Consider the following 70,421-nt stretch of genomic DNA (forward strand, 5'->3'; position numbering starts at 1 on the left):
CTGTTTATGGTCCAACCACTAAACAGAAACCCCTCTCGTGCCATTGAGAGGGTAGGGCCCTTTGTTCAAGTCTCGGAGACACCATTTAAGGGAACACTTATCTACTTACCTTAAAGGTGGGAAGGAGTGAATTCCATCTTGTGTGATTATGTTCCCAGCTCTCCACTCGGTATTGTCCCCAAAATGATAAGAATATTGAGTCGGCAATCTGGCCACTCTCACTCGTATAAATCAAAGGACAATCCCTCGCAAACAGGAGTTCATAATACACTCAGGATTAAGACTAAGTTACCTAGGTCATCCTAATGAAATAGCAATCCAACTAGTTAACGGAGTTACATCTAGTGATTACTATTTCGTGGTCCAGTCTTATGCAAACTCATTGCATAGGATACCCTCACTCGCATGTCACATACATGAACGCATTTGATCAATGTGTCTGTATCAAATACAAAGTGAGCCGTATCCATAGTGTTAACAGGATAAGGTACCCAACCTTAACCCTATACTATAGACTCTTTAAGCTGATCTTGAACATTAATCCCTGTATGTCTCTACATACTGTTCAAGACTCATCAAACAGCTTAGGATGTTAGTTTATTGGATTTGGGTTATTAAGACAAAACTAATAAAATAATCAATAACACTTATTGAAATTAAATAATAAAATACTTTATTAATGACGGTCAATTGATTATATTTACTATCTATGAGTTTTAGGACATAAAACCCAACAAACTCCCACTTGGACTAAAACTCTAGTCCTTATGGGATGTACATAGTAGAGTAATCCTCAAACATTGGAAATGGTAAAATGTACAAGTATATTACATAAAACGTATATATACAAATACAATAAACTAGGGCATCATCATACCCATTACACATCTCCCACTTGCCCTAGGTTACCTAATGTACATATCTCGTAGACCTAGACTTTCTAGATGACCCTCGAACACTTTAGCCGTGAGAGTCTTCGTAAATGGATCAGCAATGTTGTGCTCCGAAGCGATCTTGGTGACGATCACATCCCCTCGTTGCACAATCTCCCGTATCAGATGATACTTCCTCTCTATGTGTTTCCCTCGTTTATGGCTGCGAGGTTCTTTAGAATTGGCTACTGCCCCACTGTTATCACAATATAGAGTGATGGGCAAGTTCATATTTGGAACAACTTCCAAATCATGTAGGAACTTCCTAAGCCAAACTGCTTCTTTTGCTGCTTCACAAGCAGCGACGTATTCAGCCTCCATTGTAGAGTCTGCAATGCATCCTTGCTTGATGCTACGCCATACTACAGCTCCCCCATTTAGGGTGAACACTGATCCCGATGTGGATTTCCTAGAATCCTTATCGGTTTGGAAATCAGAATCAGTGTATCCTGTAAGGATCAAATCCTTAGCTCCATACACAAGCATGTAGTCTCTCGTTCTCCTAAGATACTTGAGAACAATTTTAACCGCCGTCCAATGGTCTAACCCTGGGTTGGACTGATACCTACTGACTATTCCCACTGCATAACAAATGTCTGGCCTAGTGCAGAGCATAGCATACATTAAGCTGCCCACAGCTGAGGCATAGGGAATACGTCTCATATCCTCAACTTCTTGAGGTGTCTTAGGACTCTGTTCCTTAGACAAGTGAACTCCATGCCTGAAAGGTAATAAACCCTTCTTAGAGTTCTGCATCGAATATCGAACCAACAATTTGTCGATATAGGTTGCTTGAGACAGTGCTAGCGTTTTGTTCTTACGATCCCTTATGATTTGGATCCCAAGAACATATTGTGCCTCTCCTAAATCTTTCATTTGGAATTGGGCTGCTAGCCAAGCTTTAACGTCAGTAAGGTAACCCACATCATTCCCAATGAGGAGGATATCGTCCACATAAAGTACTAAGAAAGCTACTTTTCCTTTGTTGATTTTCTTATATACACAAGGTTCATCAACATTCTGGTCAAAACCATAGGATTTGATTGCAGTATCAAACCTAATGTTCCAAGATCTTGATGCTTGTTTCAACCCATAAATGGATCGATTCAGCTTGCAAACTTTTTGCTCTTGACCTTGGGTTATGAACCCCTCGGGCTGAGACATAAAGATACTCTCTTCAAGATTGCCATTCAGAAAAGCAGTCTTGACATCCATTTGTCATATTTCATAATCATAAAATGTGGCGATGGACAAGAGAATCCTTATAGACTTTAACATAGCAACAGGAGAGAAAGTTTCCTCATAGTCAACCCCTTCCCTTTGGGTATACCCTTTTGCCACAAGTCTAGCTTTAAAGGTCTGTACCTTCCCAGCTGAATCTCTCTTTCTCTTATAGATCCATTTGCACCCTATAGGTTTTACCCCTTCAGGTAGATCTACAAGCTCCCACACTGAATTGAAGTACATAGACTCCATTTCAAGGTCCATGGCTTTGACCCATTGGTCCTTATCTACATCATTCATTGCCTGTTTATAGGACAATGGATCCTCAACACCATCATCTGGTATGACAACTTGAGTTTCAATTAAACCCAAATAGCGGTTAGGTTGTGATACAACCCTCCCACTGCGTCGAGGCATTCTCAACGATTGAGAAGGATGAGATTGACCTGATGTGATGGTTTCATCAACCCTTGATGAGGGACCAACTTCATCAACAACCCTTGTTGATTCATCAGTAGCTTCACTTAATACTAATTTGCTTCGTGGTTTATGATTTCTCATGTGGTCTTCTTCCAAGAAAGTAGCATTTGTCGATACAAACACTCTATTTTCTTGTGGATCAAAGAATAGACCACCTCTCGTCTCTTTAGGGTAACCAACAAATTGGCATAACCTTGAACGAGGTTCCAACTTCTTGGGATTTGTCACTAATACGTGTGCTGGACAACCCCAAATTCTGAAATGACTTAAACTAGGTTTACGTCCTCTCCATAGCTCGAAAGGTGTTTCAGAAACACTCTTCGAGGGAACATTGTTCAAGATATGAACTGCAGTCTCTACTGCATACCCCCAAAACGAGCTAGGCAATTGAGCGTAACTCATCATTGAACGAACCATGTCTAACAAGGTTCTATTTCTCCTCTCTGATACACCATTTTGTTGAGGTGTACCAGGTGCTGAGAGTTGGGATTGGATTCCATGTTCTATCATATAGTCCTGAAATCTCAAATCCATGTACTCTCCACCTCGATCAGATCGAAGTATTTTAATCTTTTTACTTAATAGATTTTCAACTTCAGTCTTATACTCCTTGAACTTTTCAAGAGCTTCAGACTTATGCTCCATTAAGTATAAATAACCATACCTAGAATAATCATCTATAAAAGAGATGAAGTATTCAAAACCCCCTCTAGCTTTTACATTCATCGGACCACAGAGGTCTGAATGTATAAGTTCTAAAGGCTCTTTGGCTCTATAACCTTTTCCAGTAAAAGGTCTCTTTGTCATTTTACCTTCAAGACAAGATTCACATGGAGGTAATGAAACATCTTTTAACTTGTTTAGAAGTCCATTCTTTACCAATCTCCCGATCCGATCGAGATTTATGTGACCTAATCTTAAATGCCAAAGATAGGTATTGTTATTTGGAGAAATTCTTTGCCTTTTATTTTGAGTATTAGCAGTTCTAAACATCTCATGATTTAAAACTGCTTTTGCTTCATTAGGTCTTAATACATACAAGTTGTTTTCAAGCTTAGCTGAACAAATATGTACACCATTCTTATAAATGAACGCTTCATTCATAGAAAAATTAATTGAGTACATATGTTCAATAAGACAAGAAACGGAAACTAAGTTCCTTTTAATTTTAGGAACTATGTACAAGTTTTCCAAAAACATGAATTTATTTCCGAAAAACAACTTAGCATCTCCCACTGCACGAGCTGAAATGACATCTCCCGTTCCAACCTTGAGTGTCATCTCACTGTCCTCAAGCTGCTTGAAGGAACTAGTTTCTTGTAAAGAAGAACAAACATGGTTAGTGGCCCCTGAATCAAGTATCCAGGCATTTTGGTCATTTTCCACTAAACATGTTTCCAAGACAAGTAAATCATATTTACCTTCCTTTTCTTTCTTCTTAACAAGGTACTTAGGGCAATTTGTTTTCCAATGCTCATCAACATTGCAGTGAAAACATTTCCTCTTGATGGCTACCTTAGCCTTCCCTTTGTCCTCAACAGCAATAGTAGGACCTTTCCCTTTCCCTTCTTTCCTCTTTTGAATTTTCTCAGATCCAGAAGGTGAAGGTACAAACCTCCTCTTAGAATGGGCAACATTTGCCTCTTGTTTGATCTGAATGGACGGTTGTCCAAACATCTCTCTAAGAGAGTCCATGATCTGACGTGCAGTGACCATGATCTCATGTTTCTTGCTTAGTATGTCAGACATACTAGCCAAGATGTGGAGGCGAGCCTTGTCATTGGCCTTTGTCCAACGGTCATATGCATCCCTAACACTTTGGGATGCATGTTTAGTGGGGAAAGGAGGACATTCCTCCATTAAGACGAAGCTTAGATCAACGATAACTAAAATCATATTCAGTTTCGATTTCCACGTCGCATAATTTTCACCGGTTAATTGATCTTTTTTAAGCAATGCAATAATTGAGGAAGACATGCTGAAATAGCAAACAATTGACCATATTAGTTATCTTTGTCTTAACCCATTACATAAAACAATCCAATCAATTCAGCAAAAACAAACAATCAAAGAACCCTAATAAAACTAATGATTTAGTTTTTGCAACGATACTTCAGAAGTTTAGAACAAAAATCACCGAAGGGTGATCAATTACTCTTCTTCTGAATTGAGACAATCTCAACTAATTACTAATACCAGAATAACTCTTATTCCTATAGTTCTTAGCTATCGTTGTTCGGTCAAGGATTCATTAACTAACTTAATTCATCCCGTAAGTGTGACCCTACCATTTTCAGATCCCAGAGGTACGCTTCAACAGGCTACCGTTTAGGAAAGACAACTGTTGAAGATTAACCTAAGAAATCCTATCCATTTCTGGAGTTTGCGATGTTCCGACTTATATGATCAAGCCCTCTGAAGGGATGGTCGCTCCAGGACGACACGCAGGCGGATCATAGAAATCTCACTGTGCAACCTAATGGAGGAGACCGTAGGATACATTGACACGCGTCCTTCTCCCACTTACTATGAACATTTCCCCTATTCACCTTGTTATTGACCCATACAAACACTTTCCGAAAGGAGGCCGCGCCCAGGGCGACACGAAGCCGAGTATGGATCTCACGTGTGAACTCTTAGGGACGTGAAAGCAAAAATAAAAATTGATATATCATATATACCATTTTTCTCCCACTAAAATGTTCTATTAATTTAGGTTTAGTTGCACTTAGCTAAATTCCGGCTAAATGAATCTAACTAAGTCTATTCTTATTATAACACTTATAATAAAACTTTACACTAAAGTTTCTAGGTGTATTAAACCATTTAATTTACCTAGTGACATCTTATGCTAATAGGAATAAGGTTAATTCAACGCCGGTTCCGGGTCAGTTCCCAGGTAGGAGGTGTTCCGTAAACCGTCAACTTAAGTACCCCCAGCCTTAGACAGAACTTTACCGGTGGAGTTCCCTTATAACCTTAAATCCTATTTGTCCTATTTAGTTTCATTAAACTAAAAATAGGACTTAATTCTAATCCTATTAGAATTAATGTGATCTTAGGTCTATTTAATTTTAAACAATTTAAAATTAAACCAAATTAATCCTAAGATCCTACGTTTGCATGCAACTCTTTATTATAGGTTGACGGTTTCTAATAATCAAATTTTATAACTATTATAAAATTAGTTAATTAGCCCTATAATCATACATACTATGGTTTAAATAATTAAAATCAAATTATAATTAAATAAAACCATATTACATGCATACATTATATTAATATAACAATTATATTAAACTATGGATGTAATATGCACAATGCAAATTAATTTTCATCTTTTATTAATATAACAATTATATTAAAAAATATGAAAAACAATCAAGCATACACAATACATTAATTTAAATATAACAAATTATATTTAACTAAGTAATGTCATGCATCATGCTTATTCAATTTCATATATTTAAAATATCAACATATTTTAAATTACTCATGAAATTCATAATCATGCATTAAAACCATACATTATAACATTTATAATATATAAAAATGCATGAACATGCTTAACCTAAGGTGGGATTCATCTAAATGACATCCATAAAGCATTAAATAACAATTGAACCTGTAAAATTGGCCTCTAGGATAAAATAAAGCAATAATTACAATAATAAAGCCTTAAAAAATCCTAAAAGTGCTTTCAAAGCTCCAAAACTGGCCTCAAAACCTTCAAAAAACTTCAAACCGGCTAAAAAATGCTTGAACCGGCCTAAAATAGGAAGAACCGGCCCAAAACCCCTTGAACCGGCACCATATGAAAAAATCGGAGTCGAACCGAGCCGACCGCGCCGAGCCGTCCGTACAGCCGAGTGAACCGAGCCGTCCGTACAGCCGAGCCGAGCCGTCCGTACACCCGAGCCGAGCCGTCCGTACACCCGAGCCGTCCGTACAAGTGCCGCCGAGCCGAGCCGCGGGAGCCGTCCGTACATCCAGTGACGTCACGATGACGTCATCCCTTCTTCAACCTCCAGCCACGGATTTTTTTTTTTTTCCTCGGTTTCCGTACAGAATCGAAAAACTCTCGTTGATGGCCTTCCGGGTGTCCGTTTTGGGCAAATTTGGTGTCAAAAAACTCAGAAAAACACCCCGAATCCAAAAATTGGACTCTAAATTACAGATTTACAAATTAAAATGCCCAAAAATGCAGGGGCCTTTACATTTTGATCTGATCAAAACAGTAAATCTATGGCCAAAATTACAGAAACATTCAATTGCAAAAACCACATTCATAATGCAGAGATCCCACCTAACCAATGCAAATTTTTAAAATTCTCAATTAAAACTGAGATGGCTCTGATACCAATTGAAGGGATGAAAACCCTTTACAGCGGAAAATATACAGAAACTCAATTTTAATTAGAACCTTAAAAATACCAATACATTGGCAAAAAATATTGGTTAAACATGCTTTAAAAAATTACAGAGAATAAAACTTACGCTCGTTGACGACTCTGAATCTGCCAATCACCAAATTTTGGGGCACCACCACTTGAAAACCTTCCTATTCTCTGATTGAGATGGTTTGTGGGAACCAAAATTGGAATAAGGGAATGGAGAGATTTTTTTTTAGAGAGAATGGATAGACTTCTTCGCAGAACTCTCTCCCGTTCGAAAAAAAAAAATTTGTTACGCAAAAAATTCCCTCTTCTTCAGTCGGAAGAAGAGGGAAGTTAGAGAGAATAATTGGGAACGTGGGAAAACCACCCACGTTCCTTATTAATTTAATAAATTAATATTAAATAATTAATTAATTATATTAATTATATTAATTAAATAAATAATTAAATAATTAAATCATATTTAATTAATATTTCATTTAAATCATATTTAAATGAATATCTCTCACATAACCTATAGTTTTAATTTAATTAATTTAATTAAATCAAATTTAATTAAATCAAATTAAACAAAACTATTAATTAATTCTCCAATTAATTAATTTCTAAATTAAATATCTTATATTTAATTTAATCCATAATTTGAATCATATTCAAATATAAATTTCTCTCATAACTTATAGTTTTGATATGTATCATATACACATTAAATTTTAACTTATAGTTTTTATATGAATCTAATTCACATTAAACTGATATTTGAACTTATTCAAATATTTTATTCTCTCATAATTTAATTTTGAATCATATCCAAAATTAAATTTATATAATAAAGTCTAATTAAAATATAAACTTTATATTATAATGTATCAATATACATTATATTAATTCCCAAAGTAAATTTGAACATTTCAAATTACAACCAATATAAATAAATCTCATTACTCTTTATGAGCTAGGAAGGGGACCTAATGGACCTACAGATCAGAAGCTACAACGATATGAGATTAATTGGCTAAACTCATTAACCACATTAATCAATATTCGTTAACTGTGTGTACACTCCACTAAAGACTCACAGCTGAACTCTTCTCACTGTAGATATATTTCTGTGTCCACGGATATAGACCAATACCAGTAAGTTAGTCCTTCACAAGTGTTCGTAACTCCAGCTGGGTCAAATTTCCGTTTTACCCCTGGGTTACCTCTAGTCCTTAAATACCAGTGCTCCTCTAATGAACAACCTGTTTATGGTCCAACCACTAAACAGAAACCCCTCTCGTGCCATTGAGAGGGTAGGGCCCTTTGTTCAAGTCTCGGAGACACCATTTAAGGGAACACTTATCTACTTACCCTAAAGGTGGGAAGGAGTGAATTCCATCTTGTGTGATTATGTTCCCAGCTCTCCACTCGGTATTGTCCTCAAAATGATAAGAATATTGAGTCGGCAATCTGGCCACTCTCACTCGTATAAATCAAAGGACAATCCCTCGCAAACAGGAGTTCATAATACACTCAGGATTAAGACTAAGTTACCTAGGTCATCCTAATGAAATAGCAATCCAACTAGTTAACGGAGTTACATCTAGTGATTACTATTTCGTGGTCCAGTCTTATGCAAACTCATTGCATAGGATACCCTCACTCGCATGTCACATACATGAACGCATTTGATCAATGTGTCTGTATCAAATACAAAGTGAGCCGTATCCATAGTGTTAACAGGATAAGGTACCCAACCTTAACCCTATACTATAGACTCTTTAAGCTGATCTTGAACATTAATCCCTGTATGTCTCTACATACTGTTCAAGACTCATCAAACAGCTTAGGATGTTAGTTTATTGGATTTGGGTTATTAAGACAAAACTAATAAAATAATCAATAACACTTATTGAAATTAAATAATAAAATACTTTATTAATGACGGTCAATTGATTATATTTACTATCTACGAGTTTTAGGACATAAAACCCAACAGATACATGGCGGTTTGATCCGATTCCCATGACTTATACAGAGCTTTTACCTCAACTAATTCAAAATCGACAGTTAGCTCCTATTCCAATGATTCCTATACAACCTCCTTACCCAAAATGGTATGATTCAAATGCTCGATTTGATTATCACGCTGGGGGAGTGGGACACTCAACTGAAAATTGTTTGGCTTTGAAAAGAAAGGTGCAATCTCTAATTAATGCTGGATGGTTGAGTTTCAAAAAATCTGGTGAGAAGCCGAATGTCAATGAAAATCCACTGCCTGATCATGAAAATCCAAAAGTTAACGCTGTGGATAGCCTTGTTGAAAAGTGTAAAAATGAAGTCCATGAGATAGTGATGCCTATGGAAGCACTTTTTGAAGGTCTTTTTGAAGCAGGATATGTTAGTCATGAATATCTAGACCCCAACATAAGATATGAAGGGTATGATGAAAGCAGACATTGTATATTCCATCAAGGAGTTGCAGGCCACGTTGTCCAACAATGCCAAAAATTTAGATCCAAAGTACAACAACTTATGGATTCAAAGATACTCACGGTATATAGAGGACAAGAAAAAGACGAGATGAAAGACAGTAAAATGTGTGCTTTAATGGATGAAGTTTCAGAAAAGAAAGATTCCTTTTTACCAAGACCTTTGACAGTTTTTTATCAAGAAAGTCATAATGGGTCAACCAGCTTCTGCAATCCTAAAAAACTCCCGATCCAAGTGCCGAGTCCTTTCAAATTTAAGGATCTAAAAGCAGTGCCATGGCGGTATGATTGTCAGGTCATAACAGGTCCTTCAGTTGATAACATTACAGGAATCAGCGGGATAACCCGAAGTGGAAGATGCTACAAACCAGATAACTTAACAGTCCCTTCAGATGGTCTAATACTGGAGCAAGGTAGGAAAAATGAGAAAAGAAATGTGAAAGAGCATTGCAAAGACCAAGATGTGGAGATGCCTATCATTGCAAAAGATATAGAATACAAAAACCTTGTCACGGATGAGGAAGCAAATGAATTCTTGAAAATAGTAAAACAAAGTGAGTATAAGATCATAGAGCAAATGCATCATACTCCAGCTCGAATTTCTTTATTATCGTTGTTTTTGAATTCAGAGCCTCATCGCAAAGTGTTATTAGATATTTTGAACAAGGCACATGTCGGACATGACATTTCAGTGAAAAAGTTTAGTGGAATTATTGGAAACATTACATCTTCAAATTCCATAGTCTTCACAGATGACAAAATTCCTCCTGAAGGCTTAGGCCATACAAAAGCACTGCATATTCAAGTGAAGTGCAAAGACTACGTCATTGCAAGAGTTTTAGTGGATAACGGATCAGCTCTCAATATAATGCCTAAATCTACACTATTAAAGCTTCCCGTGGATATGTCACACATAAAGTCAAGTACTATGGTTGTGAAAGCTTTCGATGGGTCGCGCAGAGAAGTAATGGATGACATTGAACTACCAGTTAAAATTGGCCCATGTATTTTCAACATAGTCTTTCAAGTCATGGAGATAACACCCACATACAGTTTTTTATTAGGACGTCCTTGGATTCACTCCGCAGGAGTGGTGCCATCCACATTGCATCAAAAATTGAAATTTATTGTTGGGAGTAAGTTGATTTGCGTGATGGGAGAGGAAGATTTCTTAATAACAAAGCCAGTCTCAACCCCATATGTTGAAGCGACGGAAGAAGCATTAGAGTGTTCTTTTCGCTCTTTTGAAATTGCTCATGCAACTATGATGGAAGCAACTGTAGACGAAGTGATAAAGCCACACAAGTCTAAAGTTGAAGTTATGACCACTAGGATAATGGGAGGTAGAGGATAATCTTTGAATAAAAACTTAGAAACACTTCTAAAAACACCGAGCAATGATGGGAGGTTTGGTTTGGGCTATAAGTCATCCATATATGACAAGATTAGGCTTCAGGAGGAAAAGAAGAAAAAGCGTTTGGCAAAGCTGGAGATGAGGGAGTTTGATCCAAGTATAAAACGTATACCAGAATTATATGATATTTTCAAGAGTGCTGGTATAAGTTATTCATCACACAACTCTAATTTGAAGGATGATTTGTTAACGAAGATGGGAAGTTTATCAGTTGCAGCAGTGGCACAAGAAGCATCATTTGAAGGCAATACAGTTTATGCATGTCCGCCTGATTTTGAGCTTAACAATTGGGATAGTGTAGATCTACCTACATTTTCAAGAAATTTTCAAGAGTAATGATTAAGCTTTTATTTGTTTAAATTTTTATTTTTCGAATGGCTTTGTCCAAGGCCATAGTATTTATTTGCTTTACAGCATTAATGTACTGCTTTCTTGTTATTTAATGAAATTTCCACATTTTCATTTCATTCATTCTAATTTTTTTCTTTCTCTCTGCTTTCTTTCCTGCATTTGCAAATTAAACACAAAAGTCTAAACCCTTTCATAGACAATATTCATAAGAATGAAGATGTTAGTAATTCCAGTTCTACCCTTGATGCCTTAATATACACTATGGAATCTGACAAGGAAAGTGACGATGAAAATGATGTGGGAATATCCTCAGAATTGTTAAGAATGGTAGAAGAAGAAGATGAGGTTCTTGGTCCTCACCAAGAACTAGTTGAAGCAATCAATTTGGGTTCTCAAGAGGAGTCAAAAGAGGTAAAAATTGGCACATCATTGACCAGTGAATCACGAAAAAAAACTGATCAATTTGTTACGTGAGTATTCAGATATTTTTGCTTGGAGTTATCAGGATATGCCAGGATTAAGTACGGATATTGTTGTACACCGAGTTCCTTTAAAACCAGAATGCAACCCAGTGAGACAAAAGCTACGTAAAATGAAACCTGATGTACTGATTAAAATAAAGGAGGAAGTACAGAAGCAAATTGAAGCAGGATTCCTCACAGTCTCCAAATATCCTGAATGGGTGGCAAACGTTGTTCCAGTACCAAAAAAAGACGGAAAAGTGAGAACGTGTGTGGACTATAGAGATTTAAATCGAGCCAGTCCAAAAGATAACTTCCTTTTACCTCATATCGACATGTTGGTGGATAATACTGCAGAATACTCAACTTTCTCCTTCATGGATGGTTTTTCCGGATATAATCAGATCAAAATGGCTAAAGAAGATAGAGAAAAAACGACATTCATTACCCTTTGGGGAACATTCTGCTACAAAGTAATGCCTTTTGGTTTGAAAAATGTTGGGGCAACCTATCAACGAGCAATGGTTACACTTTTTCATGATATGATGCATAAAGAAATATAGGTGTATGTTGATGATATGATCGCAAAATCCAAGGTAGATGAAGATCATACAACCACACTCCAAAAATTATTTGATCGGTTGAGAAAATATCAATTGAAATTAAATCCATCCAAATGCACATTTGGGGCAACTTCGAGAAAACTACTGGGATTCATCGTCAGCGAAGAAGGGATCAAAGTGGATCCAGATAAAGTAAGGGTTATCATGGAAATGTTATCCCCTAAAACAGAAAAAGAAATTCGAGGTTTTTTGGGAAGATTGAACTACATATCCAGATTTATCTCACATTTAACACCAACATGCAAACCAATCTTCAAGCTCTTACGTAAAAACAACCCAGGAAAATGGAATGAGGATTGTGAAGAAGCTTTCAACAAAATTAAGCAATATTTGCAGAGCCCACCAGTACTGATACCTCCAGCTCCAGGGCGACCGTTAATCTTGTATTTAACAGTATTAGAAAGTTCCATGGGTGGTGTTCTAGGACAACACGATTTATCAGGGAAGAAGGAGCATGCCATTTATTATTTGAGCAAAAAGTTTACAAATTATGAATCTAGATACTCAATGTTAGAGCGAACTTGTTGTGCTTTGGTATGGACCGCTCATCGTTTGAGGCAATATATGTTATACCACACGACATGTCTTATTTCAAAAATGGATCCAATAAAATACATTTTTGAGAAACCGTCATTATCTGGAAGGATTGCAAAATGGCAAGTTTTGTTGTCAGAGTACGACATTGTTTATGTTACTAAAAAAGCAATAAAGGGAAGCGCAGTTGCTGATCATTTAGCTGCTCAACCAGTAGCAGATTACGAACCTATGAGAATTGATTTCCCGGATGATAACATATTTCTAGTTGAAAAGAATGCTAGAGATCATGAGACATGGACTATGCTTTTCGATGGTGCCTCAAATGAGTTGGGGCATGGGATTGGAGTTGTGCTAATTTCTCCAGAAGGAAAGGTTTTCCCCCTAACGGCCAAGTTATGTTTTGAATGCACTCACAATATCGCTGAATATGAAGCTTGCATTATGGGACTTCGAGTAGCATGTGATATGAGTATTAAAAAGTTGAAAGTTTTGGGTGACTCGATGTTAGTGATACATCAAGTCAAGGAAGAATGGGAAACAAGACATGCTAAATTGGTACCTTACAGCCAATACGTTACAAAATTGTCTCAAAATTTTGAGAAGATTTCATTTGACCATGTTCCTAGGGAAGACAATCGAATGGCGGATGCATTAGCCACTCTGGCAATGATGTTTGATCTTAATCTTGAATTTGAACTTCATCCAATCCAAATTACAAAGCGAGATGTGCCAGCATATTGCATGAATGTTGGAAATGATAACAAGCCATGGTATTTTGACATTAAGCAATACATAAAATGTAGAGAATATCCATATGAAGCTTTAGAAAATGACAAACGCACAATAAGGAAGTTGGCCATGAACTTTTTCTTAAGTGGTGAAGTTTTTTATAAAAGAAACCACGATATGGTGCTCCTTCGGTGTGTTGATGAAGAGGAAGCAAAACAAATTATGACAGACATTCATGAAGGAATATGTGGAACACATGCTAATGGACATATGATGGCTAGACAAATACTTAGATCCGGTTATTATTGGACAACGATGGAATCAGATTGCATAAAATATGCAAGGGAATGTAAAAAGTGTCAAATTTATATGGATAAGATCCATGTAGCAGCATCTCCATTGCATATCTTGTCAGCACCATGGCCATTTTCTTTATGGGGAATGGATGTTATTGGACCCATTGATCCTAAAGCCTCAAATGGCCATCGTTTTATTCTTGTGGCCATTGATTACTTCACTAAATGGATAGAGGCTGCATCTTATTGCAATGTTACAAGGGGAGTAGTGCTCAAGTTTATCAAGAAAGAGCTTATATGTCGTTACGGTCTCCCATAAGGTATTATTACGGATAATGCCAAGAACCTTAATAACAAAATGATGGACGAACTTTGTGAGCAGTTCAAGATCAATCACCGAAATTCAACTCCATATCGCCCAAAGATGAATGGGGCAGTTGAGGCAGCTAACAAAAATATTAAAAGAATCATTGAGAAAATGACAATAACATACAAAGATTGGCATGAAATGCTACTGTTTGCGCTGCATGGATATCGCACATCAGTTCGTACTTCAACTGGGGCAACATCATTTTCTTTAGTTTATGGTATGGAAGCTGTTTTACCTTTAAAAGTTGAGATACCTTCATTGAGAGTTCTCATGGAAGCTAAGTTAGATGAAGCTGAATGGATACGAGGTCGTTATGAGCAGTTGAATTTCGTTGAAGAAAAAAGGTTGGCAGCATTAAATCATGGGCAACTTTACCAAAGAAGACTAATGCGAGCATACAATAAGAAAGTGCATCCTCGAAGCTTTCAAGAGGGAGATTTGGTATTAAAAAGAATACTTCCGTTTCAAAAGGATCATCGAGGAAAATGAACTCCTAAATTATGAAGGTCCATTTGTAGTGAAAAAAGCTTTTTCAGGAGGAGCTCTACTTTTGACTAATATGGATGGTGTTGAGTTAAAAAATCCTGTGAATTCAGATTATGTTCGAAGATATTATGCATGAGACCTTTTCTTAGAGGGATTCGTAATGTTGAAAGAAGTCAGGGGTATTTCTAGGAAACTTACATTTAGTTCTTAGAATGTTATTTCCATATGTGTAAACTTTCTCTCACCCCTCTCTTCGTACTCCTATTCCAAGCATTGTTGTCACATTTTTTTTATTTTTCTTATTATATTTTTTGAACATATGTTTGTTTGCCAATCTTTTCTTTTATCCTTTCTAAAAGATAGTAAACATTCATGATTCATTAGTCCATTATTCTACATTTTTTAATTAGCAAGGATCCAGTACAATTTATTGTATTTGCAAACCAAGTAAAAGCTATGATTTTCTTTTGATAAGATTTAAGGAAATATAGGTGTCTACAAGTCCAGACAAATTTTTCTATGATGGGAGTTATCGTAATTGGAAGTCTACATCTTAAAAGGATTCACGTTTTGTGATGTCCAAGGACTAAACAATATTGGATCTTTACAACATAGTGCAGACATTCGCAGTTTTGATTCAGAGAGTGGAGAATTTGACAACTTAAAAAGCTTTCATGATATATGTGTTTTATTCTATCCGGTGGCCATACTGATCAATTGTTAATAGGATTGATGAATGGAGCAATGAGCTATTTATTTCTTTGAAAATGACAATATTTTATTTTCAAATTAAATCTTTACCAAGTCCAAAGCAGGACGAGTCCATTTTTTATCAAACCTAGTCCTAGAGCTAAGGTTGATGTTCTTTCGAATTTGGTTAAATCGAGCCCAGATCTGAAGCTGAGGCCGAAGCCTGTCTATCAGGTCCTTTATTTATCAAACCTAGTCCTAGAGCTAAGGTTGATGTCTTTTTTAATTTGGTTAAATCGAGCCCAGATCTGAAGCTGAGGCCGAAGCCTGTCTATCAGGTCCTTTATTTATCAAACCTAATCCTAGAGCTAAGGTTGATGTCTTTTCGAATTTGGTTAAATCGAGCCCAGATATGAAGCTGAGGCCGAAGCCTGTCTATCAGGTCCTTTATTTATCAAACCTAGTCCTAGAGCTAAGGTTGATGTCTTTTTGAATTTGGTTAAATCGAGCCCAGACCTGAAGCTAAGGCCGAAGCCTGTCTATCAGGTTCTTTATTTATCAAACCTGGCCCTACAATTAGGGTTGATAACCTTTTTAGTTCCCTCTTTAAAAAATAAATTTTGGCCCAAATACTTTATCTATTTCCTGTCCACCTTTAAATATTTTCAGAATGGACAAAGGGCGGCAAACTGTAGATACCATATTTTGACCATTTATTTTTTACATTTACTTTACTTTATTTTATTACTTTATTTTATTTATTAATTGAATTTAATTTAAAAAAAAAAAGAAAAGAAAATAGTTATTAAAAATTCATATCTTTTCCCTGTTTTATCTCAACCACTTTCAGTCCTACGATTTTCCCCTCTCCACGCTCCCTCTCCACGATTCTTCCTCTCCACGATCCTCCCTCTCCATGTTTCTTCCCATGATTCTTCCTACTTTCTCACTATCACAAACACGATCTTCATGATCTGGCAATCTTAAAAAAAAAAAAGTTACCATCTCAGTGCCCTATAAAAATAGAGAAAAAAGAGAGAAGAGGATGATTTCTTGATTACTGGAAGAAGAGATCAATTAAAAGGGAAAGGCAAAAAAAAAAAAATTTCAGCCAAGGTAAGTTTTTTTTTTTTTTTTTTTGTTCTTCCATTCTTTAAATTTAATTCGTTTTAATTCGTTTTGATTTTATTCAGACTGTGTTTAATTTTTTTAGGGTTAGGTTATTTTAATTTTGTTAGGTTTAGACCAATTAAGTCTATATCGTTGTTTTGTATTCTAATTTTGTTGGGTTAAACTTGCATCAATTTTTGCCTAGGCTGTACTGTGTGGTTTAGGATGTTTTAATTTTGTTAGGTTTAGACCAATTGAGTCTATTTCTCAAGCCTCTTCTATTTCAATTTTGTTGGGTTAAACCAATTGGATTGTATCAAATTTTGGTACTGTGTTCAGTTTTTTTTAAAAAAATTATGGCTCTTTAGTTTAAACCAATTGAATACCAATAGAATAGTGTTACATCAAATTTGCCACTGTGTTTAATTCTGTTAGGAATACTATCACATCAAATCTGCTTGTGTTACATCAAATCCCCATGCTTTAAATTTGATTTAAAGTAAGCAATTTGATTAAAATTTGTTAAATGGAGGGTTTAATTTGGTTGTTTTTACTGTTTGATTGATTAGATTGGTTGAATGGCAGAGTACCACTGTATATTATTTACTTTCCAAATATTATTTCTCAAACGTTATATATTTCTAATATAGTATATTATTTCCAATATTTTATTTTTGAATACGTAGATATTATCTCCAACTTTTATTAGATGACAACATATATTGTTAGTTGTATTATTTGTCATATTTGCCAACTATTTTATATTGTATTATTTATGGGAAAGAGTAATGTTCATTTATGGTTAAAATTCCATAAATACATGAAATTCTCAATTTTTAAAAGTTAATACAATTATTTTTAAACAAAGTATATCTAACAATTTTGTATTTTAGAATGGGACTGAGTAGTGTTTTCTTTATAATTCATTAATTCTTTAGATACATGAAATTTTCCATTAAAGGCCTATGATGGAGATCAAAATATCAAAGTTTGATATTTTAATATTCTTGAGGTAAATAAAAAAAATCTTTTTAAATAAAAATTAAATTCTAATTTTCTAATGGCTCTCATGCCACCCATATAATCATCAATTCATACTTAGTTTTTTTTAGTTATGAATTGATAACCATGGGACATTTAAAAAATATCAAACAAAAACTTTGTTTTGTGAACCTCGTTAATTTAGTTTAAAAGATAAATTTTGGTAATCATTTTTATGGGTGTTGTGGGGTGCTAATACCTTTCCTACACACAACTAACTCCCGAACCTTAAATCTGAATTTACGTAGACCAATTTTTTTTGTGGTGACCAATCACACCTTAATATGATTGGTGGCGACTCCAAATCTTTTAAATATTAAAGATTAAATAAAAGGAGGATGTCGGCCGCTCCGCGTCGCGATCACGTGGCGACACCAAATTTTGAGCCAAATCTAAACGATCGTGTACCGAATATATTTAACATGACTACGTTTTATGTACTGATATGGATTTGTACCTTTTTTGTGTTTGATTTAGAGATATACTAGTGAATTGATATGGACTTGATTCCAGATAATCATTCTGATGATGATTTTTATTCTGACGACGATGACGATGGTATCTTCATCCTTTTTACTTTAGTCTACATGAGCTTGCACAGGATACAATCTTCAAAACAACCATGTAGAACCTCTGCACTGAGAGGACATGATTATGTGATTGAGTTGTTAAATGGAAACGATAGTAGCTGTTTTGATTGTTTTAGGATGAAAAGAATTACATTCATAAGATTTTGTGAAGATTTAAAATCAAAGACGAATCTGAAATCATCTAGATATCTTACCGTTCAAGAAAAAGTTTCTATATTCTTATTAATCATATCACATAATGAAAGCAATCATATAGCAGTAGAAAGATTTCAATATTCGAGTCATACTATTTCTTTAGCTTTTAACCTTGTTTTGAGGAAAGTTTGCAAGCTTGGTAGAGAAATTATTCACCAACCCAATATGGAGACTGTACCAATGGAGATCGTATCAAATTCAAAATATTACCATTTCTTTAAGGTAATGCGTTAATGTTTTGATTTATTTTTAAAAATATAATGTTTTGAAATATATTTGTGTTTTTTTATTATCCTTTAGGATTGTGTTGGTGCTATTGATGGCACTTATGTTGCTGCAAGTATTCCCCAAAATGAATAAATATCGTTTCGTGGAAGAAAAACTAACACGACATGGAATATAATGTGTATTTATTCATTTGATATGTTATTCACGTATGTCATGTCTGGTTGAGAATGATCATCCAATGATTCTTGCATACTTCTAGAATGTATCAAGAATCCTGAGAATAAATTTCCTATGCCTAAGGGAGGTAAATGATTATGTGTTTTTCATAATTTTAATTCCATATTTGACTTTATGATAATTTTTTATTTGTTTTATTATATGCAGATCAATACTATCTTGTCGATTCAGGATATTCAAATATGCCAGGATTTTTAGCACCATTTCGAGGTCAAAGATATCATTTACGAGATTTTAGAGAAAAGAGACATCGCCCTCGAGGTAGAGAAGAAGTGTTTAATTATCAACATTCTTCACTGCAAAATGTCATTGAACGTTGTTTTGGTGTGCTGAAGGCTCGATTTCCTATTCTTAAGCAAATGCCTCCTTACCCAATCAAGACACAAAAATATATACCGATAGCATGTTGCATAGTTCACGATTATTTTAGATTGAATGATCATCAAGATGATCTTTTCAATGACTTTAGCAATGAATTAATGATCGTTGAAGATACACATAATTTGTCGGCCAATTTGCAAAATGATATAATTGAATTAGATGTGAGTCGACAACATCTATGGTAAATGGCCCGAGTGAGAGATGATATTGCGAATCAAATTTGGGCAACATTTGAAAGATAGATACAATTTTATGTTTATGTTATTATTTTTATTTGTGCAGTGGGACTTCTTTGTATTAAATGATATAAAGTACTTTTGATCATTTTCATTTTTATGTTTAATGCATGACATAAATTTTTATTTAATGTTTAATTGAATTACATGTGAATAAAATAAAATTAGTAAAATAAAAATAAATCTTGAAGAGGAGCAATCAAAAAAACTATTAAACAAGAAATAATAAAAACAAGAAACAGAAACAATAAATAATAAAAATTGTTTCTTGTTTCTTGTTGTTTCTTTTTTTTAAAGAAATAAGAAACAAAAACAGTTATCAAACACATTCATGTTTCTTGTTTTCAAAAAAGAGAAAACAAGAAACAAGAAACAGGAAACAAAGAACAGAAATATTACCAAACGGGTCCTAAATGATCCAATTTCAGGAGAAAGTTGCATATCAATTACCACTCACTTGTAACATAGTTGATTAAAAAAAATTGATCACATATTTAGCAAAAATGTGCTTTAATGGGATTTTGTCATTAAGTGTCAATATTTTGATCTTTTATTATTCCTAAAGAAGTCCTTACATTTAAGAGTTAATTAATTCCTTATTAAAATTATTAAATTGTTAATGCAACATGTTAGGTATATAAATTTAAATTAAAACGTTAATTTCAAAGAAAGAAGTATACAATTACTACCTAACTGCTTAGTTGGAACTTAAAGTTAATTTATTAGGTAGAACTATAGTAATTTAAATTATATGTAGAAAAAACCTAAAATTTAAATATTGAAGGAAATTTTAAAAATCAGTAGTTTGTAAACAACTTTATTTAAATAAGCAAATAAAAATGCGTTTCGATTATATATGAAAAAAAATGTTTTCAAAAATACATTTTCTTTTAAATAATTTCTTTAAAATGAGTTTAAAATTTAAACACTTACATGTTTGGTTAGATGTTTTTTTAAGTATTTATATACATAGTTTTGTTTAAAAACATATTTTCTCAAAATAGGGTTTTGAGTGTTTTCTTTAAAATGGATTATTTTTCGATTTCATTTTTGAAAAATGCATTTTGAAAAGTTACCAAACACCTCAAATTTTTTTAATAGATTTTTTTTTTCAAATTTAAACATTTTAAAAGGTAATCCACACACACCCTAAATAACATTTATCTAAGAATTTTTATAAGGTCAGCAAAGTTACTAACAACAATAGTTGCTGAAAAATGATAGTCGCTAGAAGTTGGGTGGCAATAGTCATTGAGCAACTGTTGTCAAAAGTTGGTCGAAAACTAGTTGCTAGAGACGGTGGTCGAAGGTGACCGGCCACGATCATTAAAAAATGATGATCGAAGGTTGGCAAAATTGATTGCAGGTGATCATTAAAAAACAATTGTCAAAAGTTGGCTAACTATGGTTATTGAAAGTTGGTTGACCACAATTATTGGAAAGAGATCATTGGAGGTTGGCCAACAACAATTGCTAAGAAGAGGATCATTTGGAAGTTGGTCATCAATGGTTTCTAGATAACGGTAACTAGAGGTTGGTTGGTGGCGACCGTCGAAAAATATTGGTCAGAGGATTGTCGAAGATGATCGCTTAAATACAGTGACTGAAAATTGGATAAAATTATTAATTAAACTTTCTATGCCTAAGTTGAATCTGTGAATTATTTTGCAACCAAGGGTTAAACTCTAAGCCTAAGGTAAGTGATTTTTCAATTGGATACCCTTGAGTTGGGGACAGTTGAAAGTAGATAATTATCATTTCTAGTTATGGTACCATATATGCATGCTATTGTATAATAGATAAATTTATATGTAAGTTTTATATTCATGGTTACACAATAAAACCATAACATTATACAAAACAAATGTCAAGATCTTTGAACTACATATTTTTCACAAATTAAATTTAGTTAGAAAATCACATATCTTGATTCATGAATAGTCTTCTAAGGGATTGTTTTTCTCTCACCTGACCTCCCTTAACTTAATTAAGTTTCTTGATGGGGAAATTAAAGTGAACTATACTTGAATAAGATAGTGAGAAGACTAATATCTAAAATTCTATTTATAGACACCACCCATCATGGTGTTTAATTAGGTCATTATCTTTTTACCTCATGGGTCTAATAAAATAATAGGCTCAAGAGAGATAAAATAACATATAATGCATATGGGCCACATTAATATTAATATTATATTGGGCTGACAAGAAGAATAGCAAAATTAGAGATTTACTTTGGATAAATGACAATTTTATTTTTAAATTGACAAAATAGCAAAACATAAATTTTTTAAATAATAAATGGTCGAACAATGCCTTAAATGTCCCTACCTAATTGACAAATGTGATTTAAAAATACATTTGTAACAGAATCCACAAATACCCTATAATTAATACAAACTATGCACCCACATCCACAAAATACCCTATAATTAATACAAACTATGCACCCCACACTTGGGACATGACTGCTCGAGGACGGAGGCTTCTTCAACGGCGAGAAGAGCACGCCTTGGTGCGGCAGCGTGCTACGGAGAAGGATGGATGGTGCAACAAGCTCCATGCAAATGGGAGATCGTGACAGGGACAGCTGGGTTCGTGGAGATGCGACAACGACGATCAGAGCTTCGTGGACAAACACCGGTTGGAGCAGATACAATCCACTCGCTTCAGATTCGAACATCGCGACACAGAAGAGATGGCTGACGGAAACGAGAGCGGCTCGGGGTGTGGTGGCTTGGGCTAACGACGAACAGAAGATTGACGAAGAACTAAGGTGACGATGGCGACTTCGATGGACGGAAGGAGATTGTCGCTAGAGATCTCGGTGGAGAGAAGAGAGGTAGGGGCGGCGGCGACCGTGTGATTTTGAAGAAGAAAAAGATGAGAGTGGGGGGAGGACTGCGGTTGAGATGAAGAAGATGATGATGAATTTAGGGTTTAAAAAAATATATAATAATAAATAATAATAATAATATAATTCATATTATATATATTATATTATATTATAATATTATGAAATTTATATCTTTTTTTTCTTTTTTTCTTTTCCTTTACAAACTTAAATAACTTTAACACTCACCAAAATAAATTATCTAAAATTAATAGATCGTACATTATCTTTGGCATAATTTTAGGAATTCAACTTAAGAATCTAAAATTAATACAACGTATTTTGTATCGTAATAATTAGGGGGACGTTAAAACTAATGGCATACCTTTACGGATTTTTTAAACAATATAATTTTTTTTTATTTAGTTAAGAATTATTATTTACAAATACACTGTATTCGTGATATATGATATTTTGTTTGATTTTTTTATCTCAACAAATACACTGGTATGACATAATCTTAGGAATCTAATGTTAGGAATGCAAAATTAATGATTTTTCATAAATAATTTAGAAAATAAAAATGTTAAAATTAAGAGAATGTAAACTTAATTCATTATGTGTGTGTGTGTGTGTTTTTTTTTTTTTTTTTTGGTAAATAATTTAGAAAATAAAAAATGATATTGTTCTTTCCTCAAATCAATATCCTTTCCTTCGTTCTTTTCTCACATCTCGGTTTTTTCCTCCATTCTTTCCTCAATTCAATATGCTTCAAATTTTTGTTCGTGCAGCCATGTCGTTTTTTTCTCCGTTTCGGTTTTGTTAAGATCGCTTTCCACCGTTGCTTCAAATTGAATTTTTTAATTTATTTTTCTTTAATTTTTTAATTTTTATCCTAATAATTAATTATTGCATTGTATATGGCATGATTTTAGGAAGGGGTTGAATTTTGAATTTAAACTTAACTAATTTACCAAAGATAATTATTTGCATTATATTTGCCATGATTTTAGGGAAGGATTGGTATGTGGTGCATAAAAAATTGAATCTTTTAAATTCTTTTTCGTTAATTTCTTAATGTTTATCCTAATAATTAATCATTGCATTATCTCTTACATGATTTTAGGGAGAGATTCAATTTTGAATTTATAATTTGAAAAATAAAAAAATTAAATTTTTGAAGTTATTTTTCGTTAATTTATTGATTTTTATCGTGATAATTAGGGGATGTTGAAACTAATTGAATATGTTTAGGGATTGTTAAAAAAAATATAATAATTTTTTGATTTAGTTAATAATTATCATAAGTAGGTGTGTTTACAAATACATTGTATTCGTGGAGGGATAATTTCGGACCAAAAAAGTTGAAAAATATTTATGGCAGTTAGTTTTTCCATAAATCATAAAAAAAAAAAAAAAAAAAAAGACAACAGTTTGCTATTTTTCTATTTTCTATTCTCATATTTGCTATTTCCAGGGATTCCCCTATTATATTTAAAATAAATTAAACATTATATATGTGTTGTATGACCATTATTTACATTAGAAAACTTTGGACAATGACATTATGCTAAATTCTATTGATTGATGAATCTATATTAAGATTAACGGTGATTGTTAACTCTCTTGACAGACTATGTACATTTTATGTTTTGTGTTCCTTCTGGATTACTACCTACGCCATGAAGTGTGTTCCTTTGGGAGCACTACTTACACAACTTGGCAACATCATCCTTACTTCTCTTAAAAACTTATTAGAGTGAAAGTCATCCCTACAAACCAACACAAGTCCTTTCAGCAAGCTTTGTCCTCACTCACATGCATCATAGTAAAATTTCCAAGAGGTCACCCAACATAGAATTATTTCGAGCTAAGCACATAACTTTGGAGTTCCTATGATCGAGCTACCAAAAAGAAAGGTACACCTTGTTGGTATAGGCAGTAACTTTTAATTCTTTTAAGTCTTTCTTAACCTTACTTTTATGTCCTCAAGGTCCCTCTCATTCAAATGTGATATTGGTTTATTCATGTCCCCCTACTCAATGCGTTACACATTACCTATGTTATGATTTATGATCCTAAAGGGTCATTACCAATCCCATGTTATCATTTATACATTATGCCTATGTTGGAATGAGTTTAACAACTCACCCAAAAGACCTAGGTAGGGGGATTACTTAGTAAGTATTTTCATTCTCACTCTTTTTTATGTTTAATTTTTCAGGCAAATGTAAGGGGAAAGGCAAGTTTGGCGAGCGACAAGGACCCGGTGACCGACCATGTGGGAATTTCTTGGTTTGTGAACCTACTATTGTTTTTAGAAGTTAAGAAAATTAGATTAGTAATGACTTCAGCTTGGTTTTGAAACATTTGGGTCGTTACAATTTGTTTGGACACAATATATGTTGATCGTATGTTGTCGCCAAAGTTGATTGACAACGACCATAAAAATGATTGTAAGAAGTTAGTCGGTAATAGCTTTTGAAAAGCAGCCACATGAGGTTGTTGGCAATGGTCACTAGAAGTTTGTCGACAATGTTCATTGAAAAATGTCGTTGGAAGTTTGTTGGCAATGGCTGTCAAAAAGCGGTAGTCGAAAAACGATGAGTAAAGGTTGTTAGAGGTGATTGATGGAGGTTGGCAGGTGGTGGCCACCCAAAAAGGTCATTGAAAATTTGTTGACAACGGTTGTCAGAAAGCAGTTGTTGGAGGTTAGCCAACAACAGTTACTAGAAAGACCGTAGCTAAAAGTTAGTCACTCGTGAATACCTAGAAAACAATGATTAGAGGTTGGTCGGTGATGATCATCGAAGATAGGGAGACGACTATCGTTTGTGTTGGCCATCGGGATCACCGGAGGTGGTGACTTAAGTTTTTTATATAAAAAGAAGGAGAAATTAACCATTAAATACTTGAAATTCATTTTTCTAAAATTTGGTTTGAAGTGTTTATCCTAAAATCACTTTTTTTGTAAACTTATTTGAAACTTGTTTTGTAAACTCATTCTTCAAAATCCAATATCTTAGAAGATTGTCAAAACACATGAATTTTTTTCAAAAAAAATTAATTTTAATTTTTAATTTAATCGCTTGAAAAGTTGATCTAAATATACCTTACGAATGCAAAAATTCACTTAAAATTTTATTCATTTTAGTCAATTTGGACTCATCTTTCAACATTCCATTTTAACTTGTAATATAGGATGGTTAACACTAGTTCATTACCATATAAATAGGAAATGATTATAGATAGAATTTATGGGAGAGAAGAAAGATTTAACCAAACTCCACAGACATAAATTTCAAGAAACACTCAACTGAATTGAAACTTCTAATATCATAAAAACAAACTAATTTTTTTAAATGTGAAATTTTTAGGATATAAAAAATGTTTGAAACTAGGAATCGTCAAAAATAGCAAATTTGACAAAATATTTACAACATATAACAAAATTTTAGATTTTATCAATAATAAATCAATAAATACTAATATGCTTTTCTTTTCGTGACATTGGTAGATAATGATAAAAGTCTATTCATTTTTATCATAAAATCCAAAATTTTATTATAACTTATAAATATTTTTATTTATTTTACTCTTTTTAAAAATATTCCTAATAAAACTAAGGGAGATTTATTTTTAATAATGTATTTTTAAAAAATATTGTCAAAAATAAGATAGACGGCAAACTATCGTGATTTGGGCAAAATCGTGTATCACGTGGATTCCACGACTTCAATGCGTGGACCCCACTTTTTTTTCCTTTCACATTATTTAATTTATATATATATTAATATTTAATATATCGTTGACCCCACACCCTTTTAAAATATTTAATATATATATTTAACATATAAATATTGTGGACCCCACATTTTATTGTTAAGATAATTAATATATAATAGTTAATAATTAATATATATATATATATATATATATATATATATATATAATTTTCAAATTTCAATTTTAAAAAATATCTTTCTTATTATATTTTTTCAAATTTCAAATTTCAATTTTTAAAAATAAATTTTCTCATTAATTATCTTTCCAAATTTCAAATACCAATCTTCAATTTTTTTAAAAAAAAAGATATATATTAACAAAATATATGTTATTAAATATTTAAATTTTCAAATTATAATTTTTAAAAATATATTTAGAGATCGAAAATATATAAAAATTTATAGAGATTGGAATTTGAAAATTGGAAAGATCATTTTTTAAAATTGAAAATTAGAATTTTAAAATATTTAATAAGGAAATATATTTTTTCAAAATGAAATTTGGAGATTTAAATATTTAATAATATATTTTGTTAATATATATCTTTTTTAAACAATTGAAGATTGGTATTTGAAATTTGAAAAGATAATTAATGAGAAAATTTATTTTTAAAAATTAAAAATTGGAATTTGAAAAAATATTTAATAAGAAAGATATTTTCTAAAATTGAAAATTGAGATTTTGAATATTTAATATATATATATATATATATATTAATTATTATTATTATTATTATTATTATTATATATATAGGTGTAGAGTACACAATTTATTAAATATTAAATTTATATATATTAAATAGGTTAAAAAGGTGTGGGGTCCACACTATATTAAATATTAAATTTATATATATATTAAATAATGCGAGCAAAGTCGGGTACGTGCTACACGATTTTGCCTCCAATCACTCTATTTTTGTTAATAGTTTGCCTTCTACTCTATTTTTTACAATATTTTTTAAAAATACATTATTAAAAATAAATCTCCAATAAGCTTTAAATATAGAAAAGAAAACTATTTACAAACAAAATTCATCACAATTTCTATAGTCTACTGTGATGAAATTTGATCATAAATAGTTTCAATTTTTTATGATTGCTATATCTAAAATCGGCTGTAATTAAATTGTATTTAAGATCAAATTATGAAACCAAATTGTTGATTAAAAGCTCAATAAATTTAATTTATTGAATAAATGATTGATAATTTAATGATGCATAAATTGAAGGCCTTCTTGAAGTTGTTGTTTTGGACAATTTATGAAGATCGAGTTTAATATTACACTAATCTTCCAACCAAAATGCATGGTGGTGTTTAGAAAAAATGTATACCACTAGGTTTTCTTCTTCAGTGAGGCCAGTGTATAAAGATTTGGAGGTAAGAATAATTCAATTTAAATGGACGTATATTACTTCCTTTTGAGTGGTCTATTCTTTTTTATTATTTAATCTAATACATGTATAAAACACTATTGTAGGAGTCGACTACATATCGTAAAAGCTATAACCCCCGGTTTGGACTCTTAATACAACCCAAACAACTCAAACTACCTTCAACAACATGTACGTGCAATATAATGTCTATAAACGTCTCGATGAAGGTACGTAAAACATAATATTCTTTTCAAATAATTTTCCAAATAGCTACTAATACTCAATCGATCTTGTAAGATTTATTAAAACTCACATTTTTATTGTTAGAGATTGGTTGATCCACCCATATTATTTTTACATCCTATACTTTCAAGAAAACATTTATTTTTATGAAAATAGCAATCCAAATATGTTCAAATTGATAAATCTAGTATGACATGGTTTTGGTTTAAAGTTTATATTGTTTGATTTTTTTTTTTCCTTCTTCTTCTTCTTTTAAATAAAATATTCAATATTTTTATAAGACGTAAATAGAAAAAAAAAAAAAAAAGAATGTATATATACATAGCTCAGGTGTAATTTATGTAGGATGTGAATTTTAGAAATTATTTTAGTTTAAATTGTTATATTGTTAATTAAAATAAAAGTATACATCTATTCAGGACTTTGTAAACTTGTATAAACTTAGATACTATAAAATTAAAGTTGGCATTTTTAGAGGTTAATTTTAATTTTTCCCAGATAATTTATATCACTTTGTTTTCAAAATCAATGGAAAATACTTGCAAGTTATTTTTTAATAGAAAAAAAATATGATTAAACATATAAAATTAAGTATTTTTTTAAAAAAATATAACAAACCAGTAAAATATTTACACTGTACAGAACAATTCTAAAAACCAAAAAAAAAAAAAAAAAAACTCACAAGCCTACAATAGAAAATAACAAAAATGTCTCAATCAACATGCGATTAATATGTGTCACACGTGGCAAGTAATCTTCTTTTCAACGATCATGTACTATAGTCTAAGCGAACAATTTATTATCGTTTAGGTCATGATACGTGATCGTGTAATTCTTTTTAACGATAAAAAAAAAAAGACTTCGAATTTAAACGATCATGTTGACCATACTAAATGATTTTGTTAACCATTCTAAACAATCGCGTTAACCATGGTAAGCGATCAATTACATATGTCAACACGATCGTATAGTTCGTTTTAAACGATAGAAAAAGAAACTTCAAATTTAAACGATCGTGTTGATCATGGTAAACGACCATCTTGACAATGGTAAACGATCGTTTAGATCATGTCAAAATGATATTTAAACAATTTTGTTATTCTCGAATATGAAGTAACTTCATAGAATCTTGACGAAAATAGTGAAGATGAAATAAAAGATTTAAACATAAAAATAAATCTTTTAAAAATAGAAGAAATAAAATTTGCAAGAGAAGATGAAGAAATCTAGAAAAAAAGATGAATAAATCGCACAGAAGAAAGAAAAGAAGTGACGAATCGTCCAAAATATTTAAGGGCAAATATGGAAAAGGTGAAAATATTTTAAAATTTGATGGACTTTTCATTTTTTGTTACATTGTCGGGTTGTTGTTTTTGTTTTTGTTCTTTTTTTGTTACCGTAAATATTTTTAGTTTTGTTACATAAATTAACAAAAAAAAACTAAACATTAAATTATTAAATTGAATTTAAGTGATTAAAAAAATATTTTAAAAATGAAAATTTTCATAAATATAAGTAAAATATTTACGGTGCGTGTAACAAGATGAAAAAGTCCATGAAATTGGTCATTTTTTTAAATATTTCAAGTTTGTCTTTTCCTTTGATCGTCCTTCCTCATTTTTTTTATTTCCATCATCTTTCTTCTCTTGCTCTTCTTCTTTTTACCAAATTGTATCAAATATAAAAGATTTATTTTTCTTATTTTTTTCAAACAGTTATTTGGTTGTTCAAAATCGTGTAATAAATATAAAAGATCTTGGACAAAAAAAACATTCATGTACAAAAAATAGTTAAATCTAAACGATTGTGTATGTAAGAAAATAAACGAGCCAAAATATAAACGATCGTGTATTAAAAGAATCTTGAAAAAAAAAATAAAAGATTGTAAAGCTAAATTCATGTATCAAATAATGTAAAAGAAATAGTTTAAATTTGGCTATCTAAATCTAAATAATATTAAAAAGTTGATTTAAATTTGTCTATTCAAAATAATACCAAATATATGATTGATAGGATATATTTAGGATTTACAAATATGAGTGAGTATGTGAGTTTTTTTTTTTTTTTTTTTTTTTTTTTTTTTTTTTTTTTTTTTTGCTTGAGAATGTTTTAAAAATGTTATTCTAAAATATTTTTTAATATTGGAGGATGAAATTTTGGTGGCGCCGCCCACGAGATCTTGCGTCAGTCCCTTTCTTTCACCACCACAATTTTTAATTCTTCTTTTTTCTTTTTTTTTTTTCTTTACTAAGAAACGTTTCTAAGTTTTTCTCTGAAATCTGGGCTTTTCCCCCTTTTTTTTCTCACTCTCTTTCTTTACTTTCAAATGTTGTCTCTCTCAGTTTGAGTTTTTTTTTTTTCTTTTTCTTTTTCTTTCTTTTATAACATTTTTATGTTTCAAAATTGGCCAATAATTTTGGGGAATAAAAAGATCAGAAACAAAATATCCAATATAAATGAATATCAAACACACACACACCCCCTTACTTACACAATTATTATTTCATTTTTAATTTTCATTTTGAAGATTAAATCAATCTTCTTTCCCTTTTAGTTCTAAATTAAATATATATATATATATATATATAGAAAAATAGGTTTTAAATTTTTTGTTTTTAAAATCTAGGTTGATTTTTTGAGATTTGTAAAAAGTAGATGATAAAGTAAAAAGAAAAAAGAAATTTTCAAAACTAGAAACTTGTAATGTTACTTCATTATTTTCAGTCTTTTTTTCATAAACAACTATTTTTCAAATAAATATGTCAGATATGATGAACATACAATCCTTTCCCAACCATATTATAAATTTATAACGTTGTTAACTCTACACAAATTTTGACGACACAATATTACCAAAAACGAAAAGAAAAATGGATCTATTAAAAAATATAAAAAAACAGCAAAATATTTACATTCAACCGAACAATTCTAAAAACGGAAAAAGTTTAAAGATCTACCGTATAAAATACTAAAAATATCCTGTCAACCACCAACATATTTGCGATCGATCCCTTATATATGGCTACAACACTATTGTTGAACAGGAAATTTTGACCAATTAAATCACGCCACGTCATCACAGCAAAATTGAGATAATTATAATTTGATTGGATTTAGGTAGTCAAGTTTTCTCATACCCAACCTAGTTCAAGGCCCTAAAAAAAATTGGGCCAAAGAAATAATGGACCCGAGCTTGCGCAAATAAGTGGGTCGAGTTCGAGCCCACCAAGCAAATGGATCCAAGCCCAAACCGATCGAGCAAATGGGTCCGAGCCTAAGCCTGTCAAGAAAACAGGTCCAAGCTCAAGCCCAACAAGCAGATGGGTCCAAGCCCAAACCCAACAAGCAGATGGGCCCAGGCCTAAGCCCGCCCAACAAGCAAATGGGCCCAGGCCTAAGCCCGCCCAACAAGCAAATGGGCCCAAGCCCACCTAAAGCCCATCGAGATTCTCTATAAATAGAGACCTTCTCATTCATCTTGGGGGACCTTTGATTGAAGAGAAGAATCGAAGCTCTGAAGAATTGAAGACAAAAACTTCTGAAGACTCTCAAGACGTGCAAGTTATCATCAACCTCAAAAATCAACCTTCTGAAAGATCGAAGACTTGGAAGATCAAACTTTCCTTGAATTCCAGAAGATTGAAGCTTGAATTGACTTGTAGTTACAACTTCTTGAAGATCAAAGACCACGAAGTTTTAAATTTTACTTTTTGTATTCGAGAGAAAGAATCAAAGGAGTAAATATTAGAGATTGTATCCACAATACTTAAATCAATACAAAGTTCGATTCCACGAATTAAATTTCTCCTGAAATCTCGTGTGAACAATTTGGCACGCCCAGTGGGACCATCTCTACCTTTCATCTCTTTCTCTTTTCGAAGAACATCCAAAGAAAATCATGACATCTCAAGGCAACACTTCCAAAGCTCTCAGTGACATCGGCAAACGGCCAAACACCCGTAGCCGCTCAAGGGAGATTCAGTCATCTGAAGATATGCCTCCTTTTGAAGTTGCAAAGAATATTTGGGAGCAAATCTCTAAGCCACCAAAAGGTGGAATTGTAATCAAAGAGAATCCGGCGGTTGATGAACACAACTCGTTGTCTGAGTGCTCAAACGAGGAGGTTCCACAGCCAAATATAATGTCAGTTATGGTAACTAACGTGGATACAAGTGAAAATAGAATGGCAGAGCTTGAAAAGAAGGTGAACATGCTCATGAAGGTGGTGGAAGAAAGGGATTATGAGATTGCATTTCTAAAGAATCACATTGAAAGTTGTGATGCTGCTGAATCAAGTCATAAACATACTGTCAAGAATACTGACAAAGGGAAGGCAGTTATGCAAGAAAGTCAACCACAAAATTCGACCTCAATTGCATCGTTGTCTGTTCAACAATTACAGGAGATGATTGCAAGCTCCATCAAAACGCAATATGGTGGACCTGCTCAAACTTTCTCCTTGTACTCCAAACCATATACGAAGAGGATCGACAATCTCAGAATGCCGAATGGATACCAACCTCCCAAGTTCCAACAGTTTGATGGAAAAGGCAACCCAAAACAACATGTTGCTCACTTCATCGAAACATGTGAAACTGCTGGTACGCGAGGAGATTTATTGGTCAAACAGTTCGTTCGAACTCTCAAAGGAAATGCCTTCGACTGGTACATCGATCTGGAGCCCGAATCCATCGATAATTGGGAGCAACTTGAGAGGGACTTTCTCAACCGTTTCTATAGCACCCGACGTATCGTCAGCATGATGGAGTTGACAAACACAAGACAACAAAAGGGAGAACTAGTCATCGACTACATCAACCGATGGAGAGCTCTGAGTCTTGACTGTAAGGATCGACTCACCGAACTGTCTGCAGTGGAGATGTGCACCCAAGACATGCATTGGGGACTTCTTTATATTTTACAGGGAATAAAACCTCGCACGTTTGAAGAGTTGGCGACTCGTGCCCATGATATGGAATTGAGTATCGCCAATAGAGGAGCAAAAGATTTCTTGATTCCAAAATCGAGGAGTGACAAGAATGAACTTGATGACACTAAAAAGATTGCAAATAGTGTCATAAAAGAGTCAATGGTTATTCATGCAACTCCTTTGAAATCTTTCTCTAAAAGAAAAGAAACAAAAATTGAAAGAAAGCATGATGGCGATGAAAAGCGACAGTCAACTCTTAAAGAAAGACAGGAAAAAGTTTATCCATTTCCTGACTCTGATGTTGCAGACATGTTAGAGCAGTTGCTAGAGAACCAACTTATTCAACTGCCAGAATGCAAACGACCAGAACAAGCAGGAAAAGTAGATGATCCTAACTACTGCAAGTATCATCGGGTCATTAGTCACCCTGTTGAAAAGTGTTTTGTGTTGAAAGAGCTAATTCTAAAGTTGGCTCGTGAAAAGAAGATCGAGCTAGATATTGATGAAGTAACTCAGATGAATCATGTTGCATCGAGATGACTTCAAATGTTCCGCCATTAACACAACTTGATGATCAAAGAAAAAGCTTGATTTAATTTGGGACTTCTGCACCTATACTTGTTCTATTCCAACAAAGGATCGTGGCGATAAACTCCCAAAATAAAGAAGCGCATGGTAAAGATGATGGCGAAGGATGGATAACAGTCATTCGTCAAAAAGGGAGACAACCAAATTCCATTCAAAAGGAGTCGCGATTCCATCAAAAGTATGCAAAAGGAAGCATCTCCTATAAAAAGAAAGGAAGAAGGAACAAGAAGATGTGGAATCCTAAGCCCATAAAAGGAAAAGATGAGGACTTCCTCCAACTTCGACGATCGATAACTTTGGCAGAATTCCTCCCAAGAAGTTTCCTTGAGGATCATCTAGAAGAAATACTTGAAGTCACTGCATGTCATGCTGCCAGCATAGTAGAAGTCGACAACAATTATGGATCTTCTAAAGAAGTCAACAATTCAAATGAAATTAATCAAAGGACCTCTGTCTTTGATCGTATCAAGCCTTCAACTACTCGATCTTCAGTCTTTCAAAGATTAAGTATGGCCACGAAAGAAGAGGAAAACCAATGTCCAACATTTATTTACACTCGAACTTCAACTTTCAAAAGGCTGAGTATCTCCACATCGAAGAAAGATCGACCTTCAACATCTGCTTTTGATCGTCTAAAGATGACAAATGATCAACAACAAAGAGAGATGAAATCTTCGAAGGCAAAACCATTTCGTGAAGAAAATGATGACGATAAGATTCACAGTTGTGCCCCGTCACGCATGAAGAGGAAGTTGTTTGTTGACATAAATACAGAATGTTCCTTGACTGTGAAACCAAGATTTATTATCTTCACCAATCCTACAAACGAAGGAGATGAACAAATTCTTGTTGAAAATAAAAACTGTTAAATATGCAAAGCTCCTTATCGCAAGAGCTTAAACTGCATGGTGCTTCTAGCCCACAAGAGCTTAAAAGGTGAATGGCGGAGGAAAAAAAATTGAACTACGTTATGACTTGATCCCTATGTTATAAAAAGGGTACGTAGGCAGCTTAAAATTCACTTTAAGTTCAGTCGCACGTAAAAAAAAAAATATTATTCTTCATTGTGATGATGTAAGCGCATAGTAAATGATGCGTAAACAGTATAAAATGAAATTTAGGAGCAGTCACACCAGAATAAGAACATTCTCATCACCATTCAACAAATTCTTGTATTTACAAGAATACAACTAAAGAAAAAAAAAGAATGAGGGCAAAGGGGGCAAAGTTAAAGCCTCCACTTGAAGTTCTTAAATTCTTCGCGTGTAGCATTCAGGCTCTTTTGAACCGTAGCTAGCGCCTCTGTGGCCTCTTTTGAGACAACAGAGATGTTTAATTGTTTACCTTCGTAAGGTGCGGTTTCGCCTCTTCTCCAAAATGTTGACCAGCGAACTCTACTCCTCTTTGATATGTTGCAGACAAGGATCTTTCCATGTGTTGTGCCCAAGAGGATCTTCATCTTCATCTTCTCCCATGTATTGCAGCCGAGAGGATCTTCATCTTCATCATCTCAAATATGTTGCAGCCAAAAAGATTTTTGTCTCAAGTATATTGTAGCCGAGAAAGTCGTCGTCTCATATATATTGCAGCCGAGGATGTCGTCGTCTCAAATATGTTGCCGCCGAGGAGGTCGTCCCCTCAAATATGTTGCAGCTGAGAAGATTGTCGCTCTTAAATATGTTGCAGCTGAGAAGATCGTCGTCTCAAATATGTTGTAGTCAAAAAGATTTTTGTCTCAAGTATATTGTAGCCGAGAAAGTCGTCATCTCATATATATTGTAGCCGAGGATGTCGTCGTCTCAAATATGTTGCCGCCGAGGAGGTCGTCCCCTCAAATATGTTGCAGCTGAGAAGATTGTCGTTCTTAAATATGTTGCAGCTGAGAAGATCGTCATCTCAAATATGTTACAACCGAGAAGATCGTCGTCTCAAATATGTTGCAGCCAAAAAGATTTTTGTCTCAAGTATATTGTAGCCGAGGATGTCGTCGTCTCAAATATGTTGCCGTCGAGAAGGTCGTCCCCTCAAATATGTTGCCGTCGAGAAGGTCGTCCCCTCAAATATGTTGCAGCTGAGAAGATTGTTGTTCTTAAATATGTTGCAGCAGAGAAGATCATCGTCTCAAATATGTTACAACCGAGAAAATCGTCGTCTCAAATATGTTGCAGCCAAAAAGATTTTTATCTCAAGTATATTGTAGCCGAGAATGTCGTTGTCTCGTGCAACCCAGAAAGTCGTCATCTCATATATATTACAGCCGAGGATGTCGTTGTCTCAAATATGTTGTCGCCGAGGAGGTTGTCCCCTCAAATATGTTGCAGCTGAGAAGATTGTCGTTCTTAAATATGTTGCAGCTGAGAAGATCGTCGTCTCAAATATGTTACAACCAAGAAGATCATCGTCTCAAATATGTTGCAGCTGAGAAGATTATCGTTCTTAAATATGTTGTAGCAGAGAAGATCATCGTCTCAAATATATTACAACCGAGAAGATCGTCTCAAATACGTTGCAGCCAAAAAGGTCGTCGTCTCATATATGTTGCAGCCGAGGATGTCGTCGTCTCAAATATATTATCGTCGAGAAGGTTGTCCCCTAAAATATGTTGCAGCTCAGAAGATTTCCGTTCTTAAATATGTTGAAGCAGAGAAGATCATCGTCTCAAATATGTTACAACCGAGAAGATCGTCGTCTCAAATATGTTGCAGCCAAAAAGATTTTTGTCTCAAGTATATTGTAGCCGAGAAAGTCGTCGTCTCATATATATTGCAGCCGAGGATGTCGTCGTCTCAAATATGTTGCTGTCGAGAAGGTCGTCCCTTCAAATATGTTGCAGCTGGGAGGATCTTCACCATCATCATCATCTTCAATGTGTTGCAACAGAGAGGATCATCATCTTCATCTTCAATGTGTTGTAGCGGAGGAATCATCAACTTCATCTTCTCACAAATGTTGCAGCCGAGAAAATCATCATCTTCATCTTCTCACATATGTTGCAGCCGAGAGGATCATCATCTTCATCTTCTCATATATGTTGCAGCCGAGAGGATCATCATCATCATTTTCATCTTCTCACATATGTTGCAGTCGAGAGGATCATCATCTCATTTTCATCTTCTCACATATGTTGTAGCCGAGAGGATCTTCACCATCATTTTCATCTTCTCACATATGTTGCAGCCGAGAGGATCTTCATCAGCATGTTCATCTTCTCACATATGTTGCAGCTGAGAGGATCTTTATCATCATCTTCATCTCACACATATTGCAGTCGAGAGGATCTTCATCATCATCTTCATCTCACATATGTTGCAGCCGAGAGGATCTTCATCATCATCTTCATCTCACATATGTTGCAGCCGAGAGGATCTTCATCGTCATCTTCATCTCACATATGTTGCAGCCGAGAGGATCTTCATCATCATCTTCATCTCACATATGTTGCAGCCGAGAGGATCTTCATCATCATCTTCATCTCACATATGTTGCAGCCGAGAGGATCTTCATCATCATCTTCATCTCACATATGTTGCAGCCGAGAGAATCTTCATCATCATCTTCATCTCACAAATGTTGCAGCCGAGAGGATCTTCATCATCATCTTCATCTCACAAATGTTGCAGCCGAGAGGATCTTCATCATCATCTTCATCTCACATATGTTGCAGCCGAGAGGATCTTCATCATCATCTTCATCTCACATATGTTGCCGAGAGGATCTTCATCATCATCTTCATCTTCAAAGCAGTGCAGCGAAACCATCATCATCTTCATCTTCAAGGCAGCGCAGCGAAATCATCATCAACTCCATCTTCAATGCGGCACACTCGATAAATCATCATCGTCTATAGAACAATCATCGTCGTCTCCATGCGGTGTAGTCGATAGAAAAATCATCGTCGTCTCCATGCGGTGTAGTCGATAGAAAAATCATCGTCGTCTCCATGCGGTGTAGTCGATAGAACAATCATCGTCGTCTCCATGCAGTGTAGTCGATAGAACAATCATCGTCGTCTCCATGCAGTGTAGTCGATAGAACAATCATCGTCGTCTCTCGTCTCTATGCAGTGTAATGGATAGAACAATCATCGTCGTCTCCATGCAGTGTAGTCGATAGAACAATCATCGTCGTCTCCATGCGGTGTAGTCGATAGAACAATCATCATCGTCTCCATGCGGTGTAGTCGATAGAACAATCATCCTCAAATTTGTTCAAGCGGCAATCCATCCTCAAATTTGTTCAAGCGCATCATCTACACACTTCACTCGTATGAAAAAAGAATTTGTGGAAAAAAAAAAGGGTTTAGCTTCACTCCTATGAAAAAGAAGGGTAAGTAAGTAAAAAAAAAAATTGTTAAAAAACATTGGGGTAAAAAAAAATTGCAAAAGAAAAAGTTTGGAAAAATGGGGACAAAATGGTTGAATTTTCTTTTTAACAAAATTGTAGAAAAAAAAAAGAAAGAAAGAAAAAGATAATAAAAAAAGAAAAAATTGAAAAAATTGAAAAAAAAATGAAAAAAAAAAGAACAAGAAAAAGATAATAAAAAAAAGGAAAGAAAAATGGAAAAAGATAAACGGTAATAAAAGAAAAGGAAAACGATAAAAAAAGAAAAAAAGAAAAAAAAAAAGAACTACATCTGCCGCATAAAAAAAAGAGAGAAAAAAAAACAAGAAAAGAAAAAAAAAGTTTTAAAAAGAAAATAACTAAAAAAAAACTTGAAAAAAAAATGTTAGAACAAAACGATTTAAAAAAAAAAAAAGAGAGAAAAGAAAACTTTTTCTAAAAAAACAAAAAAAAAGTTAAAAAAAGAAAGGACAGGAAGAAAAAAAAATGAAAATGAAATAAAAATAAACAAAGAAAAACAAAACTAAACTAAAAGGAGTAAAAATGTAAAAAAAAAAAACATATATGTATATTGAAAAAAAAAGATGAAAACGTGAAAAAAAAAAGAGGGGAAAAAGTAATTGAAAAAAAAAAGTAAGAAAAAAAAACAAAAAAATGAAAAAGAAAAAAAAATATATATACATATATATAGAAAAGAAAAGAAAAGAAATAGAAGAAAATAAAAAGAAATAAGAAAATAAAAAAAAAAAAAAAGGAAAAGAAAAGAAATCTCTCCAAAATTTAAAAAAAAAAAAAAGGGTTTTTTTTTTTCTCTCTTCTCTGTCTCCTTTTTCTTCTTCATCTGTGCTCTTCCTTACCAATTGAATGAAAAAAAAAATCTGTTTTTTTTTTCATCTATCACCTCTTCTTCCAAATCATGAAAAAAAAAAAGAAGCACATCGGATTTGTTTTTCTCTCCCAAATAAAGAAAAAGAATTGGAGGATCAAACACATATGCAATGAAAAAAAGTTAGAGAAGATGAATTGGTGTGAATTTTGTTTGCAAGCTTCTTCCCTATTTATAAAGATGGAAGGTAGCAAATCAAATATTTTCTCAACAAACTAAATAAAAATCTTCTTAACAAATAGTTAGATTAGGTGAGATTATAGGAGAGAATTCCTAACCTCCTCTATTCTTTTCCTTTATTAAATAAAAAAAAAAAAAAACCTCCTCTATTGTTTTTTTTAAAGATTAATTAAGAAAAAAAAATGACATTCTGTTTTTTTTAAAAGCGTTAAAAAAATTTCAAGTCTTATCCCTCCCATATCCTCTTCATAATTAAACCTTAAAAAAAAAAAAAAAAAAACCTCAAATCTTGGAAAAAAAAAATCCCCCGATTTTCTTTTCTCATCCATTAAAAAAAAATGTTTAAATTTTATCCCAAATCATAAATGGATTTGAAATGAAGTAAAAAAAAAAATGGCAAACTTTTCAAATTTTATCCCAATTCGCTAAAAATTCAAATTAAGAGAATATGCAAAAAAAAAAAAAAAAAAAAAAAAAAACTTTGACTTAATTCATATTTTGATGAATTGGCAATATTCCAATTTTATAAATGTTATGTCTCAATTCTTCCATTAAATTCATTGGTAAAAAAGAAAAAGTTCAATTTCATTCAAGTTTTGGCTATATTCCAAAATAAATAAATAAATGGTGAATTAAAATCAAAATTCACTACAAATTTGATATTGGGCTGTATCAAAACTTCATTTTTAATCAAACTTATGTCCAAACGCATAGTTTGATTAATTCGACATATTAACTGGAGCAAAAGTCAAGAACAAGATCACTTGTATTTTTTGTTTCAGCTTATCATTTTCGAGATTCATCCACCCATACATGTGTACAAATCTCGAAAGGGGGCATTTGTTGAACAGGAAATTTTGACCAATTAAATCACGCCACGTCATCACAGCAAAATTGAGATAATTATAATTTGATTGGATTTAGGTAGTCAAGTTTTCTCATACCCAACCTAGTTCAAGGCCCTAAAAAAAATTGGGCCAAAGAAATAATGGACCCGAGCTTGCGCAAATAAGTGGGTCGAGTTCGAGCCCACCAAGCAAATGGATCCAAGCCCAAACCGATCGAGCAAATGGGTCCGAGCCTAAGCCTGTCAAGAAAACAGGTCCAAGCTCAAGCCCAACAAGCAGATGGGTCCAAGCCCAAACCCAACAAGCAGATGGGCCCAGGCCTAAGCCCGCCCAACAAGCAAATGGGCCCAGGCCTAAGCCCGCCCAACAAGCAAATGGGCCCAAGCCCACCTAAAGCCCATCGAGATTCTCTATAAATAGAGACCTTCTCATTCATCTTGGGGGACCTTTGATTGAAGAGAAGAATCGAAGCTCTGAAGAATTGAAGACAAAAACTTCTGAAGACTCTCAAGACGTGCAAGTTATCATCAACCTCAAAAATCAACCTTCTGAAAGATCGAAGACTTGGAAGATCAAACTTTCCTTGAATTCCAGAAGATTGAAGCTTGAATTGACTTGTAGTTACAACTTCTTGAAGATCAAAGACCACGAAGTTTTAAATTTTACTTTTTGTATTCGAGAGAAAGAATCAAAGGAGTAAATATTAGAGATTGTATCCACAATACTTAAATCAATACAAAGTTCGATTCCACGAATTAAATTTCTCCTGAAATCTCGTGTGAACAACTATCATTTAGATATTGCTACAATTTATCTTTTCAATACCATCATTTTAATTTTGTTACACAATCCTTAAATGATTTTTTTTTATTCTTTTGATAGAACATCGTTTAGATTTCTCTACATCGTTTACTTTTTTACTTTACATTTGGCTGCTTCCATCTAAATTAGATTTTGCTAAAAAAGAGGATGATTAGATTTGGTTATCCAAATATAAACGCAAAAAGAAGAGGAAAAGTAGGAATAGGATGAAAAGAAATCGAAGTGAAAAAAAAAAAAAAACAAAATGGACATAAATAAAGAATTGAAAAATAAGAAAGATGGAAAAAAGATAAGGAAGAGACGAATGGGAAAGAAAGATGAAATGGCAAACCTGCAATATTAAAAAAAACCAGAGTTTTGTGGCGTTTATTTTATTACTAAGTAAGTTTCTAAAGAAAAATCCTCAAATTAATTTGAATTCTTAAAAAAAAAACCTTCAAATTTGGACTTCAAAATCTTAACTTAAATTATAGTTGAAAAAGAACACAAACTTCTCGTCAAATACGTAAATTAAAAATTTAGATCCAAATATTTAAACTTCTCGCCAGAAATTAATGAATCCCAACAAACCACCCTTCTTCTTTTTCTTATATTTAATTTATGTGACCCATTGCTTTTTGTTTCTTTCAAATTTCGATCACCCATAAATCTTTTCCTTTCTTTTATTTATTTATTTATTTATTTATTTATTAATTAATAAATAATAGATGGAATGTGTATAAATGTGTATGATTATGATATTTGGTTATATATTTATGATTTATTTTAGAATTTGGAGAACTGGGTGTACAATTTCCTTTTTCCTTTTTCATTTTAACAACCGTGGAATTTTAGCGGTTTGTGGAAAAGTGCTCGGAGTATAGACACGTTTTTCCTGGTGGGTAGCTTCTCCAAACAAAATTGTGGTATTTTTGACTTATTTGCTTAGGTGTGAAATTGACTTCTAACAAAATATTTTGACAGATTCTTTTTTCAGATTAATTAGTTAATTGTTTAGCAAATTTAGGTGATAAATTAATGCATTTGATGAGTAAGGACAGAACAGTGTCCCAGTATTCCTATTTATTTATTCTGTTCCCTCATGACTAGAACTAGAAGTTAGAATTTTAAAACAATTATTTGTTTTCCCAAAAATTTTATTCTGTTCTTATCGTCATCACGATAACCTTCATCGTTATCTTTAAAATATGTTTGTTGAAATATCATATTTGATCCAATCGTCTCCCATCCCTCCCCTTTCCCACTCCCAAACTTACAACTAACTTCCCATTTCTTGTACAGAGACAAAAACAGAGCACCAATCATACACCATTAACTCTCTCCCTATCAATTTCAATGGATCATTTGAAGCCAACTCCCGCTAATTCCTCTCCCCTAACTCCAATTTCTTTTCTTGAAAGAGCTTCTCTCGTCTATGCTGATTCTCCCTCCATCATCTACAACTCTACCTCCTTTACTTGGTCCCAAACTTACCTCCGATGTCTTCGACTCGCTTCCTCTCTTTCTTCCCTTGGTATTCACAAAGGTCATGTTGTTTCTGTTATCTCTCCCAACACTCCCCCCATGTACGAGCTCCAGTTTTCTGTTCCCATGGCTGGTGCCATCCTTAGCTGTATCAATCTTCGCCTTGATGCTCGAACTATCTCTGTTCAACTGCGCCACAGTGAATCGAAGCTTCTCTTCGTTGATCAGGCCTCTTCTGCCTTAATTTCTGATGCCCTGACCTTGTTTCCGCCCGAGTCGAAACGACCCTTGCTTGTCCTCATAGCTGATGATGCTGCGGTTGAGGATTCGGCATCGTCTGTTGCGATTGGAGGTGATTTTGTGGATTTCTATGAAGACATGATTCAGAAAGGGGATCCTGAGTTTCGATGGATACGGCCGGTGAGTGAGTGGGATCCGATCGTTATGAACTACACTTCTGGAACTACGTCATCACCAAAGGGAGTGGTTCATAGCCATAGAGGAATTTTTACGGTGACGCTTGATTCACTTATCGAATGGGGAGTTCCTAAGCATTCGGTTTATTTATGGACCTTACCGATGTTTCATGCTAATGGATGGAGTTTTCCTTTTGCAATTGCGGCTGTCGGAGGCACAAATATTTGCATTAGAAAATTCGACGCAGCCTTGATCTTTTCGTTGATTAATCGCCATCATGTGACACACTTGTGTGGAGCTCCAGTGGTGCTCAACATGCTAACAAACTCCCCTAACAATCGACCGCTTGAACGACCAGTTAAGATTCTCACCGCCGGAGCGCCACCGCCTGCAGCAGTTCTATTCCGAACTGAATCATTGGGGTTTGACGTTAGCCATGGGTACGGGTTGACAGAGACTGGGGGGTTGGTAATTTTTTGTTCGTGGAAGTTAAAGTGGAATCAATTGCCTGCGACGGAGCGTGCACGATTGAAGGCACGACAAGGGGTGCGAACTCTAGCAATGGCAGAGGCTGATGTGTTGGATTCAGAGACTGGAAAAAGTGTAAAAAGGGACGGAGTTTCAATTGGAGAGATCGTTCTAAGAGGGGGATCAATGATGCTTGGGTATTTTAAAGACCCTGAAGCAACTAAAAAAGCGATGACAGAGGAGGGGTGGTTCTTCACGGGAGATGTTGGGGTGATGCATCCAGATGGGTATTTGGAGATAAAGGATAGATCGAAGGATGTGATTATAAGTGGTGGAGAGAATTTGAGTAGTGTGGAAGTGGAATCAGTTCTGTACACGAATCCAGCAGTGAATGAGGCAGCCGTGGTGGCGCGGCCAGATGAGTTCTGGGGAGAGACTCCATGTGCATTTGTGAGCCTGAGAGAAGGACTGAGTCGGGTGCCTACAGAGGAGGAAATTATTGAGTATTGTAGAGGAAAGTTAGCAGGGTTTATGGTGCCAAAGACGGTGGTTTTCATGGAGCAGTTGCCGAAGACGTCGACTGGAAAGATCCAGAAGTTTTTACTAAGAGAAATGGCTAAGTCAATGGGCCCTTCACGGAAAAGCCGGTTGTAGAACAACAACTTATTCACCAATGTTAGGATGAGGAATAAATGTCAAATAATTGTTCCTTCTCAAATCACTGCAATTGTTAACGCCATCCATCAAAATTAGTTTGTTTTAGAGTTCAATAATTATGATGGCAACCCAACAGTACCTTTAAAATGGCAACTCCATTGATTTACGTTTTTCGTTGGAGAAATGATAATAAATATTGTAATTTTGCTCATCTCATTGTTTAATGGAGTGTTGAACACACGATCCATTGTCTGTTTTTCTTATAATTCATACCCCATGTGATGTGAACGCAGTTCAACTCTCAGCCTATTGGTTTCTATATTTTATTTTTTCTTTTTCTTTTAATTTATGTTTCTTCCTTCCTATTTTTACTGAAAAAAACATACTAAAAAGTTTATACTCATCCTTTTCTTCTCTTTTCTTTCTTTCTTTCTTTCTTTCTTTTTTATTTTAAAAAAAAAAAAACAAACTTACTATTTGTTTTTACTTTGACACTCCTCTTTTTCCTTTCTTTTTTTAATAGAAAAAATGCAACTTATCAACCTCTTAGCTAGCTAGCTGCTACTACAGCTTAAGGTATGTTTTTGAAAAATAAAATAAATTGTTGTTTTAGCCGAAGAATTAACGAGGTGAAGAATGAAAGTTTATTACTATTTACTATGATGTCGTCTACGTAAAGAAGTAGATATGTAACACAATCATTCTCAATTCGGACAAATAAGGAGGAAGTTCGCTTGAGAAGCTTCGAAACCAAGGGTGAGAAGATGGGAAGTGAAACATTCGACCATGCTTATGGTGCTTGCTTGGGTCCATATAGTTTACACACATGGGAAGAACAAGATGGACCAATAAATCATTGCCGCTGTTGCATGTATACCTTCTCTTGTTATTCTCCATGAAGGAAAGCATTATTGACGAAGCTTCCAATTATATTGAGTAGCAAGAGATAGGATAATCTTCGCAATAGGCTTTTTAATTTACACTACAAGAAATTGAGTTGTTAATGGCACACAAAAAATGTTACTAAAACGAAAAAAACGCCACTAAAAGTATTAGCAACATCATGACATGCGTCATTAGGACTGTCGTAGTATCCGCACGTTTAGTAACATATTTGTTGTTACTATTTAATTTTTACAATGACATAGTACATTCAACACTAAAGTTGATGTTTTGGTATAATATTGTTGATAAAGGTTAATTTGTGACCATTACATACGTCTTTTTGCAACATATTAAAATAAATATTTAGTACCACTAAAAGTTCCTACAGTTTTTTTTAGTTTAAAAACCAATGATCTTCCAACATTACAAAAAGCGCTAGTAAAAGTATTTTATTAAATAAAAAAATAATATTCAATTTACTATATAAGGGTGTTATAAAATGTCAAATATAACATTCTTAGGAACTATCACTAAGCAATATGTAATAACACCAACTTCATCACAAGAAGTATATGTCAAGAAACTTCGATAGTTTCATAAAGATTTTGAGTAATATCAACTAAGTTATAAGTATGAAGTTACATCAAGTAAATGGATGTACAAAGTTAGTTCCAAATACTAGGTATCACCTCTTTGCATCACAAACAACAAAACTAGTGTGCATAACTAAAGTTCCTATAAGTCTTGGAAGCATGAAATGATCTCTCCTAACAAAATTATAAGATACCAACCAAAGCTCTTTTCATATTCATTTGAAGTCAGCATCAAAATCTTGTATAGAAGACAATTTGTGCGACAAATTTGAAATATGTAAGCATAACAAAATAAATAAGTAAAATATGTAAGCAAAAATGGAACTTAGACACTTTAAAAACATAATGACACTACTCAATATGATTTCAACTCAAACATCAAAAAGTTTTTATCCTCGTTAAACGTTCTGTTGTTCCTTTAAAGCCATCTCCTAAGAATTGTTGATTACAATAAACTAGTGAGAATGCTAAACATACAGTCGAATGCCGACCTTTGTATACACATAAGTTCCATTAGATGGGAGCATAAGAACAAGACTTCAATGAGCATGCAGACTACGAACGTTTTGGCAAGTTTTGTCTTGCCAAGACATTCATGTAGATATTATCAAATATAAAAGACAAAATACCCATTCCAACCTACCTGGCTAAGAAGCTTTGGTTTGTAAATCGTTGAAAATATCACTTCCTATATCAGAACATGTCCTTTGAGTTTTTTCTAACTTCCAAATTTAAGTCCTCAAGCTTGGAACAAGCCTCAAAGTCAATTATATTTTCTCAAGTTCTATACAAACCAATGATTAAGAAATCAATTACCACAAATCAACGATGCGAGGAAAGAAACCTAAGGGGTTGGAGAAGGTAGCATGGAGGGAGACACAGATAGGCTAATAATGAAAATGCAGTAGGTCCAACAATTACCTTTTGTGTGACAATGGAAGCCTTCTATCCGGTGCTTCATTAGATGAACCACTTAAAAGAATACTATCAAGAAAAATATGATCATCATTGCCATCTGACTTAGTACTTATGTGCTAAAAAATCAACAAGGAAAGCATGGAGCAATAAAACTTCTGCCGCTAAAACAAAGTTTACACAAACATAGAACTCTATTTAATACAATTGAATAATCTTTTGATAAGAGGACATCATAGAGTTACAGAGTTATAAGCAATTATTACAAAATGTTGCACAACAATTGTGTATCTAACTACAACGAGACATATGAAGAAGCAAACGGCAAAGACCCCATCAACATTTTAACAAACTATTAAAATCACAACTATCTTCAACATCCTCATGTCGATTTTCAAAAATTCTCTCGCTCCTCCCAAGCCAAAAGGCTTAACATGATGCAAAGATTTCTTCTTCTTCTTTTTTTTTTAACAGAAACAAAAAGATAATAAATGAGACTAAAGAATGTTTGATGTAATCCCACTCTAAGCAAGAAACTATAAGAATGTTTGGAACCAAGCAACATTGCCCATTAGTTTCCTCTAAAAATTATACAAATGAAATTGAAAAAATACCTCCAAAAAGCGAATGTGATAAACAGGACAGTTCTTTGGATCCTTTGCTAGAGAAAGAAGCTTTTGATGTAACCAAACATCTTCCACCTTCTCCATGTTAACATCAAATCCGTGACCGATAGAATAATAATTATCAAGAACCAAGAAGTTAATAAATTAAGAAGCTTCTTAAGAAAGAGCAGACCATCCCTACTTGATGATATAGTCTAGCTATGTGAGTTTAACATATTATATTACTTAGACACTCACCAGCCCAGTTTAACATGAATTTTTTGAGTTCAAGAGCAAAAAAGTCGACAATTTGACAAAAATTAAACATAAGAAAACCAACCCAAATCCTTCATATCAGTCTCTTTCTTTCTATTTGTTTGCATAAACTTAAAATTAATCAAAACAACAAGAAATGAGACAAAAATTACAAATAAAAAGAAAAGAGAAGCAAACCTTCCTGGAGCCGTCAGACGGAATGGGTCACCGTGGGAAGAAAGACTGTGTGGGTCACCATTGGATGGACCCATTTGCGTAGCAGTTTAGGTGAGCGTGGTTCGTCGTTCGTTCATCGTGGAACACCGACCATCGTTCACTGTGGATCACCGACTGTCGTTTGCCATGGGTCATCAACAGATTCGCGTGGACAGTTCAAGTGAGTGTAGGTCGTGTGGGTCATTCGTCGTCGGCGTTCGTGTGGGTCACTAAAGAAACTTCCGTCGTTCGTTCACCGTGGGTCACCCACTATCGTCCGTTCGCCGTGGGTCACCTTCTGCCATCGGAAAATAGGAATTTTATGATTGTCGGCCAAAACTTGGAGGTGGAGGGTCGGTTTGTGTGCTGGTGGAGAGAAAGTGGAAAGCCAGTGATTTTTTGTTTTATTAATTATTCAATGAAAGGGGTCGGAGGGAAATTAAAAATAAAGGGAGAAATGGTCACAACCACGGTAAGAAAATGACGATCTCCCAACGCACAAAAACGTCAGAACATATATATCGAAAAAGAATTTTCAGAAGCATAAATTTGTGTTGGGAGAGAATCTCTCCACGCATAAAATGTATTATCGGGAGATCCTTGACATCTCCTAATGTCTTATTTAAGCATCGATAGATGTCAAAGAACCTCGGATGCTATATTTTGTGTGTCGGGAGATCCTCTATTTTAAAGAAACAATATTGCAATCCAATAGAAACCCAAAATGAAAAAGAACAGCAATCCAGAAGAAACTCAGACTAACACACATATTTAATATTTTTTCTCAACCTCAAACCAAAATAAAAAAAAATTAAACACAAAGACTTACCAGCGAGGGGCAAACAACGGCGACGATGAAAGGGCAGTGGCGGACAGCAACAACAAGGGGAAAATCACACAAGAAAAGGCCTTGACAATCACAAAAACATACATATTTAATTTTTTTTCTCAAACTCAAACCAAAACAAAGAAAAAATTTTTTTAAAAAAACAAACACTTATCGGTAAGGGGCGAACAGTGGCTTACAAGCGTCGACAAGCAATGGACAGTGGACGGCGAGCGATGGTGGACCTTCTTCTTCCTATTTCGACCTTCAAACCCTTCATTCATCTCCCTCATTTTCGGTCTTCCTTTCCCTTATTTTCAGCTAACACATATATGTTTTATAGATCTGAAAATAGTATTTGAAGGAAAACGTTCCACGTCTGACTAACGGCATTGGGAGAAGTTAAATATATTAAAAAATTATAAACTTCTCGAGATGCCATGCTAACAGCGTCATGAGAAGTTAAATATATTAAAAAAATTATAAACTTCTCTTTTCGTCATGCATAACGGCATCAGGAGAAGTTCAATATATTAAAAAAACTATAAACTTCTCTTGACGTCATGCATAACGTCGTCGGGAGAAGTTAAATATATTAAAAAAATTATAAACTTCTCTCAACATCGTTATGTATGGCGTCAGGAGAAGTTTGTAATTTTTTTTATTAAGTTACCTTATATCGACGTCGTCTTATGTCTCGTCGAAATTGCAAACCTTTTTCGATGGGGCTTCTAAGGTGTCGAGAGAGCTTTTTTCCTCAACATCACTTATCCCAACGTTCGTGTTGCGGAAAATACATATTTTCTTGTAGTGACCCCTCGCAGATTACCTACTCTAGATCTGAGAGATGGTGTGCTCTAAATAACACCAATTGACCCTTAACCTCAAACTCGTAAATCGTTTATAAGCGGATGCAAAAATATTTATCCAAACTACGGTGTAGCCCAGATTAGAAACGACTTTTATAAAAACATTAACTTAGTAGAAATTAAGGCATAATGTTTTCACAAATCCCTCTAAATGATTCATTTTAGCATAAGAAATCCTTTATAAAATTTGTTTGGCCTGGCAACAGTAAGTCCAGCACTCAGAGATGCACAATAAATACATGGAAAGAGAAAAAACATTTTGAAAGACTAAGTCAAAAGACTGAGTGACAATTCTATAAAACATGTTTTCATGAACAGTTTAGCATAAATCCTTGCCATAAAAAAATCAACAATAGAATTAATTTCATAATATAGTACTTAGAAACATATAACATTGCATAGAGCTTTTGGAAGAAATGATCCGTAGCTACAGACAATATTAAACCTCTTTGTTCTAAGACACGAAACATTTGATTGGATTTAACTTTCACCGTTATCCCCCTCCTTTTAGGCATAATATTTTATACCTTTCTTGAATACCCATAGTTAAAATAGACTCGTCAACCCTACCATCAGAATGGAAGATCCATACTAGGATAAAACATTGCTCAAAATCTTTAAACATACTTTTGAACATGTAGGCAATAGCATTCATAACATAGTCTTTTGAAAATCATTTCATAAAACATTTAAGCTTTTGCAATCTCAATAGAAGTCAGTATACTTAACATCAATGAAATATACTTTGTTCAATAGATTATAAATCATGCTTTAGAAACCATCATAGAAATCATTTAATCACTCACAACACTAGGTTTGATCTTTGCTTTTGAATTTCTTTCAATTTCACCCTGAACTGAAAAAAAAATCATTTTTTGAGTCCTTGTTAATCCTTTGATTATGAAAATAATCAAGAATTTCCTAAAATTGTCAAAATAACAAAATAGCCTAAAAAACAACCCACAATAGCATGTTGGCACCAAGTGGCATGGTGGCAATACTTAGTGTCACAATCGTAACTTCTCAACACGATTGTGCGGCACTTGTTTAGCTCGATCAACAAGTCAGCCGTTCAAAATTCGGAATCCGCGGAAAAACTCGCAGTATGACGTAGCCTCCCTTCACGTTCTTGAGAAAATGGTTTTATAAAACGTGAGAGAGAAAATAAATTGTTGAAAACATCATAAAAGTGAGCATTGAAGACTGTTAGTTGCAAAGAAAAAGCTTAGTTTCAAAGAGTACGACAAGGCTCGGCGGGGGTGCGACTACTCATGTACCCCCTATAGTACATATTGAGATTTTTGGCCTTGGCAGGCTTGCATATGAAAAAGCCGAAATGTCACACTGTGGCTCGGCGACACGAAAACGAAAGAATTAGCCTAAACTACTTTCAAAACATAAAGATAAAGCTATTTAGGGGAATTCGGGCATACGACCATAGATAAATAATACCTTGGACAAGTATGCCCTTGACATTCTCCCCCACCTAAATGGTTGACGTCCCCGTCAACTGGCAAAGCTTGAAATCTTCTATCTTCTGCTTCCACGCTTCAAGATCTTCGACACGTTCCCAGCTAGTCTCCTCTACATGAAGGTTCTTCCACTTTACCAGATACTCGTGGATCCTTCGTGCGGGTCTTCTATCCCTTCTTACTCGCTCGACCAGAAGTTCTTCAACATCTTTGTCTTCCTTCTGACTAAGGTCGATACTTGGGCGAGTTACGATATTTCGCTACAGGTCTTCAGTGTCTTGATGGTATGGTTTCAGGTTTCTAACATGAATTACTGGGTAGATTTTCATCCATGTGGGCAACGCTACTCTGTAAGAAGTATTCCCTACCTTTTTCAGCACTTCAACTGGTCCTTCGTACTTCCTGACGAGACGCTGGTCTTTGCGTCCTCGAAACCTGACTTGCTCTGGTCGTAATTTGATGAGTACCTAGTCTTCCGCCCGAAACTCAAGAGGTCGTCGCTTCTTATCTGCCCACTTCTTCATCCGCTTCAACGCTTTTTCTAAGTACACTCGGTCGATGTCGTTCGTTTGTTTCCACTCCTTCGTGAAATTGAGGACTTGAGGGTTCTTCCCTGCAAAGGGATGATCAACAAGGTGTGGCAGTACTGGTTGCCTCCCAGAAACAATCTCAAACGGGCTTCTCCCTATAGATGAACTTGCCTGCCCGTTGAAACAGAATTGGGCTATGTCCAACAGCTGGACCCAGTTCTTTTGCCTTGCGTTTACAAAATGGCGCAAGTATTCCTCGAGCATGTAGTTGAATCGCTCAGTCTGGCCGTCAGTTTGGAGATGGTAGCTTGAGGATATGTTCAGACTTGTCCTCAATAAGGAAAATAACTTCGTCCAGAAGGAGCCAATGAATCTACCATCCCTGTCACTCACTATACTTGTTGGGACTCCCCACAACTTAACAACATGCTTAAAGAACAATTGAGCTGTCATTTCTGCTGAACACTGCTTGGTGGTGGGGATGAAGGTGGCATACTTTGAAAAACGATCAATGATGACTAAGATGGCTTCAAAGTCGCCTACCTTAGAAAGATGGGTGATGAAGTCCATAGAGACACTCTCTCAAGGTCTTGTTGGAACTGATAGAGGGTCAAGAAGTCCAGCAACCTTCACTTTCTCTACTTTATCTTGTTGGCAGATGAGACACATCTTAGTGTACTGCATGACATCATCTCTCATATTCCTGCCATCTTGCTTGTTTCGAAGTCAACTTTGGCTGGGTAAAGAAGTGGTAGGTTGCACTGTTGTCCGTCTTCACTACAAACGACGAACCTAGTAGGTATTGTCTCCACGCCCTCAAACAATGTACTACTACGAGCATTTCTTTTTCGGACACAGTATACCTCATTTCGGTTGCATTCAACTTTCGACTTTCGTATGCGATCGGGTGCCCATTCTGTAGGAGCACACCCTCCAACGCATAATTAGATGCATCTGTCTCGACTTCAAAAGGTTTGGTCACATCCGCAATCCCTAGAAGTGGCCCCTCCATCATGGCTTGTTTTAGGCCGTCGAAGACGGCTTGGCACTCGGGGTCCCAATTCCAGTGAACGTCTTTTTTCAGTAGTTCAGTCAGCGGGCTTGCTCGTTTGGAGAATCCCTCGACAAATCGACGATAGTAATTTGCCAGCCCGAGGAAGGAGCGTAACTCCGAGACTGATTTCGGCACTGTCCAGTCGCGTATCGCAGCAATCTTCCCTTCTTCCATTCCAATTCGGCCACACTCCATCACATGGCCCAAGAAGTTTATCCGCTCTTGTGCAAAAGAGCATTTTTCTCTTTTGACATACAGTTGATTCTCCTGCAATTTCTGAAAAACCTTTTGCAGGTGGTCTCTATGTTCCTCCATGGCCGTACTATAAACCACTATATCATCCAGGTAGACTACTACGAATTTATCGAGATATTCGTGGAAGACTCATCAACGTACAGAAGGTTGCAGGGGCATTGGTGAGACCAAATGGCATTACGAGGAATTCGAACGCACCATATCGGGTGACACAGGTTGTCTTCGGCTCATCTCCCTCTGCAATTCTCACTTGGTAGTATCCCGATCGCAAGTCTAACTTTGAAAAATACTTCGCCCCATGTAAGCGATCGAACAAGTCAGTAATTATGGGAAGTGGATACTTGTTGCGAACCGTGAGCTTATTCAGACACGATAATCAATGCACAATCATAAACTCCAATCTTTCTTCTTCTGGAAAAGAACTGGGGCCTCATACGGAGCTTTTGCAAGCCTAATGAACCCTGCATTCAGTAACTCATCTAACTGTTTCTGAAGTTCAGCTAACTCCGAAGGCGTCATACAATAAGCATTCTTCGCTGGCGGTTTTGCCCCTGGCACCAACTCGATCTCATGATCAATCATTCTCCGAGGTGTCAAAGACTTGGGCAAACTATCGGGCATCACATCACGGTACTTCTCTAGCACGCGCATAATCTCCTTAGGGACTATCTCCCCTGAATTATCGGACGAATTGAGTGGGATGACCATAAACGTTGGTGCGTCTCGAGAGAGACCCTTCTTTAATTGCATGGTCGAGATCATTTTCAACTCATCTGGCTGACGTAGGTCAGTCTGTACAACCGAGGGGGTAGATCCAGTGATCACCAAGCATTTGGCCAAAGGCATTGGGATTACCTGATGTTCGAGTAGGAACTCCATTCCCAGTACCACATCAAAGTCATCCACCTTTACTACTACAAAGTCTACGAGGCCACTCCATCCTCCCAATCTTATCATCGTTCGTTTCACTAGTCCGATGATAGGTAGGGCAGCAAAATTCACGGCTTTCATTCTTCCTACATCCTTCTTCCAGCGGAGATTCAAATGTTTAGCTTCTGCTTCTGTTATGAAATTGTGGGTGGCACCGGAGTCAACCATAGTACTTTTGGTTGGCTTCTGGTTGATCCAGGTGTCAACGTACATTAGGCCCCTTTCCACTGGTGTGTTCGTCTCCCCCACCTTTTTCTGGAGAGAGGACAAAAATTTCAAGGCCCTCATTCGAGGTTATCAACTTCTTCCGTCTAGTCTACTTCCCTCTTGGTTTGACTTAGTTGATTGTCTGAATCTGAGGCTAAAGATGCCTGGAATGCATTGAAAGCAGTTTTGTTCGGACATTCCCTGGCCAAGTGTGATCCCTTACATATGAAGCAACTAAGAGGACGATTGGACACATTCTGGTTACTTGGTCCTCGCCAGGAGTTTCCAGTATTCGATTGATGGGACCTACGATCTCCATTAAAGCGTCTGTCCCCTCCCGTAGTTTTAGGAGAACTTGGGCGGTTGTTCCTACTTCCTCCAGGTGAAGAACTTGGATGATGTCTCGCATCCTGAGAGTCGTTAGATAGGTCAAACAGTCGTTCGGCTGCAGCGTACGCGGACGTGACGTCTTGAACTCTTTGTTCATATAGCTTTGTCTTCGCCCACGGCTTCAATCCTTCGACAAAACAGAAAACTTTGTCTTTCTCGGACATATCGCGTATATCCAACATTAGTCCCGAAAACTGTTTCACACACTCCCGAATACTACCGGTGTGTTTCAGCTCGCGTAACTTTCGTCGAGCCAAGATCTCGACATTTTCAGGGAAGAATTGTGAGTGAAGTTCTCTCTTCAAAGCGTCCCAAGTATCTATCGTGCAATGTCCCTCCTACATGTCAACAAATCGGGACCTCCACCATAACTTGGCATCCTCAGACAGATGCATCGTTGCCAACGTGACTTTGGCTTCCTCTGTAACCGTGTTTGCGGCCCTGAAGTATTGCTCCAGGTCAAAGATATAGTTTTCTAGGGCCTTCGCGTCTCTTGCCCCACAGAAGGGCTTTGGTTCCGGGATATTCACTCTACTAACCGAAATGACTCCCCCAGCGGGAGCTTGGTTTGCCATTGCTCGAATTGTGAGGCTCAGTCTCGCATTCACATCTGCGATTTCGTTGCTGACGACATCGAGGGTAGCTCGGAAATCCTCTAACATGCCGTTTATCATCTCTAACAGCGTCTTTTGAGAGCTATCCAGCTCCTGGACACGCTCCTCAATATGGGCAACAGAGCCCGTCGAACTGTCCCCACGTTCGTGGCTACCAGTTCTTCCAACAATTCCCTCTAGAGTGTCGACTCTTGCCAACAACTCTTGTATCGGTAATCCTTCGACACGGCCAGCTACCGCATCGATCATGTCAGTTTTCTCAGCAATCTCTTCGAGACGGGACTCCAAGAAGCGGATGGAGTCGGGGACTTCGACTAGGTAGAGCATCTGTTCCTCCAACTCTACTAGTCGGTCCCTTTGGGCCTTGCCTGATGGGTTCGCGGACAACATGTTTCAGTCTTATCGTCAATTAGCCGATTTGGCTCTGATACCACTTGTCACAATCGTAACTTCTCAACACGATTGTGCGGCACTTGTTTAGTTCGATCAACAAGTCAGCCATTTAAAATTCAGAATCCGCGGATAAACTCGCGGTATGACGTAGCCTCCCTTCACGTTCTTGAGAAAATGGTTTTATAAAACGTGAGAGAGAAAATAAATTGTTGAAAACATCATAAAAGTGAGCATTGAAGGCTGTCAGTTGCAAAGAAAAAGCTTAGTTTGCAAAGAGTGCGACAAGGCTCGAGGGGGGTGCGACTACTCATGTACCCCCTATAGTACATATTAAGATTTTTGGCCTTGGCAGGCTTGCATATGAAAAAGCCGAAATGTCACACTGTGGCTCAGCGACACGAAAACGAAAGAATTAACCTAAACTACTTTCAAGACATAAAGATAAAGCGATTTAGGGAATTCGGGCATACGGCCATAGATAAATAATACCTTGGACAAGTATGCCCTTGACACTTGACGCACGCTTATGGCCTAGGACGGCCTTGATGCGTGCTAACCTTGCAATGGGTTGCCACGCGCCACGTGCTAACCTCGCAATGGGTTACCACATGCCGCGTGCTAACCTTGCAATGAGGTGTCGCGCGCATCCTGGCCGCACACCTTCCGCGCGTTATGTCGTGTGCGCTTCATCTTTTGTACGCTAACCTCTGAACACATGGTCATGCACACAGCCTGAGCGCATTGTTGCCGCTTGGCTGTGCTAGGGTCGTATCGCATGCCTCAACTTAAACCAAATAATATCTATAAGCTAAAATTTCACGTCGAGCTCGCCTTGTCATGCTTGGCACTCGACCACTGCCCAGAAACAAATTTTCATCTAGAAAAAGTCATAACTAAAAGTCCATAAATCTTTTGGAAAACTTTCTTCTACAAAATTACTTGAAAATGTCTTAACTTTATTACCCTAAAATTTCAGAGTCAAACTTCATGATATACATTTCATAGTCTTCTAGGAATCAAGATTGCTTAGATTCCTTTCGAAAATGAACTTTCTCCCTTCCTTCAACTCAAACTCAACCTTCCTTGCTTCAAATTTAAACAATAGCCCTTGTCCAAAAACTAGGCTCAATTTCGGGTCTTTTGAAAGTAGTATGAGGTAAATGGCACGAGCCCTGCCTGAAGCTTTGCATGAAATTGAAATGACGCCTCCAGCTTGGCTTATCCACCTCTTAATTCCCTTAATCCACCTCCTTCTTCCTAATCCACCTCCACCTTAACCGCAAAATGTATGAAACTTGCTTAAAACACCCAGTTTACTTTAAATCGATTACCCCTAATCAGCCACATAGTTGCCTTGCTAACCTCCATGGCCTTCCTCGTGTGCCTCTTGGTCACCTAGCTTCAGACCACCTAGCTTCCTCGCCTACTAACTTCTATGGATGCAAGCTTCCTCGCATAGCCTTGGCCGCCTACTTCTATGCTTACTAACCTCTTATTATGTCACCTCGCCTAGCCATCATCAATCTCCTCGCATAGCCCTCTCTAAGTGTTGTTAACCTCTTAATCAATAATCTTGCCTAACAACCCTTTGCTCGCCAAGCATCCTTAAACGTCGATGATTTCTCTTTTGGAGGTTATCTTATAATATTGACTTGTCCAACCTTGTCTTTCTCATCTAACCATAGAGGTGCAACAACACTTCACCACCTAATGCATGTCATTTAGAGGTTATCTAAGATCAACTAACCACCTAGCTCATGATCAAAACACTTAACCTCTTATGCCTTAGTGGTTATTTAACCTTTCCTTGGTCTTGCTTTCTACATCACTTGGTCACCCATTACTTTATTCTTGGATTTTTTCTCAAGACTTTGGCCACTCAATATAACCTCTAATGTCTTGCTCCTATTTCCTTTGACACAGCCATTTTTCCAACCTTTTCCTTTCTAACCCAAACCTTGATACTCAATTTTTTCAAATATTTTCACTTTCTTTTCCCAATAGATCTCATTCTCTCTTACCTTCACCAAAACTTAATAAGTTCCATAGGTCTTAAAATTTGGAGGTACGTGGAAATTTTGGGAATTTGGTAAAGTTTTAGAAACATATACATGTTTGTTGCTAAAACTATTTAATGTTTAGTAAAAACATTGTTGTTGTGTTACTAATTTTTATGACACATTTTTTTTGTGTTGCTATATATATACGATCTTTTACTGGCAAAAATTACTTGAGCCACTAAAACTTTGTCACGACTGAATAATGAATTTCTTGTAATGAATTAACAACAAGACTAAAGTTGGCTTCTTCAAAGTCAACGTCTTCTTGTTAATGATAGCCCTTAACATCTAGTCTCGCCTTATTACGAGCCATACTTCCATACTTCGAGGCCTCTCTGCCTTCAATCCATATCTACTTAGAACAACCAGAAGACATTTTGACCAAGGCGCGCTCTCCTCTACTCGCTACAGTAAGTTACAAAGCAAAATCAAGCTAGTCTTTACTCTACCACCTTGAGCTTGAGGGGGATGTTAATGTAATTTGTTATGATTTGTTATTTTGTTTGTTAGGGTTGTGAAGATAGGTTGTTAAGATGTTGTGGCATTTTTTGTGTATAAATACATTGAATCAGATAACTGGATTTAAACGGAAATGCATGCTATTGCTGCAATAAAGTGGTCACCTACGCTTGAAAGTGAAAATATCTGAAAAACTTCAGTATCAATTAGGTTTGGGTTTAAGCCAATACCTTCACCTAGTTTTCTAAGCCTTCACAAGATCATCCTAAAGCAATAAACTTTGGATGAAGTTGTAACCATTCATACAAGTTTCTTAATGCAGCAACTTGCTCTAATTCTGTAGAAATTATTTTAGTCATCGATCAATTTACTTATTTAAGAAACACGCCCATTAAATGTTGAAAAGTTAGAAAGGGAGGACAAGGGTTGCTGAACAAAAAGATATCAAAGTCTTTTTGATTGGTGGATAGGGATCAACATTTTCTTATCTATATAAAAATAAGCGATTAAATCCAATCTCACACACCACCCACTCTCTTCATTTTCCCTTAGAAAACATAACAACAGTTGAGATGTGAGGCCAGGCTGAATCATTTGGATAGAAATCCCTCTCTTCTCTTCATATTGCATACTTTATTTAATTTCATTGGTCAACCATTTGAACCTATATATTTGATACTACTAAAAACCTTGAACAGTATTCAATATGCCAGGTGGTGGGGAGACTCCTACGCTTGAACCCATAACTTAGGTTTTTTGTTTGCTAAGCAAATCACTTAGCCAAACCATGGTCGTTACTATCATTCAATGTTCGACAACAGAGAACTATTTGAGAATCTATCTTACAATATTTAACAAATATGTGACTCACGTAAGAAACCCAACCCTAGTAACAACTGTGATTTAGCCAAGATAATTAGAAAGTTTTCTTTTAGTGAATATAAATCATATACAACATGTAATTAGATAAGGAAGCTAAGCAACAACTGATCATTATCTATTTTTTTTTAAAAAAAAAAAAAAGATAATTGACAGAAAAATAGAAATTAAAATTTAGAGATAGAGTTGAGGTGAAGGAGTGTAATTTTGAAAAAGTAAATATAAAAGGTAAAGTAATTAGGAAAGGGAGAGAAAATAATTATGGAACAGGGTTAAATATGTAAAATTGATAATTAGGTAGGTTCTCAAAATAAAATAGTACAAAAATTGTAATTTAGCTAAAAGAAAAGTAAAACATAGAATTATCCACACTCCCCCTTAGGTAGAGGGAAATTTAATGTGGGTTCATAAACTGCCAAATTGTTTGTGGTTTTGTGGGTGTCCCATCGAAACCAACCCCACGTGTCAAGAACCAAACTTTTAAACCATTTCTTGGTTGAGTAATGCCAAACTATGTAATGTAAACCCCCACTTCCAATCACTTCCTCTTCCATCTAATTTATACTCCTTTCTTTTTTCTATAAAAAATATAACTATTAAAATACCTTTTCTTTTTCTTTTTTATAAATTAAAGAAACCATTATTTTTTTTTTGTTTTTTTTTTGTTCTTTTAAAAAATACAATAAAGCAATCAAATATTTATACAGTATCAAACCATTTCACAAATTAAAAAACTACATAATCATAATAGAAAAATATCAAAAGTGTCTCGTCAACCGCGTTATCAATAACGTGATTGACAAATCTAAACGATTTATTTTTTTAATTATATAGTTTAATTTAGTTATAGATTTGGTTACACGATCGTTTAGACTTATGATTTTTTTTAAAAAAATTTGGTTCGCAAAAATTTGGCTATCCCAATTTAAACTATCTTTTTCAAGATACTTTAGATTTTTTCAAGTCTACAAATAAAAAAAATGAAACAAAAATCTAAAATATTTAAAAAATGACTAACTTCATGTATTTTGTTATATGAGTCGTAAATATTTTTAGTGGTTTGTTATATTCATGAAAATTTTCTTTATTTTTTTAGGACATTTTTAAATATACTAAAATAAACTAAACTATTTATAACATATAACAAAATTTTGGATTCAATTAATAATAGACACTGATAGACTTATATTATTGTCTATCAATATGATTAATAGAAGCATATTTGTATCTATCATTGATAGAATATGAAATTTTGATATTTTTTATAAATATTTTGACAAATTTACCAACCATATTCGAGTCAAGTTTGTAGGGTCAACGTCCGGTGCCTACTTCATTACAGCAATATAGATTGGATGCATCAATTTATATAAAATTTAATAAGTTTCTATTTTTAGACATTTTACATCCAAAATGTTAAGTATACCTAATTGATCTTCTCTTTCTAAACATTTCACATCAAGAATTTGAAATATCTACTTGGTGTCCTTTTCAAAAAAAAAAAAAAAAACATATTTATTCCTTCAAAATGTTAAAACAATAAAAGTTTTTACACTTTTACTGGCCAAAGGTGTCCTCCCTTCTCCTCCATAATGACCGCTTTCAACACCTCTCTGTCCCAAAAATTGCACGCATGCCTAAGTTATAGGTACTTTCTTTTCTCAGTATAATGCGGATGGGAGAGAATTTAAATTATGAAGATTCTTGATTTTAGGTACATATAAAAGTTGGTTGAACTAAACTTTTTGTTACTCGTAAAGTATAGTAGTTGTAACAACTACATCCCTAAATTCTTAATTATAAAAATTAAAGTTTCACTTAATAATCATTTGATTTGATTGGTTATCAAATATCTTTTCATTTTTAGTTTTTAAAAATTAAGACTGTCTTTTTTTTTTTTTAATCTTCTTATAATATTTTACATCGATCTTAATTATAAGAGTTAAATTCTTAACTAAATCTACAAAACAAAAACACATTTTGATGTTAAGGCAAGATATTTAAATGCAATTTAAAGAAAAAAAAAACAAAATGATTACCAAATAGAATTTAAACTTCAAATTTTTAACGGTGTAAAAATTAAACTCTTCAATTTTCTATCAATGGTAAAAATTAAGCACTCAACCTATCATAAATTTTAACCTCTCATAAATATAAAAATTAGAACTCTACAAAAATTCGTTGATAAAAAAAATTGAAAGAACACTTTTAAATATAGTACAATAAACTAATATATTTAAAACAGAGAACAAAATTTTGGATTCTATCAATGATAGACTTTTATTACTATCTATCAATATGACTCATAAAAGTATATCAATGTTTATCAATATCTATCATTAATAGAATATGAAAAATGGTTATATTTTGTAAATATTTTGTCAAATTTATCGTTTTGAATCTATTTTATTCAATTTAAACGTCAGATTTGTCTTCAAGCATCGTCATTGTGTCCACAACCCAAACATTTAACAAACGGACAAAATAAAGGCGAAAAGAAATAGTTAAAAAAACCCCAATTATATCAATGAAAACTGATTGTGGAGCATTATATCATTATTTAAAAGTAATTGGTTGGTTTTGATAGAAAAAGTAGACATCCACAACCAAAATCATATCTAATTATATTCTAATTCCAACATAATTAACAATGCATACCCTATTTAAACTAAATTAGTGTTTAGTTGAAGTTTTACCTTGGTAGCTTCAAATTGTTTGTAATCTTCACACGTACACAACTTACATCAAACTTGTTAATCTCTTGATTCAGAATCGAGTTGTAGGACTTAATGAGTGAAAGAGTTTAGAGAGATGAAAATTAAATGATTAAATTGCATAGGATTGATAGTTGGGATTTTTTTCATTCTTTTGGTGAAATAGTTTGAAGTGGAAAAACTCAACCCAAAAAGTGAGAGTCAAGTTTTTTTTTCAAATCATATTTAAATACAAATCTCTATATCCTAACTAATAACCGACTGTTATATTATATATACTTGTAGGTTATTCTCTCATTTCTTAATTTGAACGATATGAATCATTCTCTCAATATTATAATATTATTCCATATAAGCTAGGAGGGAAACCTAATTGATATAGATCATGGCCTCTCAACGATTCGAGATTACCTGTAACGCCCCCAAAATTAAGATACTTTTGAGTTAATTATCTTAGATTTGTTTAATTAGATTTAAGTTATTTGGGTTATTTTGAATTCAATAAAGAGAATTATTTGATTTTGTGAAAATTTGGAATTAGTTGAATATTTGTTGGATGAATATTTAATTAATCAGAGGTTTTGACTTTTGATGTTTGTTGAGAATTTGATTAAACTATATGGTATGAGGTTTAGATAAAGCTGTAGATTTTTAGTGTCGTTGAAATTGAATTAAATTAAATAATTATGTGATATTTATTAAGGGGAAAAAAGAAAAATAATTATACTGTAATAAAATATGATTTTTTCTGTAAAATGATAACTATTTTGGGAAAATAATAAAATTAATTATTGTAGAAGATAATTAATTATTTTGGAGAAAAATAAATATTGGTTGAAGGGAGAGAGTTGATTTGATTGAACAATAGAAAAAATGATATATGATAAATGATATATGTTTATTATATATTTTGGTGAGAGAATAATAATAATAATAATATAATAAAGTATCGTTTTTATTATTATTATTAACTATAAATATAACATGATTAAAAAAGTTTTAAAAAAATTTATTTGAAACTCATTTTGTCACTCACTGCTTTTGGCTAGATTCTTAATTTATAGATTTGCCTTATTTCTTCTTGCCCTGGAAATCACAAAAAAAAAAAAAAAAAAAAAAAAAAAAAAAAAAAAACAAGTAAAATCATGGGTTCCAACTAAAGGAAACTTCAACATCTTACCTTACCCCTTCTCTACTCAAGGGGACTATTTTCTTACTAACCTCGACTTCTTTTAACTCTTTAGGGGGTCTTAGCTTGCTCAAGACCAATTCGTCAAGCTTGCCCTAGCTCAACACAAGCTCCCAACTGATTTAAAGCCTAAAACAACAAGCCTTAACTTAACAAACTTGCTCTTAAGCTTCTTAAACAAGGAAGAAGAGACTTGGACTGACTTGGATCTAACTTTAAGCTCTACTCTGTTGGAATTTATGTCCTAAAACTCGTACTTTGTTATTTGATTCAATAAGTTTGTTGTTGAATGCTATAATCTTAAAACCAATAAATTAAGGTCCCGAGACTATTTTACTAAGTTTGTCGATACACTTGAACTTTATGTAGAGACATAAACATGGATTAAGTTCGAGTTAATAGCTCAAATGGTCTATAGTGTATGAATAAGGTTGGGCGCCTTATTTTGGAAAAACACTATAGATGCGGCCCGCTCCGTAGTTAGTACAAACGATGTAATCCTAAATCGTTCATGTGGAGACATGGGAGTGGGGACATCCTATGTAAATGGTTTGCATAAGACTGGAACCACGAAATAGTCACTTTTAACTTAACGCCGTAAACTATATAAACTTACTATTTCAATTATAATGACCTACGTAACTTGATCTTAATCCGGAGCTAACTATGAACTTCTGTTCATTCGGTAGTATCTTTAGATCTACATAGGTGAGCTTAGTTCATCGTCGCTGGCCCAATAAGCCTCCCATTTCAGTGATAAGACCGAGTAGATAGCTAGGGACATAGGGTGCAAGACGAAATTCACTCCTATCCATTTCTGGGATAATAGATAGGTTGTTCCCTTAAGGACTGAATCCAAGTCTTGAACAAGGGGTCCCACCTTCTTATTGACTCGAGAAGGATTCAGGTTTATAGGTTTGACCTTAAAACCAATTGTTCAATAGTGGATTAGTGGGTTTTAAGGAGAAAGATGTAATCTCGGGGGTAAAACAATATTTTGACCCAGCCAAAATTACAAACAACCTGTGAAAGATCAACTTACCCATCATGGTTATATCAGGTGGACAGAAATATATCTATAGTAAGGGGAGTGCAACTACGAGTATTTAGTAGAATGACTCATTAGTTAACGAATGTTGATTAAGCTTGGTCTAAAAGAGTTTAGCCAGTTAATCTCGAATGGTTGGAGACCATGATCTATAGGTCCATTAGGTTCCCCCTACTAGCTCATATGGATTCAACTTAGAACAATATGTTGGAATAACTCGAATTGTTCGAATTAGGTAAAGAGAGAGAAACCGACAAGTATATATGATATAAGTCGATAAATACAAACATTAAGCTTTATGTTTAAATATGATTTAAATAATAAAAAATATGAATATGGATTCACATTTAGAAGCTTAGAAAGTTTTGAAACGGTCAAAGTTGTAAAAGTCAACATGTTGACTTTTAACTTTGAAAAACAAAACTTTGACCGGATATATATTCAAATATGATTTGAATTTTAGAAAAATGAATACGGATTCATATTCGGGAGGTTAGAATTAGTCAAGACGGATAAAATAGCAAAAAGTCAAAAAGTTGACTTTTGATTAAGAAAAGTCAAAGTTTGACTTTGACTTAATTGGTCAAATGACCAATTTGCCCTTTGACTAAATTATTTATTACTAAATGCTAGTGAAAATGTGGCAGCTTGTAATGAAATTATAAGCCACTAATTCCATTAATAGTTAATGGATTAATTAGGTATTGAGATTTCATGAAGGAAATTACATACATTTTTTCATGTAATTTTCTTTATAAACTTCCATTTACAGAATGAGAAGATGATAAAAAATTTCATGAAAAGACTCTAAACGATACACCTTCCTCTATCCATCTCTTTAAGTTTTCCTTCATAAAAACGAATCCCACAACTCTGTTCTTAGTCCTAAGATTAGTAGGTCAACATAGTGGTTGTCCTTTGCTCGTGATCTTTAGGCAAGAAGAAGTTTTGGAACGAAGAAGAAGTTAAGAACTACAAAGGTAAGCTCATTGTTTACCTTCTCTATTCTTAGGTCTGTCGTTTAGTTACAGCATGTTAATTTTTAAATCGTTTAGATGCATATAGAGTAAAGTATGATCCTAGTCTTTCGTTGTTGCATGTTTCTCTGATGTTTTTGTTCCATCATACGCTTCCTCTTTAGCTCAAACTCGCCAACACTCTTGCCTTTTGCTTGTTTTATTTTATGCAACGTTCAATTAAAGATATGTCATGTTAAGCTCTAATTGAGCGATTTAATAGGTGACTAGAATAGAATGATGCGATAAAAGGTGCATGTCCTAACTATGCGTTGCTAATTTCTAATGATATGCATGTAGTACAAGTTTTCCTCTCTATTGTCGAAGTGTAAGCGAAGAGATAGGTTTCTTGGTAAGTCCAAGATCAAACTCAGAGAATTAGAGTTCATATTGAATCTATTGTGCGAATAGTTCTGTGCAGTATGCTCTATACAGTATAAAATCATTCACAGTATTTTTATCCTAATTATATACACCAAAGTGCAATTGGTGTGCAAGATGATCATGGCGATGGAGTGCATGGAAATGTGAACTCATATAGCAGGCATGACATGAAAGAATATTTAATTAACTAATCGCAATGTATTGTGCATTGACATTTCGAGTCGATACAAAACATCTATTAGCTTTAGAATTAAGGCGAGCGTCCTCTTGGCGCCTTTGCCATACTTGGCCCCCTCTCAAGATCCAAATACTTAAAGTTAAGCTATGATTCGTATCTAATCAGTTTGTATGCATTGCAAATAATTTATCCTAATTTAAGGCGAGAATCCTTTCGGTGCTTTCGCCGTACACGTTAACATTTCTGAAACTTATGCGAATGATGAATTCGGTGATGAGATTGTATTGCTACAATCTCTTCGCCGCTCATTCAATTAAATACGGGTTCTCACTTGTTAGGTGATTCTGTCAATGCAATTGTCTTTTTTCTCGAAGGAACAAGGCTTGATTTTCGTGTTTAGCTAAACAAGACTTACAAGACATACATCCAGATTCTCTAGTATCAATAACACATTACATTGTTCAAAAACTAATTAAATGTATTGAAAATGGATAGCAATAGAGAAATGGGAGAATGGTAGAAGAAATAGATTCATATTATAAACATAACTTCAGGCCTCCCAGCCATAAAGTACATTTTACAACTTCTTACAAGAGAAATACAAAATATAATACATAAAACAAATCAAACCTCAGAATATGATTTCTCATACTCTTCGGCTCTGATTTTTGCCTGTTGTGATGAGGTGGAATGGTAGGAAAATAACTCTCTCTTTTGTTCTAAGATCTTACCTGAAACTTAAGACAAAAAGGATGAAATGAAGAGTGAGTTTGCTCTTCAGGATCCAATTTCACACACTTTATTCTGAAGTAGATGCCTTTATTTATAGACGCGGGGAGTGATGTTAAAAGAAAATTTCAATTGATTTGGTTTCTTGCACTGTCGAGAACAGATTAAGGCAAGCTTGGTTTTTTTTAGGATTTTCCATATTTCAATGTATTTATGATTTTTGAACTAGATTTTGTTTTGGTTTGTTAATTCAATTATTTTTTTAATTGATTTATATTTTGTTTTCGGACTCTTGGGTATTGCTTGATTACCGCTTTGTTGAAGCAATAGGTTAAGCTTGCTTACTATTCAATTCAATAGGCATTTATCAATCTAATCTAGAATTGAATATTTAGTTAGGCGCTTGAAAACTAAATACTTTACCTAACGAGCCCTAAACCTTAATGCAATTGACATAAATTTGAATTTTGTATGCTTCCATTAGTTCGATTATTATCAGTTAGTTACTTAAAATAAATTTATTAGTTTTTTCAATTGATTTGGTTAGGTGAAAGTGACCTAGATATTTATTAATGATCAACACATGATTGAATACATTGAATAAGGAATTATGTTTAACCCAAGTTAGGGTCCTTACATATTAAACTTCTCAAATTTACTTTTCCTTGCAATTTGTTTTCTTTGCAATTCAAAACAATTCAACCCCCTCTCCACGTTATCTCAAGTGGAAAGCAATTTGCTTGAGAAATTTGTGTGCTCTCTGTGTTTGAACCAGACTTGTCATTAGGACTAGTTTTTGGTGTGTAATTCGATTAATTCATTTGACTAGAATTTGAGCTGACGAAACCAAACCAATTACCCATGTCTTGTGTCGCAAAATTTCCAGTTTAACATTTATGCATCAATTGAAGTGATGCTAATTGACAGATAGCCATCCTTTTTGTCCATGCATAAAAACGTCAGTAGAGCCTCTACCAATACTTTTCTTAAAACCTACCAACGATTCTTTTTACATTGATGGAGGAAATATAAGCTTACAATCGACTCTACAAACCTTTTCAAACCTACGTACGTGACTTGAATTATCTGATCTTCAAAAGTACTATCAACCACTTCCTTTATAGTCTTCTCACATTGTATGAATAAAGTACATCCATAAACTTTTTTACATTTGTAGGTTCACATTGTACTAATAGTGTTGCAAAAAGTCTTCTAGTTCTTGTGGCATCAATGCTTACTCTAAGCATTCTATAATTCTATTATCAAATTCAAGCAATCTTTAAGGTTTGGTTGATTTTAAAGAAAATGTTTTTGAAGAAACTCATATTTATTTATACTATCTTTCATGAAAATTGTTAAAATATATTTAAAAAATTATTTCAAGTGACTTCCAAACACTCTATTCTTTTCCAACATAACTTATTTTTTGAATTAAACACTTGATAATGTAATCCAAATGCATCATTAATCTTTATGATGCTTATTTATAAGATGAAAGTATTTTTCATCGACTCCATTAACTCTACAAATGACTTCTTATATTTTTTTTTTCAACTACCAATCTTTAAATACTTATAGGTTTAAATCTTATTTTGGTCTCAAAACTTTGTATCCTATTTTATCTTAGTCTCTGAACTTTTAAAAGCATTCATTTTAGTCCCTGAACTTTTTAAAAGTGCATATTTTAGTCTCTGTCGTTAGGATTTCGTTAACTTTTTAATGGAATGATGTTGGCTTCTACATTTGTTTTTACTTCTTTTATTTTTCTAGTTTACTTTACCTTGCCATGAATAACACTAATATGTTTGTTTTATTTTTTTTATTCTATTTTTTTTATTTGCTTCAATATTTCAATTTGAAAAGAAAATGAGTACAGGGTGGGGAGTCGGAAATGAATGTGAGAGATGTACGTTTTGGAGGGAAAAAATGAACAAAATTAGTTTTAAATTTTTGTTTATTTGACTCAAGTGTTTTGATTATGTTTTATCTGTTGCCATGAAAGATCTATGGAATAAATTTGTAAAATTACTAGTTTATTTATCAATTTAATTAATTTATATAATGAATAATCTAGAGCTTAATAATCGAAATATAGAAGTCACATCATCATTTCATTAAAGAGTTAACGAAATTATAACAACATAGACCAAAGCAATATATAATAATTTTTGTGTATGTTCACGTGGTTTGCACGTTTAAAAATAATCAGTTAAAGGGGTGTTTGGCACCCAAGTTAGGTGGGTAAAAAAAACACACCCACCATCTAATGTGTATTAATAATTTAAGAAGTTTGTTATTCATAATTTACATTAACTCACATTTGTCATCTTATTAACTTACATTTATTATCTCGATATTAGTATCATTTTCTATTACTTTTTCATATAATAATTATCAACTCAATTCAAATGGACCCAATTTCAAAATTGAGTGTTAATTTGGATAATATAATTGATGGTGCAGAGTAAATTTTTTGTTGAAGAGCGTGACATGTTTTAATTAAGTAAGGAGGTTTACGGGAGATTGTGTTTAGTGGGGGATTGTGTTTATGGGAGATTGGTTTAAGAAATGGTTGGTGGTGTTGGAGAAGAAAAAGGGAAAAAAAAAAGGAATAGATAGAATTAAACTGAGGTTGAAAAGTGGTTTTGTTAAGAGCCAGAAATCAGATAAGTGATGGTAGGGAGGGTGTGGGTTTCAAATTTATATAATTAAACCCATACTACCATTTGTCACCAAACACACCAGACCTGCATCAACAAAATAATTTATATTTAATATGTGAGAAGTAGAGAAACATACAAAGTTGGTCTTAATTTCAAGCTTAAAAACTTAATTATAAATATTTTATTATGATAAGTTTCCAAAAATATAACTAAAAGAACAATGTTTGTACCAAAGGGTTTGAATCCCTCTCTTTCTCTTTCCGTTTTCTGTCAAATCACTTGCTATTTTTTTAATGTTAAGAAAAAAACAAAACACAAACTTCATCCATTTATTTTCATTTTTTATATAAAAAAAAAAAAACTTATCTTTGATTATACCAAGTTTTTTTTATAATAAATAAATTATAGTTACAAACTTGCAATTATAAATTAGATAGTCACACTTTTTTTATTTTTTTTTTTATATTCTAGAATTTATATATATTCTATATAATATATAAATAAAAATTACAGTGGATTGCTATGATATAATAAATGTAGCACTGTTGTTTTCAAATTTTACATATTTTTACTTTTTTAAATATTCTACTATCGTCAAATAAGGCTTATTTCTTCTCTCTTGTAATGCTCTAATCATCCATTATTTCTTCTCCAATTTTTTAAGGTTTTAATCATTTTTTCTTACGAGAAAAATAATTTGCTTCTTTAATAACATACATATTTCTTTTTTCCATTTTTGAACCCTCAATCATCCTTTTTTGTATGGGGAAAACGATTTGTTCTTCCTTGTTTTTTCTCATCGGTAAATTACAATTTGTGTTAGAAATTTTTAAGAGTTTTCATCATCATTTTTTCCTTCTTCTTCTTCTTTTGTAGATCGCTTATATGAAGACTTTTTAATTTTTATTTATTGTGTTGTTTTTTCCCTTGGTTTTCTAGTGGTTGTACTGCTATTATGCATCCACAATTTTTTTCTTTTATATTGTATTAATCTTGATTTTAGGATTTATGATACATTAATTGCAATATGAAATATAATGGTTGTTGATAGGAGTAATTTAACTTCGTTTGTAATTGTTCTCTACTTTTCTTTGATGTGTATTTTAGAGTTGAATCTGATTTCAAATGATTTTGTTTTATTTTTCTATGTTGGTTTTGTTTTGGTTTTACTTTGTATATCAATGTTGTGGTGTACTTATATTATATGTATTAGTTGATTGATACACTTCCTACATGTTTTTCATTTTTCCAATGCAGTTTATTGTAGTTATGTTTAAGCTTGCAGTAATTTTTTTTCATAGTGGTCAATGAGATGAGCGACAGTTCTACATGGATTACAAAATAAATTGTGTGGTCAATGAAGTGATGTCGTTTGATTCTTTTGTGAATTTGATATGTACTGAAATTCAAGTTGACAACTGAATCTGTTATTGTCAATTTTGCATAGTAATGAACTTTATTTTCGAGGTTCTCTTCAACATTGACCTATTTAAGTAAATTGAACATGATTCATTCAATCAAGTTGATCATGTATTTATCAATGCATCATCAACATATGATATCAAGTATATCAAACATATAATATGTATCAAAGTGTGCTAGCGAAGTATATTAAGTGTATTAGCAGAACCTCATGTGTATCAGGTGAATTTAATCAATCAAATGTATCAGTAAACATAGAAAGTGTAACAACAGTATAATAAGGGTATCAAACATATGAAATGTATCAAGTGTATTAAATTTGTCGAGTGTATCAATGAAGTATAAAATGTTTATCAAACTTATTAAGTGTATTAAAATAAGAAAAAATAGAAATAAAAAGTAAGTGGATCCATGGGTAAAAATGAAATTAGAAAAGTGGATTTTATTTTATTTTCATATTTTTCATATATATTCGATAATAATTGTGTTGTTCACAGTTTGAAGTAGAGGTGGTTCAAAAATTTTAGATTTATTTGATTTGATTGAGGAAAGAAAAGAATATGAATAAAATGAGTCATACTAAATTTGTAATATCAACGTTTATGGAAAAGAAAAGGGGGAGTGGAAGAGTGGAAGAGTGGAAGAGTGGAAGAGTAGGTACTACAACGTCACCAAATGCAAAACAACAACCTTTTCCTTTCTTTATTATTATTATTATTATTATTATTATTATTTCTATTCTTTTATTTTACTTTTTTAAAAGCACCTATACTTCTTCTTCTTCTTCTTCTTCTTCTTCGTCTTCTTCTTCTTCTTGGCACACTAAAAAGCAACTTTCCGGTGTGGGTATACTCTATCATCAATTATTTTTTCTCTATAACTTTATCAACCATCAATGCGAAACAACATTAACTTTCTTTTATCTCTTTTTTTTTTCTTTTTTTTTTTTCCATTTTTGAATATTGAGAAATAATTTCCTTCCACTAAGCAAAATGACATTTTTGCCCATTGAAAACAACTTTATATATATATATATATATATCATCCTATCTCCTCATTCCATTTTTGTGTAACATTCCCCTCTTCTTCTTCATATGGTGGTAGCGTTCTCCTCCTGCTCGTTCAGTTCGCAGCAGGTTTCTTTTCACCGGTAACTTTTTCATATTTTCTTAACTTTAAATTTACTTTTATACCTTGTTTATTTAAAAGTGATCTTGTAAAATGTCTCTATCAAGAAAAGGTCTGTGAATTAATTAATACAAACATTCACATACATGAGTATTTCTTAAAGAAATTTTAAATATATATATATGTACATTGAAGTAATTTAAGGTGTTTATTAATATTTGT

At 33.9% G+C, this 70,421-nt stretch overlaps 4 protein-coding genes, 1 long non-coding RNA gene and 1 pseudogene across 8 annotated transcripts in view; 5 read left to right on the plus strand and 1 right to left on the minus strand.

Moving 5' to 3' along the window:
• The first annotated feature begins 9,043 nt into the window (after window positions 1–9,043).
• Window positions 9,044–10,864, plus strand: LOC127150863 (uncharacterized). Its single transcript, XM_051089554.1, has one exon. The coding sequence runs from the start codon at window positions 9,044–9,046 to the stop codon at window positions 10,862–10,864; it is 1,821 nt and encodes a 606-aa protein (XP_050945511.1).
• Window positions 10,865–11,536: 672 nt separating this feature from the next.
• LOC103501384 (uncharacterized) lies at window positions 11,537–14,913 on the plus strand (annotated as a pseudogene).
• Window positions 14,914–30,629: 15,716 nt separating this feature from the next.
• On the plus strand, window positions 30,630–37,635 carry LOC127151022 (uncharacterized). The gene is made up of 2 exons (XM_051090256.1): window positions 30,630–34,867; window positions 35,286–37,635. The coding sequence occupies exon 1, from the start codon at window positions 31,619–31,621 to the stop codon at window positions 33,188–33,190; it is 1,572 nt and encodes a 523-aa protein (XP_050946213.1). The 5' UTR covers window positions 30,630–31,618; the 3' UTR covers window positions 33,191–34,867; window positions 35,286–37,635.
• Window positions 37,636–41,342: 3,707 nt separating this feature from the next.
• LOC103501383 (2-methylpropanoate--CoA ligase CCL4-like) lies at window positions 41,343–43,532 on the plus strand. The gene has a single exon (XM_008464953.3). It carries the CDS (start codon window positions 41,651–41,653, stop codon window positions 43,316–43,318), a length of 1,668 nt encoding a protein of 555 aa, XP_008463175.1. The 5' UTR covers window positions 41,343–41,650; the 3' UTR covers window positions 43,319–43,532.
• Window positions 43,533–43,942: 410 nt separating this feature from the next.
• On the minus strand, window positions 43,943–47,370 carry LOC103501382 (uncharacterized). 4 transcript variants are annotated; one of them, XR_007823703.1, is made up of 4 exons: window positions 46,773–47,280; window positions 46,329–46,415; window positions 45,721–45,783; window positions 43,943–44,303 (listed from the first exon to the last, which is right to left on the minus strand). It is a non-coding gene; the product is annotated as an uncharacterized LOC103501382 (long non-coding RNA). The 4 variants fall into 4 exon arrangements; XR_007823704.1 differs by lacking the exon at window positions 43,943–44,303 and adding an exon at window positions 44,782–45,037 and having other exon boundaries at window positions 46,773–47,281; XR_001764335.2 differs by lacking the exon at window positions 43,943–44,303 and having other exon boundaries at window positions 44,782–45,783; window positions 46,773–47,277.
• A 22,485-nt stretch (window positions 47,371–69,855) lies between these two features.
• LOC103501381 (2-methylpropanoate--CoA ligase CCL4-like) overlaps window positions 69,856–70,421 on the plus strand; it is a 209,971-nt gene continuing 209,405 nt past the window's right edge. The window contains exon 1 of the mRNA XM_008464952.2: window positions 69,856–70,221. The gene's annotated coding sequence lies outside the window, so the exon portion shown is untranslated. The remainder of the gene's footprint in view (window positions 70,222–70,421) is intronic.

This window comes from Cucumis melo, chromosome 9, assembly GCF_025177605.1.
Source record: "Cucumis melo cultivar AY chromosome 9, USDA_Cmelo_AY_1.0, whole genome shotgun sequence".
In the NCBI taxonomy this organism is placed as follows: domain Eukaryota; kingdom Viridiplantae; phylum Streptophyta; class Magnoliopsida; order Cucurbitales; family Cucurbitaceae; genus Cucumis; species Cucumis melo.

Excerpts from the sequence above, each read along its gene's own strand:
- LOC127150863 (XM_051089554.1), top strand. The coding sequence starts at position 9,044 with ATGACTTATACAGAGCTTTTACCTCAACTAATTCAAAATCGACAGTTA.
- LOC127151022 (XM_051090256.1), top strand. The coding sequence starts at position 31,619 with ATGACATCTCAAGGCAACACTTCCAAAGCTCTCAGTGACATCGGCAAA.
- LOC103501383 (XM_008464953.3), top strand. The coding sequence starts at position 41,651 with ATGGATCATTTGAAGCCAACTCCCGCTAATTCCTCTCCCCTAACTCCA.